This window comes from Leguminivora glycinivorella, chromosome 25, assembly GCF_023078275.1.
Source record: "Leguminivora glycinivorella isolate SPB_JAAS2020 chromosome 25, LegGlyc_1.1, whole genome shotgun sequence".
Lineage (NCBI taxonomy): Eukaryota > Metazoa > Arthropoda > Insecta > Lepidoptera > Tortricidae > Leguminivora > Leguminivora glycinivorella.
Window position 1 is genome coordinate 10,350,221 of NC_062995.1, and position 59,155 is coordinate 10,409,375.

Consider the following 59,155-nt stretch of genomic DNA (forward strand, 5'->3'; position numbering starts at 1 on the left):
ACTTCCGCTTCCGGTTCCGTTAAAACCACATCCGTTACATCCCTGATATAAACATTAGATTAACCATAATTATGGTTTTAATAATATAACACATACTAACAAAGCAAGTTGAATAAAAGCTTGTAAAAAGTGGTAACATCATAGTACTCTTCCGTTATCCTACACATACATACATACATATAATCACGCCTGTGTCCCATGAAGGGGTAGGCAGAGCACATGAAACTACTAAAGCTTCAGTGCCACTCTTGGCAAATAAGGGGTTGAAAGAAACCGAAACTGTGACATTGCAGTGACAGGTTGCCAGCCTCTCGCCTATGCCACAGTTTACACCATATCCCACAGTCGCCTTCTACGACACCCACGGGAAGAAAGGGGGTGGTGAGATTCTTAACCCATCACCACCCAGGCAAACACATATTGATTATAAAGTGACCAAACGACGATTATTATTTTATCACACTTTTTTATTTTTATTGCCAGGCTGTAAAGATATAGTAATGTTGTTTTGGTCATAAATTTAAGTATGGTCGACAGGTCAGCTGGCCAAATTACTCGAAGCAACACGCACGGTCAGCGGTTCATGTTATATAAACTTACTCATTTCCGACTGGTCCGTCTCGGGCTCCAGCTTCACGCGCGCCGGCGACATGCTGCCAGACTCGGCACTCGTCTCCATCTCTCACGGTCCCGCGTCACAACTCGCACACTCAAAAGACATACAATTGTGTCAAGTGTCTCATTCTATAATAGTTATTTATGCAAAATATTCGTGATATTGAAAAATAAATGAAATCAAATATAAGGGAATAATCAGTTCAACAACGCAGTGTCGACAAGTAGGCTTGTGTAGTACACGTACTAATAGTACAAAAGCACTGTACTAGACCGAACTACTCCCAAATGATTCTGCTGTCTAGTACATTTAGTACACAAAAATAAATGAAATCAAAGATAAGGGAAAAATCAGTTCAAGAACGCAGAGTATCGACGACTTCTACGAGTGAGTGACAAATACAATGACACTGACAAGCAAGACAAATGTCATGTGTCATAGAAAATACCACAGAATAAATAACAGTCCGTTCAGAAAAAGTAGTTGATTCGATCAAAGACCTTTACAGGGGACAGCTCAATCACATTTTTTGCCATACGAAATTAAACCTTATTACTGAAACAGAAAGTCGATCGTATCAGACTAGCGAAAACGGTCCACATGAGAGGGCATTGTTTGGGCTGGTGTCCCTCTCGCACGTGTTGCCAGTGTTAATGAGGTTCCCATATTAGTAGTATATTACCTGACTTTATAACTTCTTATTTTATTTTAATGTTATATTCAAACTAGGGTTTCTATATATTTCAAAAAATTTGAAAATAATTATAATGTAATTATTTTGATGCCAGTAAATCAAAGATTTGTATAATTAAAAAATACTTTCAATTGGGTGTTAGTAGATTTAGTAGTAACTTTGAAAATTGACTGGTATCCCCAATTTATGACAGTGATGACGTCACTGAATAATGTTGACATTGTCAGCAAGTGCGAGAGGGAAACCAGCCCAAACAATTACCTCTCATGTGGACACACTTTTTGACCTAACTAAACAATCTAGTTTAATAATTCTAAATCTATGGGTAATATACAGATAAAAATACTACTACTATGGTAACCTCATTAACACTGGTCACACGTGCGAGAGGGACACCAGCCCAAACAATGCCCTCTCATGTGGACCGTTTTAGCTAGTCTGATACGATCAACTTTCTCTCTCGGTGATAAGGTTCAATTTAGTATGGCAAAAAATGTGATTAAGCTGTCCCCTGTAAAGGTCTTTGATATTACCTGACTTTAAAACTTCTTATTTTATTTCTCTTTATTTCTTTCAAATCTTAGGCTAGGTTATTTATAATACGAATATAAAAGTAAAATACAAAACCACTTACAAAACAATAAAAAAATATAAACATATTATAAAAAACCTAACCTAGGGGGCCGCCAGCAGCGGGGCAGGGCCCAAGCTGCCGGTGGTTAGGGCTGCAGAGAGAGGAACCGTCGGACTATCCGCGCTGTGTCCAAAATCACCGCCTTCTGCATCTGACCCTTGATCCAACCACCGAGCGAGAGTCTCTTAAGATGTTGGTCGAGACTCTTCGCTATGAGACCGTTCGCTGAAACGACTATCGGGACAATGATCGTTGAATCAACATCCCACATGGTGGTTATCTCGTGAGCCAAGTCTAGGTACTTACTGGACTTGTCCTTCTCGGCTTTCACGAGATTCTCATCATGGGGGATGGTGATGTCAACGAGCACGGCCCGGCGTTGCGGTCGATCTATTATCACAATGTCAGGCTTATTGGCTACAATAGTCCTGTCAGTGATAATAGATCGATCCCAATAGAGCGTGGCACGGCCATTTTCAAGAACTGGCGCAGGTAAGTACTTGTAGTACGGTACTTCGCGGTCCACAAGGCCGTATTGAAGAGCAAGCTGCTGGTGAATGATCCGGGCTACGAGATTATGTCTGTGCAAGTACTCACCGTTAGCAAGATGAGAACAACCGGAAATGATATGCCTGAGTGATTCTCCGGGACGGCGGCATGCCCGACAAATGTCGACCGTGCCGTCCTTCAGGATATATTTCCGGTAGTTGTTCGGCATCATAACTTCGTCCGCAATTGCACAGGCAAAACCCTCAGTTTCTCCGAAGAGGTCCCCGAATCGTAACCAGTTCACCGATGCGAGCAGGTCTACATCGGGTCCCGTGAGGGCCTTGTAGAACCGCCCGTGTAGCTGCTTGCTCTCCCATATCGCCTTGCGGTCCGCAGTACTTAGTACCACAGGTTTGCGCCAGTTCTCTTTCGCCAAGGAGAGCGGCGTGAGGTTTCCGTCCACTGCCACCACATCACGATGCATCCCACACTCGTTGTTAAGGAAGTAATTCCTGAGATTGTACACCTCACGGTTGTGGAGATTTTTGGCGTTTAGGAAGCCTCGACCTCCGCACTTCCGTGGGATGTACAATCTCATAACAGACGAGCGCGGGTGTAACATACGGTGTGTGGTAAGCAGTGACCGGACCCTCCGATCCAGGGCGTCCAGCTCGGTCTGTGTCCACCTTAGTATGCCAAAGGAGTATGTGAGTAGAGGCATTACCCAGGCGTTAAAGGCGCGCACTTTGTTGCCTCCTGACAAAAGACTGTTAAGGACTTTTGTCAGCCGACTGAAAAAGCGCTCCTTCACCGACCGTCTAATGCCAACATCCTCAATACCCAACGACTGTGACATACCAAGGTACTTATAGGTTTCTGATTCAGAGATAGATCTGAACGACATCGTCTCAGAAAGTTGTAAATTTTCTGAATTTACAACCTCCCCCCGCTGTACATGCATAACCGCACACTTATCGACACCAAACTCCATTCTGATGGCGGTACTGAAAACTTCTGTGGTTTTCAATAGCACCATCAGGTCTTGGGTGTTCGGTGCAAATAGTTTGAGATCGTCCATGTACAGAAGGTGAGAGATGACTTCACCCTCTCTCCGAAGCCGGCAACCTAGCCCTGAATCCTTCAGCAGGGTGCTGAGGGGATTCAGAGCTAGGCAGAACCATAATGGACTCAGACTGTCACCCTGGAATATTCCTCGCTCAATCCTTATGAAGTCCTGCGGGCCAGTGGGGTCATCTCTGCCTCCTGGTTGACGAAGGACTGTGGTCCACTGCCTCATACATGCAGCCAGGAAGGATACTAAAGCTGCATCAAGTTTATACAGCTCCAATACCCTTCCCAGCCATGAATGAGGCACTGAATCATAGGCCTTCTTATAGTCAATCCAAGCGGCCGAGATGGCCCCCTTGTTCCGCCGAACTTGTTGGCAAATGGTCATGTCTATGAGGAGGAGCTCTTTAGTACCACGGGACCCAACCCTACATCCATTTTGAGCGGGGGCCAGAATGTTGTTAGCGACAATATGCGCGTTAATTTTTGCTCTCAAAATGGATGTAAGGAGCTTGTAGAGTGTAGGCAAGCACGTGATGGGTCTGTAGTTTTTTGCTTCCGTGGTACTACCGGACTTGTAGAGCAGGAAAATAACACCAGTTGTTAGGGAAGGTGGGAGAGAACCAAGATCGAGGGCTTGTTGAAATTGCGTTGCCAAACGCGAGTGCGAGCATCGAAACCATTTTAGCCAGAAGTTGTGCAATCCGTCCGGTCCAGGACTTTTCCAGTTCTGGGCCGTACGGACAGCACAACTTACGTCGTCGGGGCTGATGGTGATAGCCCCCATAGGTTCGATGTTCTCGCACTCGCGTTCGACAACGGTCATCCACTCACCCTCCGTGTGTTCGACGGGCACCGACCAGATGCTACGCCAGAAATCAGACATGGCAGTAGCATCCGGCAGCCGCACGTCAGACACACGAGGGTCGGTTTCCTCCCACCTTCGGTATACTTTCCTTTGGTCGCTTTGAAAAAGACGATTCTGCTGGAATCGGTCCACACGCTTTCTGTAGCGGCGAATACGGCTTGCCCATGCATAGACTTTCTGCTTCAGGAAGTCGATGCGCTCTGTGACATTGGCCAAATAGTCGCGGGGCCTGATGTCCGTCCCCGCGAACGCCTGGTTCACAAAGCGCATTACTCGGGGGCGATTATTACCCCCTCTGAAGCAGATCAGCTTTGCAATGAGAGTCCTAAACGAGTTGATACGACGCTCGATCCGTACTTGCCGACACCTCCGACGGTCCTAGTTGCACGGTCAGCGTCCGGAAACTTGACTCGAGCAACACGGCACGCCGCGATGGCTCCGCAGTACATGATCGAGTGTGTATCATCTAGATCTTTACTAGTCCGTATAAATGGCTCTAGTAAAGCGTTTAAGGCTCCCATTAACGCTAGATTGCGTCTATTCATAGGCAGACGTGGTAATCGTGGCCTAGGATTGTTTGCGGAGCGATACTGCGTAATCGCCTCTTCCAAAGACCTCCTCAGTTGCTCATTAGCAGGCTCACTTACGCTCTGACTCGCGAAGTCCCCGCCGTCGTTACCGGAATCAACCCGCGGCGCCTCCGGTGCCAGGTCGGGTTCGGGCACCGGGTCCGGCGACATGGCGGGCAAATCCCGCCCCGAGGCGGGGTCCGCGCGAGCAGCGAGAGCCTCCTGGCGAAGCCGATCAAGTGTGGCGTCATCCAACCGCTTTGACCGCTGAATGACGCGCACCTGATCCGATAGACGCTGCTCCGATACGGTGGTGGATGGCTCGAGTGCCTGGAACAGAGGCAGCATTCTAGAACGGTACGCGGATAGCCGGGTTCCCCCCTCTGTGGCCCCGTAATAGGCGCGCATGACATTCTCGTTTATTTCTCGAGTCCATGTCATGCGACGCACTACACCACCGGCAGCGGGAGCCGTGGGCGGGGCAGGATGTCCCGCAGGCCCCATTATTTTATTTTATTGTTATATTCAAAGTAGGGTTTCGATATATTTTAAAGAACTTAATTTTTTATTTTTAGAAAATAATTATAATGTAATTATTTTAATGCCCATTGCCCATAAATCAAAGATTTGTATAATTAAAAATAGTTATTTGTTTTACAAGGGGGCAAAGTAGTTGTTTAACCGCAAGTGCCAATATTGATACCTGACCTGAGCAAGCGAAAGATTCCAATATTGAACCGCGAGCGTAGCGAGTGGTTCAACAAGTGGAATCTTGAGCGTTGCGAGGGTATCAAGGCACGAAGGTTAAACAAACTTTGCCACCGAGTGAAACACAAAATTTTTCACCACACCAACACGAACAAAATATTGACTATAAAACATCAAAATTAATAAATCAAATCCATCAATTTATTCAATATTTATGATTCAAAATCATCATTTATAGGTAAAACGTAGCAGCCAGATTAAGACATCGAGTTAAAATTTGTATGAAATTACTTTGCCCCCTTGTGGATAAAATGCAATTTTGCTATCAGTTTTTGAATAGCAAAGAAAGCCTTTACCAGTTGGTGTGGTGAAAATACCTTTAATTGGGTATTAGTAGATTTAGTAGTGACTTAGAAAATTAACTGGTATCCCCAATGTATGACAGTGATGACGTCACTGAATAATGTTGACATTGTCAGTAAGTACGAGAGGGACACCAGCCCAAACAATGACCTCTCATGTGGACACACTTTTTGACCTAACTACACAATCTAGTTTAATAATTCTAAATCTATGGTTACAATATCAAACCCAGGTTCCATACAGAGTAAAGACGGACCAGAAAAATACAGAAAATATAAAAGTTAACACGCTGCTGCCTGCGGCGGCTCTGGGCAAGGATCTGATGGCGCCCTACCAAGGAATGTAATACTCACTAGGAGAAGAACGCCAACTCCATACAAAAAAATGCCCCCTTCCCATCACACGCACACTTACAAAACCTTTACACGATTATACTAGTGGCGGTCTCACACAAAGTCCAACGGACATTAATGGAACTAAAATTGACAACAACTGGTTTAGGGGTTGTGGGTAGTAAGTTTATCGATAAACATAATTCGTGGGTAGTTGACTTTAATGAAATAAAAGGCATATTATTTATGTTTTGCGCCCTACACACTCCTCGGAAAACCAGAGATACATGCCGACAAGATCAGAGAGTGCTATATATTCATATAAATAACGCATCATGAACTATAAGACTGCGAATCCAGACGGTGGCAGTGATGCCTCCATCATCATATCTGATGGAATAATCGATGGAATCAGGCGTTACTTTGCGGAAATCCATGTTAAACGTTCCTTTGCTAATCCGCGAATTGATAACGCGCAAGTCAATCAGTGCTAACCTGTTGTACTTACACTACTTGACAGAGTCAGTTGCGGAACTTCGGACCGTCAACATCAGCTCCTGAGGATGCCTCGTAGAGAGGCGAAACACGTGTCGTTTTGTATTTTTAGTGGTGGGTTGTTGTATTTTTAGCGTATTTATTTTTATTTTTGCGGTGGGAGGGTGGGAAAATTGTAAAAAATACGCAAGTAAGTACAACAGGTTAGCACTGATTGACTTGCACGTTATCAATTCGCGGATTAGCAAAGGAACGTTCTAGTTTATGATATCTGATGGAATTTATTCGTGCTGAGGGTTGTTTGTCCAATATTCTTCCTGATAATTGCACTTGCATGTTTGTGTAACTTCATATTTCATTCGAGTTTTTTAGTTTAAGGCAAAGACATATAACTCCGTATGGACAGATAAAGTCTAAGAAAAAAACTTACCTTAGTACCATACAGAAAAAGGTACGGTGGCCAAGATGGCATTACACCTTTGGGGTACGCTCAGCTAGATGGCGCTAATATTAATATTTGACATTTTCAAACATATCAAGCTAAGAATATGGGCCAAATTGTCAAAACTGAGGTTCAAAAGTTTCAAGCCTGTGTCAAGAGATGGCAGTCTATGCACTGAGATTACACATTTTACTTCGACAGTAACTCTCTATAATACTCTATCCTCTTTGGTTAAAGGCAAGTTAAAGGTAAACACACTGACCGATATTGATCTAAAAGGAGTTAAGGTATATAAGTGCACTTATGTTATGACATTAACTTGCACTTAATTATAACACATTTTTAACATTTTCGATTATTACTTTATTTGTACGTAAATCAACTTGATAGGTAGGTAGCTTAATAATCAAGATAAGATCTCAGAAAAGTTTTATGTAAATGACAATAATAAAATCACCCCACGATAAGTTTGCAACAATTTTGACCACCCCACTGTTATTAATGTTATTTTAAATAAATAAATATAGGACATTCTTACACAGATTGACTGAGTCCCACGGTAAGCTTAAGAAGGCTTGTTGTGGGTACTCAGACAACGATATATACGAGTATAATATATAAATACTTATATACATAGAAAACATCCATGACTCAGGAACAGATATCTTTAATCATCACACAAATAAATGCCCTTACCGGGATTCGAATCCGGGACCGCGGCGTAGCAGGCAGGGTCACTACCGACTAGGCCAAACCGGTCGTCAAAACGTGAATGTTAAACTTCGCTGAAATGATGACGTTTACCCTTACATCGGCAAGGCTATCAAAATTCTTGGAAACTTATCGAGGGCTGACTCCAGACTACACGACAAATATAGAAGGTGGTAAAATACTGAGTAAATGGTAAATACATTGTTTGTATAATGGTAAATACAGTAGATTGTAGTAACAAAGTCCACATCCACATATATTGTACTTATAGAGTTGTAACTACACTATGCACACCAAAAAGCTAGTCGCCAGTGTGACTCATTAGGTGCCTTTTTAACTGGTCTTTTCTTCGACACTTGTGATCACAGTGGCTGCAACTGTATGGTTTCTCATCTGTGTGAGTCCTCAGATGCCTCTGTAAATCCGTTGTTCTTCTACATTTGTAATCACATTGGCTACAACCGAAAGGCTTTGTGTCTGTGTGAGTTTTCTGATGCACCAGTAGATCACTTTTTATACTACACTTGTATTCACACCATCTACAGCTGAAGGTGTGAGTCATTAGGTGAAGTTTTAAGCGATCTTTTCTTCTACACTTGTAGTCACACAGGCTACAAGTAAAAGGCATCTCGCCTGTGTGTGTCATCAGGTGGACTTGTAATTTGACTTTTCTTCTACACTTGTAATCACAGTAGCTACAACTGAAAGGCATTTCGCCTGTGTGTTTCATTAGGTGAATTTGTATCTGGTCTTTTCTTCTACACTTGTAATCACAATCACTACAACTGAAACGCATTTGGTCTGTGTGGGTCCTCTGGTGCTTTAGTAATTCTCCTTTAGTTTTACTCTTATGGCTACAGTGACTGCAACTGAATGGCTTCTCGCCGGTGTGAGTCATTAGGTGACTTTGTAAATGGTATTTTCTTCTACTCTTATAGCTACAGTGGGTACAGCTGAAAGGCTTGTCGTCTGAGTGAGTGTTTACGTGCATCTTCAGAACATACTTGTTATTGAAACGTTTGCCGCAATGGCGACACTGATAGCCGGTGGCGATGGCACTGGGTGTGTGTGCGGGCTCGGCGGAGACGAGAGCGGACGCTGCGACACTATTAAATAGGGCGGCCGGGGCTGCTACGGGCACCTCGATCTCAATGTACAAGTCGGCCAGCATGGCTGCCTCGCTCACGCCGCGCCCGGCCGTGCTGCCCGACCACTCCTCCTTCACGCGCTCCTCTTCATCCAGGAATACAGCCTCTTCCTTAACAATGCCTGAAACAATGAATGGGTGTAATCAATAGGATTAAGTCGTAAGATTAAAGAAAAAAAAACTATGGAAACGGATTATATCGCGTATAATGAATTTACAGTTCATCCCGACGTTTCGGACACTACAGCGTTCGTAAGAATATGTTGCGATATCAATAAAGCTATTGGGTCTGGATGTCAATTAAAGATGGTATACCCCCAAACCCAATGTTCAATGAATATGCTAAGAACTTGTTTACATCACTGCACTTACATTACAAACATGTATGATGGTTGTATATATGTAATGATGATGTGTTCCTGCTCTGAACACCTAAGATGCGCCGGAGACACTTATTAACACACCTGCAACCGATTGGTGGTGATCCTTCCTCACAAACCATGTTTCGCAACAAAAGGAGCGACTTGACGATAGAGTTGAACATTCTAATTTTAGTACCCCGAGTTATTACGCTGGACGTCCAACTCCAAACAGGCTTCAGCTTGGCATACGCTGCTGTCGCTTTGTTGATGCGCGTCTCAACATCGCTCTCCGCTCCCCCTGAAGGATCGACCACACTCCCTAGCACACATTCTAAGCTCGTGTAGGTGAACGCGTACCATGCTTGTATGAGAGAGATGACAGGTCTACTGTTCGCATTTTTGACAGGCGGTAACTGTGAGGTAACCGAGAGGGGGTGCGCGGCACTTTCAGCGGGGAGCGGGAGTGGCCAAACGATTGACCTGTTCCACTGCTTCACCCCTTATATTTATTGAAGCATCCAAGGTATTAAGAGTCTTTCGTCTCCGAACAATTCATGCGTAAGCCTTCTTCTGCAGCGAAATGGGTAAAGTCATCGGTCTTGGACTGTAGGTGTTCGCGTGATGTTTGCGAATAGATATAGGTCGTCGGTAAAGTCAATGTCTTCGAGGCTTTTTCCATTGACCCATGGCAGCCCTCTTCTCTCTTGCCTCGTTACTCTGCGCATCACGTCATCCAAAACAATTGAGGAACAGCAACGGAGACAGTGAACATCCCTGTTTCACACCGGCCGAGACAGTTATACGTTCTGACAGCTGTCCTTTGTGCAATACTCTACTACTGTGATCTTTTTACTTATTTACAGGTAGGTACAACAATGGCTTGGCAACCCCCTAGCCCCCTACCACCTACTGATTGGGGATGGGCCAGAGGAGACGATGGCATCTAAACCAGTGACAACACACGACCCTGTGGCACCTGATGACTCCATTCTGAAAACCATATTTTGCTGATGCAAGACTGGGTGTGGGGTGCGACGCGGAGCTTTTTTTTTAAATACTACGTCGGTGGCAAACAAGCGTACGACCCGCCTGATGGAAAGTCACCGTAACCTATGGACGCCTGCAACTCAAAGTGTCACATGCGCGTTGCCACCCCATTAGAAACTTGTACATTTCCTTTTGCTGTGTTAAATACACAGTAAACAGGAGTGCACAAGTTCCAAGGAGGGTTCGGGTTGCCGACGACTCAAAGGAAAATAGACGGAATAAGTCAGTTCCGTAAGTCTTCCCGTCATCAGCACACCGCACCCTCGTTGAGCTCTGGCAGCTTTACTCACCGGCAGGAACACAACACTATGAGTAGGGTCTAGTGCTATTTGGATGCGGTCTTCTGTAAGGCGGAGGTGCTACCTTAGTTGGGCTCTGCTCTAGATTCGAGCGAGATGATATCCGCTGTGCCCTACCACACAAAGCGGAATATCATTCGCTATGCCCTACCCCCTACAACCCTTGCTACGAAGTTACCGTCGACGATGATGATGATGACTTGATGAGAGTATTTTAGAGATAGAAAATTATTAGAATTTTATTTATAGGAATAAACGTGCTAGGTATACATAAATAAATGTGTTTTTTATTTATCTTCCTTCTTGTCCCCTCCATATTTCAAGAACTATTGATCCTAGATAAAAAAGGTGAATACCTTTTTGTAGAGATTTTTATGAAGATTGCTTGTATCTCAGAACATTTTTTGCTATGTGCCACAGGTTAAGAGCTATTCGCGAAAAACTAAAAAAAAGGACCTTTGCACCCCCACCCCTCAGTACTTTGAGTAAGTATGTGGATTAGAACACCATTCCCTACAACTGTGCCAAAATTCACTTATACAAGAGTTTTTTCCGCTGAGGTAGGCTTCGTTGAGTGAGTATAAACCTTCACCATAAACTATATCTAATGAAATTCTACCTTATATTTAATACTTTATTGCATTTCAAGTGTAAGTACATATCATCTTATTCTAAGTACAGTCTTGTAGCAATATGAACCCTGCGAGGGTATAGCAACGTAAAACATAATCTCGATTTATCTCGAATTAACTAAAAAAAACATCTAATTTTCGTTTAATAGTTATATGTTATATTATACAAGGGGCAAAGTTGTATTTTAACGCCGAGTGTGGAATTGGAAAACGAGCAAGTGAAAGGAGTCTATAGTTAGAATAGAATCCTGAACTTGCGAGTTTTTTAACACACGAGAAGTAAAATACATTTGCACCCGAGTGTAACACAAAACTTTTCCCCTCACTATAGCGAGGAAACTACAACGCAAAAAATGCGTTTCCCCCTCACTAGCTCGGAAACATATGTTTTGTTCTTTAATACCAGCGGGTAAAAACGCATTTTATCAACTAGTGGGTAAAGTAATTTGACCTTGAATAAAGTCAAATTAACTGCTTTAAAATTGATAAAAGTAGGTTAATCTAGTAATAAAGATGATTTACCACCTGTGGAAATACTGGAAGCAGTGATAAACATTCTCAGGATTCTATTCTCGAACCACTCGCTTCGCTCGTGGTTCAACTATAGAATCCTTTCACTTGCTCGTTTTTCAATTCCACACTCGGCGTTAAAATACAACTTTGCCCCCTTGTATAACAAATAACTATTATCACTGCTTCCAGTAGTTCCACAGGTGGTAAATCATCTTTATATAATTAATTAAAATACGGTTGTACTCACGTTATTATCGCTATTGCTGCGACATGTTTCATTATTTGAATATGTCTCACGAAAGTTTAATGTGTATAATCATCTTTTATTACTAGATTCACCTACTTTTATCAATTTTAAAGCAGTGAATTTGAATTTATTCAAGGTCAAATGCTTTTACCCACTATGGGATAAAATGCGTTTTTACCCGCTAGTATTAAAGGACAAAACAAGTGTTTCTGAGCTAGTGAGGGGAAAAATATCTTGTACACAGTAGTAAACTAGTAAGCTTTACTTATTAAATATCTCTTTAATTGTAACATAACTAAACCTGTATCTTTGGAACAATATTATACAGCACTGCCCTCTGCAGCCTTTCCTAGGCCTCCCAGTAGATCTGTTTTACTTAACTTCTGACGCAACACTAAATATGAATTTAGAGTTGACCAGAAATATATAGCCGCCTGTTGTTTACCTCTGTAATAATAGTACATTACGATACAAGTGCGAAAAAAAGGAAGTTCGAAACGAGTGGCGATAAATTAAAACACACAAAGGGAGTGTTTTAAATCGACACGAGTTACGAATTTCCTTTTCGCACGTGTATCGTACGACGTTTTTCAGTACAGATGAGCCTCCGAAGTTTCGACTTCACATATAATGAACCACTTCTCGCACTAGTGCGTAAAAAACACCATCTGTACTGAAATAGTACATTTCGTTATAAGTGCGAGAAGTATGTCATTACTTCTACCTGTACTTGTTCTTGATTATTCACTTTTGCGCTAGGGTTGTCATTTTGCCTACACACAACACTCACGACATCAGCCGGTGTGTCTCTAGGTGTTTTTTCACGCTTACATTTGCTAAAAAATGACAACCCTAGAAAGTGAATAATCAAGAACAAGTACGGATAGTTCGAGAAACTCGCGCGGCTAGAAGATGTTGATGCAATTCCTCGTCAGTCTACCCGTGACCACGAACGTAATGTGATGTTCGAAACGTCGGGCCAAATATAAATGTAAGTGTTTATGCGACTAAGTCCTTTAGTCTGTTTTCGTAATTGAGATTTGGTAATTGACTACGAAAGAAGAATTATTTTTCGCTGTTTCATAATTAATTATTTAAGAAGAATTTATTTGCTGATTTCGTAATAGTGCATTTTTTCGTAGTCAACTACGAAACTCGATTACAAAAAAAGAAAATAATTTCGTCGTTGAAAGTTAATTATGAAACAGCGAAAAATAATTATTCTTTCGTAGTCAATTACCAAATCTCAATTACGAAAACAGACTAAAGGGATTAAGCCTTGTCCCGTTTTGTTCTAAAATCATAAATACAGATATTGTGTTAAGCTAAGCCCTAAGATTTTTTAACAATAAAAAAAACTGTTAATTTCAGTAATTTTTAAAGAAATTTTACAAACTAAACTCTTAATCAATTATTATTTAAATTCTAATTGAGATCATTATAGTTTAGTTTCAAAGCATTACATTATAGTTTCAAAGTTTATAATACTTACATATTTAACTATATTTATGTTAGTTCAGAGATTAGGTAAGTTATTCAGCAACATTATTTTATATGACTATACTATTTGCTTATCTGATCTATTTTCTATGATTGAAGCATATGTTAATCTATTCAAAGCGTGTGGCAAGGCACTAAACTTGTTCCTATTCATTAATGCTGGTTGGTGATACAAAAGTTGGAAGATTAGCTAAGTGCCTCAGGTTTTCCGGCCTGTTTTTTTTTTGTTAATCAGGAAGTTTACAAATATATTGATTCACAATAGCTAGGTTGACTTTGTGATAGACAGATAAAGCTCTGCAATATTTGATTAGAATTTTATATTTCAATAAATATTGGGAACACCTTACACAGATCAACTTAGTCCCAAACTAAGCAAAGCTTGTACTATGGGTGCTAAGCGACGATATACATACTTAAATATACACTTATATTATACATAGAAAACATCCATGACTCAGGAACAAATATCTGTACACCGGTCAAATCTTACATGAAAATCGGCTAAAAAAACAAAGTGTGATGTAAAGCTGGATTTTTGGTATGTTATTTGGAGTCCTTGGGGGAATGTAAGACTATATTTTGCAAGCAAAAAAAAAGTGTGCTAACTTCGTAATTTAAAAAAAAAAGTAAAAAAATCGGGCTTTTTTTGGTTTTTATTTTTTTATTAAAAAACTATGCGTTTTTGGTCAAAAGTTGCTTTGTAATGTTGAAAGCGCATTAAATTTCAAACTGTTTGACATCTTTTTTATCAATGTCCGTCAAATAGTTTTTGAGATATGAAGCGTTAAAAAAGGTTAATTTTTGACGCATTTATAAAATGTAGCGTTTTGCCAATATTTTTAGACAAATATCTGCAAAATACTTCATGATATGATATATATTGCAATATAACATTGTATAAAATTTATTTTGCTTTAATTTTAGTGCAAATAAAGGTCAGTAAGACGAATAGTTACTTTGGTAAACAAAAAAAAATCTATAAATAGAGAAGCCATGAGTCTGGTAGATTGGTTAAGGTAAAATAGTTTACGCTAAAAGTTTTAGGTTGAAAGTGCTATCTATTCGATCTTACTTTCTTTGATATCCGTTTATCTGAAAAAATTGTCTAAGCTAACTTTGCATCGATTTGACTATTACTAATGAAGAAATAAAATACAGTAAAATTTTGAAGTTTAGTAAATTAGAAAAATAAAACAGAATTAGTTACATTTTACTTTTTCCTTTTTGAGGGTCCTGGTTCTGCATCTTGATGGCACAACTCCTGTAGTGATAGAAAGTCCACTTGAGTTGTATTTGACCATCAATTGCTGTGGAATAAACTACGGGAACGGAAAGCGCCCACGCCAATTATTAAGATACTGGAGAAGTGGTATTCCCAGCAGAAGAACGTAGTAAGATGGAAGTCAACTCTGTCCACAGCCAGCGGGCTAAACTGTGGCGTGAGACAAGGAGGCAGTATATCTCCGGCTCTCTTCAGCGTGTACATGGATGGGCTGTCGCAGGCTTTGACCAGTACCGAGGTTGGCTGCTCCATCAATGGGCAAATGATAAATCACATCGCATATGCAGACGATATGGTCCTACTAGCACCATCTGTGGGAGCTATGCGTAAGTTAGTTGCAGAATGCGAGAGATACGCCAGCCAGCATAACATGAGATACAATCCGGACAAGTCTGAATTTATGCTCATGGAGGCAGCACATATGCCCACACATGTACCACCTCTTTTGCTTGATGGAGATCAATTGCGGAGAGTACACGAAGTCAAATATCTTGGCCACATCTTGTTGTCCAGTTTAAAAGACCAGGAGGACATAGAAAGGCAGAGGCGAGCCACCGCAGTAAGGGCAAATATGTTGGCTAGAAGATTCGCCAAATGTATGACAGCGTAAAAAGACAGCTGTTCCTCAGTTTTTGTACAAGCGTGTATACCGTCGAGTTATGGTCCGACTACACCTGCGCGGCGGTGAGAGACCTGCGCGTGCAATACAACACATACTATGTATGTACTGATATTTCGTTAAACGGAGAATACTATGATTCGGGCACGTCCACGACAACGCTCGTGAGATTGCATCGATGTTATTGACTCTCAGTGATATGCTTTAAAAACCAGTCCGTATAAGAACAATTTCGGAACAATCTGATTCAATTAATGAGGGTTTTCTACTCGTAAATATTTTTTTCCGCCAAGCGGCGATCCTGAGGTCTTTCTGACCGTAAACTTAACTACTAAATAAATGTTGATTTGATATACGCAAATATGTGTCTGAGTAATACTTGAACAGCCCCCAAATAATAATAATTCGTTCTCCGCTACTGCGCTATTACGCTCCTGTAAATATATGTAAACTATCCCATTTGGCCATTACCATCCACCGATTATTTCTGATCCAGTTATACTAGACTTATGATATAATCCTATTCTTTTAAATAACTGGCACTCTTTTGGTCTTAAATGAAAGCTAGTGAAATTTTCTACATTTTTATTTTACAATTTATGTAATAGCCTGAGTTGTTTTGCTGATATCTGTCTCAAAATATTAACAAAACGAATATTTTCATAGAAAGGGGGAAAATGCTCTTTTTTTGACACTTCATATCTCAAAAAATATTTGACGGACATTGATAAAAAAGATGTCAAACTGTTTGGAATTTAATGCGCTTTCAACATTACACAGCAACTTTTGACCAAAAATGCATAGTTTTTTAATAAAACGGCAAAAACCAAAAAAAGTCTGATTTTTTTACTTTTTTTTTTTAAATTACGAAGTTAGCACACCATTTTTTTGCTTGCAAAATATAGTCCTACATTCCCCCAAGGACCCCAAATAACATACCAAAAATGCAGCTTTACATCACACTTTGTTTTTTTATTTCTCTTTTTGACCAGTGTACTGTGCTCATCACACAAATAAATGCCCTTACCGGGATGCGAACCCAGGACCGCGGCTTAGCAGGTAAGGTCACTTCCGACTGAGCCAGATTTATTTCTATATTTGTTTTTTAGTTTTAATGGGACAATGGTTTTAAAAATCTTATTATCTGTATATGTGTTGTCTGTTAACTAATTTATCTGACGTTCGTCCTTCATTGCTTTCGTATACTGGATTCCTACACGGCAAGTAACACTAATGAGTGAGTAGTAATATACATAACTAGGGTAAAACGGCGGTTTATTTAATACAAGCTTTAGCGCTACGCTCGCGCTAGAAAGAGACAAAAATAGCCTATGTCACTCTCCATCCCTTCAACTATCTCCACTTAAAAAATCACGACTATTCGTCGATCCGTTTTGCAGTGAAGGAGGGACAAACAAACAGACACACACACTTTCCCTTTATAATATTAGTATGGATATAAAATAATATGAATAAAAATACAACTACACTGCATTTTCTATGGAGAATAATAAAACTTTAATAAATAAATGAAAATTGTTAGTATTTTGATTTCGTTATTATTTCTCATTCTCTGTTTGGGTTTGCTGCTATCAAAGCTATACTGACTGCACTAGTAGATAATTCGGTATGTCTCTTTACATGTTTTTTCAGAGCACCCTTGTATGCACTAGCAAAAGTGCACTGTTCACACTTGTAAGGTTTTTCTTTATTTTTATTATGCGTCCGTACGTGATTTTGCAAACTGGCTTTGTAAGCGCTAGCGTAACCACACTGGTCACATTTGTAAAGTTTTTCACCTGTGTGTTTTCTCGTGTGACTTACTAGTTTATTTTTGTAACTACTAGCAAAACTACACTGGTCACATTTGTAAAGTTCTTCGCCAGTGTGTCTTCTCGTATGGATTACTAAATAATGTTTGGTGGAAGTAGAAAAGTCACACAGTTTACATTTGTAAGGTTTTTCAGCAGTGTGTTTTTTTACATGGTTTAACAAATTATATTCGAAGTTGGTAGCGTAACTACATTGCTTACATTTGTAACGCTTGTCACCACTGTGCTTTCTCATAATATGTTTTTTCAAGTAAGGTTTCGTAATAGTAGAAAAACTACAGTCATCACACTGGTAAGGTTTGGCATTTTCATGTGTCTTTACATGAACTCGCAAAGCACCTATGTTTGCACTAGCATAAGAACACTGATCACACTTGAAAGGTTTTTCGCCAGTGTGTTTTCTTACATGAATTACATAATTATATTTGATTGCACTAGCATAACTACACTGGTCACATTTGTAAGGTTTTTCCCCAGTGTGTGTCGTCGCATGAACTTCAAAATTACTTTTTTTCTTAGTGGAATAACTACACTGGCTACATTTGTAAGGATTGTCTCCTGTTTGTCTCTTCTGTAGTGTATTATCTGGAACAAAATGTGATATTTTAGTAATAATACACTATACATCAGAGACAAAACGCTGGTAGCCTAGCGGTAAGAGCGTGTAACTTTTAGCCGTATATCGCGGTGAGTTTTCCTTAACTTATGTGCGAAATGTCATTTGATATTTGCCAGTTACTTTTCGGTGAAGACAAACATCGGCATCGTGAGGAAACCGGACTAATCCCGATAAAGGTTACCCTTCGGGTTGGAAGGTCAGATAGCAGTCGCTTTTGTAAAACTAGTCAACGCCAAATGAGATTAGTTGTCAAAGCGGACCCCAGGCTTCTATGAGTCGTGGCGACGGCCGGGATAACTCAAGCCGGGTGACACTAAAACATCAAAGAACTAACTGGAACAGATCTGTTACAAACAAGTAATTAATCTACGGTTGTAATCACGTTATTAATTATTACGAGTATACACCTTTTTTTATTGAATTCCGTTAACGTTAAGGAATTGTGCTTGTGCACGGGAAAAGGTCCCACTTTGTCGATATGATATGCAGTTACGACTAGTTCCTAATACTGCGGAACATAAGCTATCTTCTGGTGAAAAAAATCATGTCTCTAGGTGCTATAGTTATTATTTTATTAAAAACTTCAAGTTTGCAAAAGCGAAAAACCAAAAATTGAGAAAACGTTGGTTGTGAAGTTATGGAGTGGTGGGTATCAAATTAATCGTCATACTTTAGGGATTTTGCATAAGTCTAAATCATGTATGTAATCATAGTAGTTTTAATGTTACGGAGACTTAAACATAAATAATAAACCAGAGCTCAACGAGCGGCGGGCCGCTGTCGGCCGCGGGCGGCGGGTGAAAACGACCCCGGCCTGTCCGATAGTCCAAAGCGGAGTTCCTCATAAAGCCAAAGGCGCAAAACTTCTCAGAGAGGCGCAACTTTTGTGAGTCAGATCATAAGACGAGCGAACGTCAAAGCACTAAGATACCGAAGGGTGGCAAAATATTTGCAGCATATTTGTGACAGTTAGTCTCTTAATAAACTCTTAGTTTTATAAAAATAATAGTGATGGCGAAAGCAATAATAAATAATAATAGTGATGGTATAAGGCCTAAAAGTCGGGACCATAGGCGCCCTGTGAAGTCAAAATATGCCAAGGAGGCAACTCTGCAGGAGATCAAAGCCTCAAAGTTCGCGTATTCCCCCCATAGGAAAAAAAATCGCTTACTATTTATACAAGTTCTCTTTTAGTTACGTAGGAAAAATTCCGCGCTCGCGTTTTCATTTCAAGTCTGCTTTCCTGACTTGGCCACTATAGTACTCCATTTTGTTTGTTATTTTATGTAGGTACACGATATCCACGTTCAGCCCCACGTAACTATACTAGGGTGCGACTGAGAAAGTTCAACCCTTTGTCCCTTTCGTACTCTGTTACGGCATTACTATGAAAAAAATTTCGCGCCTTTCTTCCTGCATAGTGAAACTTCTTGTCAAAGGCGCCGAAACTCAAACTCGCTCTACCCTGATCGAGAGCACGGGCCGGCGCTGGGTACTCAGACAACGATATATATAATATATAAATACTTATATACATAGAAAACATCCATGACTCAGGAACAACTCAAAAACGTAACAAAAATATAGCATCGTGAATATGTCAATTTTTTTTCAAATTTACAGCACAATATGCAGTTTTATCATTAAAGTTGTATTTATTTTATTTGTTAGGAAAAGTTACAATAAGGCTTATAACATAAAAACAATGAGCCAATAACAAGTTTCCACAGATAGAATCTGGGCAAAGTACATACGTGCAAAGTTACAGAAATTTTTGAAACATATTTGAAGATTTAGTACTACATATATATCAGTATTTAAAGTACCTACAGCAGTAATGAGTTTGAGCAATCATTGAAAACAAACAATAAGAGAAAAAGGAAAAAAAAGCAGTAACCTATTTACAGTGTTATTTGAGAGTTAACAGTGGGAGAAGTCTTGGGTACTGATACACGGGTCTTGAGAGCATCCTCAACATGTGAGGCCTCAACTTTTTTGAGGCGATCTTCAAACTGTGGTAGCTTCTTCGTGGTTTTAGAGTTCGATTTCTTAAGTTCAGCGATATCAGTTTCAGTTGCGGGACTTCGGACCGCCAACATCAGCTCCTAAGGATGCCTCGTAGAGAGGCGAAACACCTGTCGAGTTTTTTATTTTTGGTGGTGGGTTGTTATATTTATTTGCGTATTTATTTTTATTTTTGCGGTGGGAGGGTGGGAAAATTAATTGCATGTAAAAAATACGCAGGTAATTATAACAGGTTAGCACTGATTGACTTGCACGTTATCTTTTCGCGGATTAGCAAAGGAAAGTTCTAGTTTACGATCAGTTTTGATCTCTTGAATATCAGCAACAACCGTAGACAAAGGAGCCAGCTGGGCTGAAATTTTGTTGATCTCTGACATAACGTCCTGCAGCGTAGGAGTTGCGGGCGCGGGGTCAACAGCAGGGGCCGAGGCCTCTGGCTGCAGGTTAACCCTTAAATGCATGAATTTTTCTTTTAATGAGATATTAATATATGTGATAGACAATGGTTTTCTGACTCTGGGAAAAATAATAAAAAAAATATTTAATACCGATTTTAATACTAAATCAGTGTTAGAAGTTAAATAGGCCAAAACTTACTTACATAAATATATAATTATTGGTAAGTTTTTTTTAAAAGTTTTACTACTATTACAAAGGTACACTATTTGTGAAACCCCCATGATAAAATGTTTAAACACAAACTAATTACTAACTCCGAAAAAATCTGCCTAAATCACATACTAAAAATCGCCGTCATCGTCATCCCGTTTTTTCACACTTTTACGCCATTTCATCTTTATCCTTAAATAATAAATAGTAAATCATAATATTATTTAATTTATTTAATTATTTATTAAACAATAATTGATACTGAATAATAATTAAGCTAAAAATGAGATTTTGGATAGCTACATATTGAGCCACAGCCCATCAAATATATGATGCATATATACATCACTATGCATTTAAGGGTTAAGGCTTGGTCTCTGAGCATTTTTACAGCCCACGCAACGCCATTTAGCCTGACGTTCACCCAATTTGCGATAGCCCGTCTCCGTTATCCCAGAACAACCATAGTCGAAACTCAGGAGACATGCTGTACACTGAATAGGGTCATTCACATCTTCGCCACAGGTCCCACATAAAACCATCTTGAATAAAATTAGATAGATAAATCATTTATTTGGCAAACTGCAAACACACACAATATACAGATTAAAGGAGACACACAAATTAATCGCAACATAATAAAAAGAGACAACAATAAAATAAAATTAATAAAAGACAGAAAAAAAACAAACAAACAATAGTAAAAAATAAAAGTACAGAATACAACTGTGTGCGTTGCAGCAGGACAAAAGGGTCTCGGCTCAGTGATACGCTTCGCTCTTTCGACCAAAGCACTGATTTTCTGCCGGAACCTAGGTCACATCAGAGTATAATTATATTTAAGTTTTATTGCCAACGTTAAATCGTAAACAAATGTATAGTGTAGTGTAAGTGCTATGTGCATATCGTGAGTTGTTTTCTGAATGATGTAAATAAATGTTAAATGTGTATGGTGTAAAGTAGCAGGTAACTTCACACGTGTGGACCGATTGTAAGCCTCCTAAGACTATCGTTGATTAAGCAACACGACTCAAAGCTTGAGATGCACTGATAACAGCTGACGAGCCGGCTCGCAGTAATGCCCACTGATAACAGGTGAGACACTGAGCGTGCAGGTAAATGTCCATAAGACGGAGGTCTAATGACAGGTTATTAGATTTAAACTTGGTTATTAGATTTAAATTATTTATTTGCACAATGGGCGCGTCCGTCTCTCGCGACTACGGACGCCGGAACGGATTTATAAATGTATTCTTATGCTAAAAAAAGTAGAAATAATTCTATGGATATAATTCTATGCCCTTATAGAAATAATTCTATGCCCTTAGTTAGTCATTATATTAAAAAACTAATAAAAATATAATTGAAAATTAAGGTCAGTGTGGGGAAGACCGTCTACCCGGAAAGACCGTCTATTGACAATAACTTTTGTGTTTATATATCTACGCCTCTCACACCTCCGAAGGTATACCAGTTTTTCATCCTTAAGCCATTGGTCTTGAATACATATCCCTAGGACGAACACTAGTTAACAATAAACTTGATTCGTGTTTCGAACTCGAGCATCGAGTTCAACATGGTTCAGCAAAAAATTAAAATAAAATAGAAGCAGTCGGAATATTTGTATATCATGTATGTAACGTAGTCATTTAATAACCGTTCTTTCTGACTAGTACTATTAATCTACTCAAAACACGTTCAATTTCTTGTTTTATGTTCTGAAATATGTAACTTAGAAATTGTGCCTACTCAGAAAGTCCGGCATAAAAGAGAAAGGCAAGACCGGCATACGATAAACAAGGAGTTGCCAACCTTTTTTAGGCTTTATTGGAAATAAGTCGAGTGTAAACAATATCAATATATAAGTACGTTTTTTGCTTATGATAGTTGTACCGTTTTTGATTTTAACTTCGAAATACAGTTTTGGTAATGATTCGTATGGGTTTACTAATATCATTCGAAAGTATTAAATAAAAATGACATAGTTGTGAAGAATTATAAGTGGTGAACAGATCTAAGCCTACTTACACACTCATCATCATATTTAAGATGGTAGTGTTTGTATAGATTGTGCAACATGCGGCGACAAATATTTCAAAAGAGAGTTATGTATTTTTAGTAATAAAAGTAAGCATTTTGAATCCAATTATTTATTCAAACAGAAAACATAATATTTGTGCACCCTTGACAAAACATATTTGATAAAGGTTGTTCGTCAGACGGCAGAAACTGAACCCTGGAGGCACAGAGGGTCATATCGAAACTATGACTAGTGGCACAAACTGTGCACTTCTCAAGCAAAATCATTTCGTCTTCCTCGTCAATTCCAATAAGGCATAGTTGCCCTTCGGGTTGGAAGGTCAGATGGCAGTCGCTTTCGTCAAACTAGTGCTTACGCCAAATCTTGGGATTAGTTGTCAAAGCGGACCCCAGGCTCCCATGAGCCGTGGCAAATGCCGGGATAACGGGATAACTAATTTAAAATCCTTAGTGTGGCGATTTATTTGATACCCATCACTCCATAATTTCCAAGTAAAAGTGTGTTTTTTGCCGTCCCAAAGTATAACAGTTGTCGCTTTTTCACTTTTGCAATATTTGAATACATAAAAAAAACTAACTATTTGACATAAAGACATAATTCTTTCACCAAAAGATAGCTTAAGTTTTGCTATATTACAATTATTCATTGAAAAAGTAAGAAGTTTTCCCTAAAACAGTCACAAGTATGATATCCACGGTTTCATATGTTGCCTGTGTGGTGACGGGTTAAGAATTTCACCACCCCCTTTCTTCCCGTGGGTGTCGTAGAAGGCGACTATGGGATATGGGTTAAATTGTGGCGTAGGCGAGAGGCTTGCAACCTGTCACTACAATGTCACAGTTTCGTTTTCTTTCAACCCCTTATTTGTCAAGAGTGGCACTGAAGCTTTAGTAGTTTCATGTGTTCTGCCTACCCCTTTATGGGATACAGGCGTGATTGTATGTATGTATGTATGTCATATGTAACCGACAAAGTGGGACGGTCGGCAACTCGGCACTAAACTTTTGAGGCCCTGAAAAGGTGCTTAAATTTGACATTTATGCACCGGCATCAAAATAATAGCTTTATTAGTCTTATTATTCAGATTTATTGGTACCCGATTTTCCGTAGGTTTTGCCGTATTTACCGACAAAGTGGGACGTTTCACTAAACCACCACTTTTCACCACTGTGCTTTCTCACAATATGTTTTTTCAAGTAAGGTTTCGTAATAGTAGAAAAACTACAGTCATCACACTGGTAAGGTTTGGCATTTCCATGTTTCTTTACATGAACTCGCAAAGCACGTATGTTTGTACTAGCATAAGTACACTGATCACACTTGAAAGGTTTTTCGCCAGTGTGTTGTCTTACATGAATTACATAATTATATTTGAATGCACTAGAATAACTACACTGGTCACATTTGTAACAACTGTAAGGTTTTTCCCCAGTGTGTGTCGTCCCATGAACTTCAAAATTAATTTTTTTCTTAGTGGAATAACTACACTGGCTACATTTGTAAGGATTGTCTCCTGTTTGTCTCTTCTGTAGTGTATTCTCTGGAACAAAATGTGATATTTAAGTAATAATACACTAAAACAGAGACAGAACGCTGGTAGCCTAGCGGTAAGAGCGTGCGACTTTTAGCCGTATGTCGCGGTTTCGACTCTCGGCTCGTACCAATGAGTTTTCTTACTTGCGAAATGTCATTTAGTATTTGCCAGTCGCATTTCGGTGAAGACAAACATCGTGAGGAAACCGGACTAATCCCAATAAAGCCTAATAAAAAAAATTTTTGCGACTTTAACTAAAAGAGTTATACAGGGTGGTTATAATAACGCGAGTACAACCGTAGATTCATTAATTATTTGAATATGTCTCGCGAAAGTTTAACGTGAATAGATCTGTTACAGTATAATATTTGTACTTTTGGTAAGTTACTTCAATTATTTGTTTTCCAAGTGTCAGAATTAAATGATAAAAAGTCAGTTATAAATTAAATTATGAGTTTTATTTTATATCACCAAACCACCATTACGTTTTTTACGTTTTACACGAACGACACACTGATCGACTTCGAAGGAGGAAGTTAGTTTAACTACATGCCAGTAACACAATTTTTTTTTCATCTCGCTCAACGACATATGAGGTAACGCAGCCAGCATCTACGCCACCTTACAGCGGGGACCTTTTTTAGATTTCGTTTATTATTTCTATATATTTTTGTATTTAGTTTAATCCACTTTTTTTTATTAATTGCAGTGTTATATTATAATAAAAAGTTCTGTCATTGGTATATTAACAAGGGGGCAAAGTTGTAGTTTAACCGCACGTGCCAATATTGATGGAGTAAATTATTATTAAGAGCCTGTATTGTCCCACTGTTGGGCAAAGGCCTCCCTCAAATTCCTCCACGCATCCCTATCTCCTGAAGTCTCCCACCAGTCCTCGTCAAAGGCGTCAAGCTCGTCACGCCATCTCTGGCGAGGTCTACCGCGACGCCTTACAATTTGTGGTACCCAACGTGTGGCTTTCTTGGCCCACAGGGCATCCGGCAATATAAGTCTGGAGTGAAACACAAGGAAAATATTTACTGTGAAACTTCACACTAAGTCGAATTCATCAAGTTATTAACCATTTATTATTAAAAATCATGATTATAAGACAATTCTACCAGCCAGCTTAGGACATCAAGTAAAAATGGTTTACTGACGATTCGCCAAAAAAATGTTTCCCAAAGTTTCACATCCCAAACTATTATTCCCAAATTATCATTTCCCAAATAAACGTTTGGCAAAACAACTTATCGCAAATTGACATTTAACAAAACTCTTTTTGGCAAGTATTTGTTTCCCAAAATATTTACTTGGTCAAATTTCATTTTACCAAATATTATTTAGTCAAAGGTATTGTTAGGCAAAATTTCCATTTCCCAATATATTGTAATTAAATGGCGCACTGGAAATTTGTTGGTTGATTTTATACTTTGTGTCCAAGATTTGTGTGAAATAATGTGTATGTCGTACTTTTTTTCCTTCTGCTGCAAATGTCAAGGATGACATTTTCACTTACATGTTCGGATACATTTTATTAAAAGAAACCTGATGTTTTCAAGACCATTATGTTCTATTAATTTTTAATTACTTTAAAAATAATTTCCGGTGTGCTCATTGTCAACGTAACACCTCCTCGCTTCGCTCGCCGTCGCACCTAAGCTGACTTTGTCACACACGACTTTTCTGTTACAATAATAATAAATTTATTACATTACATTTATGCCTTGTAATATTTATTGTCAAACGTGGTTTTGCATGGTGTAAGTAGAAACATTTTTTGACAAAAAAAATAGTTGACAAAATAATTTTGTCTAGTTATTAATTTGACAAAAATAAAGATGAGTATCCTTTTTTTGTCCAACTAAGATTTTAACTTAAATTTGCCAAAAAAATCTTCGGTAAAATACGATCCCGTAGAAATGAAAATGTCGAACTTTGCGATGTGAAATTTTGACCAAACATGTTTTTGGGATATAAGTTTTGCGTTAAAAACGTTTGCGAAATAAAGTTTTGTCTAAATAAAATTTGACAAAGTAAAATTGTGCCAAATGATAATTTGACCAAACAAATTCATTGCGAAACATATCTTTGCCAAACAATACTTTGGGAAATGAAACTATTGCGATATGATTATTGGGAAATGAAATTTGACGAAACGTTTTTTGGCGAAACGGCAGGACACCAGTAAAAATATATATAAAATTAGACTGATTTTGACCGGTATATAGACCGTGATTACCTTTTTGATTTCTATCGAACTCCCGATATTTCCACGCAGTTGCATGCATCATGATCACGGAAAACTGAAGGCGGGTGGATGTCAAAGTTGCGTAGACAGCGCGCGATCTACCCTCCTTCGCGCGCGTCGGCTGCGTTCACTTTCAGCGTTACCACTCCCCAATATAAGTCTAATGAATATAACCGTGAATCATTCAAAAATCTTATGTATAAAATTACTTTAAACTATTGGGCACTGTTTCCACCAAGCAAGTAAGAGAAATACATAATAATATACACAAGACAAAAACAATTATAAAAAACCAATTGTTGCCAAGTACAGGTGCGCACCCGGGTTGTTTACAAACAACCGGCTAAACTAAATGCTTCTTTCCTTATTAATTAGATAAGAACTGTTTAAATACCTACTTAGATATAAATTTAGATTAATACCTTTAGTGAATAAAAATACCTACAATGTAAAAGAGCGACAACGGCGGCAGATAAACCGTTAGCGGTTTTCGCTCGCTGTTCAAATGTAAAAAAATAGTATATAAGTATTTTTAGATAAATAAATAAAAAATGTGCTATCGGCGATAGACACGAACAAAAGATATTCGCTCCCGAGTAAACAAAAGAGAGCGAGCGATGTATAGTTCATGGCTCGGCGACGAACTACAATATAACTCGCTCGCTCTCTTTTATTCACACGGGAGCGACTATCTTTTGTCCTGTTTCTATCGCCGATGACTCATCGCTCACTCGCTCTGGGTGGGACCAGTACCTTCTGGATAAAATGCTACTTCGTCATTTGTTTTATAAGTATCAAAAGAGCCTTCACCAGTTGGTGTTATAAAAAAATAACTTGCAACAAAAAATACGTAAAGCACATGTTGGATTTGGCATTCTCAGGTACGGTATTATTTTTTTGTCCATGCATGGGTAGACATGAATTGGGGGCAAATAGGTCGGCATTTATCAGCGCACATAACAAAACTGAATATACGAGCAAGGTCAATTATGGTCGGTTTATTTACAATATTTACGTATGTCCTTTTGCATGATTTTTCAAATACCATTTATATGCAGTACTAAATGTACACTGTTCGCATTTGTAAGGTTTCTCATTAGTGTGCGTCCGTACATGATTTAGCAAGCAGCTTTTGTATGCGCTAGCAAAACTACACTGGTCACATTTGTACAGTTTTTCACCTGTGTTTTTCCTTGAATGGATCACTAATTGATGTTTGTAACTACTAGCAAAACTACACTGGTCACATTTGTGGAGCTTTTCGCCAGTGTGTCGCCTCGTATGCATTACTAAATAACTTTTCTTAATAGTAGAATATTTGCATATATTACATTTGTAAGGTTTTTCAGCATCGTGATTTTTTACATGGTTCAGCAAATTATATTTGACATGAGTAGCATAACTACATTGCTGACATTTATGATGCTTTTCACCAGCGTGTTTTCTTATAATGTGTTTTTTCAAAAAATCTTTCGTGATAGTAGTATAATTACAGTGATCACACTGGTAAGGTTTTTCAACAGAATGCGACATTAGATGAACTTGCAAAGCCTGTTTGTATGCACTAGAATAACTACATTGATCACATTTGAAAGGCCTTTCGCCAGTGTGTTTTCTTATATGATTTCGTAGACTATTTTTCTGTGCACTAGTATAACTACAAAGGTCACATTTGTACAGATTCTCCCCGGTGTGATTTTTTACATGAACTCGTAGACCAGCTCTATATGCACAAGCATAACTACACTGACTACATTTGTAAGGCTTTACACCAGTGTGCTTTCTTACATGGATTACTAAATTTTTTTGTAATTACTAGCAAAACTACACTGGTCACACTTGTAAAGACTCTCTCCGGTATGTTTCATCACATGAACTCGCAAATTACGAATTTGTGAACTAGCATAGCTACACTGTTCACACTTGTAAGGTTTGTCACCAGTGTGTGTCCTTGCATGAACGTCAAAATTACTTTTTTTGTTAGTAGAAAAACTACACTGGCTACATTTGTACTTCTTCTCTGTTTGTCTCTTCTGTGAAGTGTCCTCTGCAACAAAATGATTTATTTGTGACATCATAAGTAGACATTGTCATCGGTAACTCGCGGCATTTAGGTAGCACTTGACTGCATAGTTAAAACGAAACTCAGCAGGATTTTGTTAACACGGGTATTAGTTTATACGTAAGAAAACGGGACGATACCCCACCTCGGACACTGGCGATCAAATATATGAGAGGCGCGTTCCTAGCACACAGTCTAAGCTCGTGTAGGTGAACGCGTACTATGCTTGTATGAGTGAGATATGACAGGTCGACTGTTCGCGTTTTTGACAGGCGGTACCTGTGAGATAACCGAGAGGGGGTGGGCGCCGCTTTCAGCGGGGAGCGGGAGTGGCCATACTGTATGATAGTACTCTTTATTATACTGTGACGATACTACGATATTAGCACTTTTAAATTTCTACCTTCTCTTTTTTAGGGTTCCGTACCAAAAAGGTACAACAGTTATGGTGCGACTCTGTCCGACTGTCTGTCCGTCTGTCACATTCCTAAATATCTCGAGAACTAGTAATGCTATCAACTTGAAATTTGGAATAGTTGTGAACATTGTGAACCTCTACAAATAGAAGGTATAATTTTTTTTAATTTATTAATTTTAATTGTAGAAAATGGGCAAAATGAAAGGGGGGCAAACTGTAAATTTCAAGTTACTAGGTCAAGTGGGGTACCGTTAGAAAGAGCTCAAATTGAACGTAAATAAACTATTGAACGTAAGTGTTGGAATTATTTATTTTGAAGGAAAATGTAAAAAAAATACCTCCCCCCCCCCCTCCTTATCTCCGAAGTTTACCAACGAAAAATTATGAAAATTTGAGGAAACATTGGTTATATGCATTATATACAGGAAAAATATAATCGCGTTTGTATCTTGAAAACTTTTTTTTTAATTCACAAAAAACTTTTCAGATGTTTACTTTTAATTTACCCACCTTTGCGGATGTATATAGTACTTCAAATTAATACGAGATGTTATGTAAATCATCTTCTTTCCAATAAAGTAAAAATTGTTTAAATCGGTTAACATTATAAAGAATAATCCCTGAAAAAACCAACATAAAGTCGCCGTCAATGGAACTTCCAAACAATGTAAACAAACCGCCATTTTGAAATTGTCTCTGAATGATGAATTTCTTAGTGACGCGAAAATACTCTGTCAAATAATGTCTAAACGTCAATTAAGCGCTCTCCACACTCGCGCGATATTCGATATGCAGAAAGAGTCCACACTCGCGTTCGCGGCATCGGCATGCTTACATGCCAAGAAAAGCAGTTAACGAGTAAAATAATATTGAAACTGTCAGTACCGTACTTTATTTTTTTACCTACCTAAACAATGATGGTTGGTACAAAGAGTATTGAATCACTACGTGGTTGGTATAGAGCGTGAGTTGGGTAGTGTGTAGGTGGCTTTACAATATCGGCAACTTTAGTCCCAGCCCTATCCATAATAGACAATTGTAGAACTTAAAAGAAACAATAACGTCATTTCGTTTCGCCATAATAACCTAACTTTTAAACCATTTCAAGTTTTTAATGAAATCTCCAGATTAAGTTATTAATATAAGGTTTTGCATGTTACGATAATAGGACCGTTTCAGTAATGTATGGTTTCAGTGGTGTTTAGTGAGGTAGTGTGAGAATTCAAGGAGAAACAGTGACAAAACAATGTGATGCCGTTTGTTTACATTGTTTGGAAGTTCCATTGACGGCCACTTTACTATGGTCGCGCAAATTAGTTAGCGAGTTCACCGAGAGATGGCGCTATACACAATAATGCTCAATATTACCTATACTTTTGTCTTCTAGTCAAGTCGTTAGAGTTATGTGAAAACATGAGATTATTTTAACTGGGGAATTTGATAGTTTGTACGGAACCCTCGGTGGGCGAGTCAGACTCGCACTTGACCGGTTTTTTTGTCATGTAGGTACTTAAACTTGCGCCGACTGGACTATCAAAATTGCTGCCAACTTATCTGTTTCTACGTACCTCCATAAATTAAATATAACAGGATCATACCATCCCATACATTAAAACGCGACCGCCTACGAACGCGCTTACACTCCACCACACATAGATGGCGCCACAAAAAATGTCTTGTTGCCACCGATTATTTGTAGATTGGCATTAAGTGTCAATTCCGAGCCGTAAATCTATGTCAAAAGTGACACTTAACGCCATCTACAAGTATAATCGAAAGCTACAAGACATATTTCTGTGGCGCCATCTATGTGTGGTGAAGTGTAAGCGCGGTCTTAGGCGGCCGCATTTTAATGTATGGGATGGTATGATCTTGTTATATTTAATCTATGGTACCTCTTAAAAATGGATTGTTGTTTATATGGCACATCTCAATCACATCTCTGTTTAATTGTTTCTTGTGCATTACTTGTAAACTATGTGAGCTGTGCAAATTGTATTGTATCTCAAAAATGTAAAACTGGAAATGTCACTGAACTCATCCAAGGTGAAAAAGAGATAGATCAATTTATTTGTCTACCTGAACATTTATATAAACTAATATCGGATATATATTTAAATTACAGGAAAAATGGAAAAATTCACACCTCCGGCAGGATTCGAACCTGCGACCTCAGGCCTTGCCCGGGCCATCGCGCTTCCAACTGCGCCACGGAGGCCTACTGGATGTGTGCGAATTTATCCAAGCCTTCCCTCAATTCTCAACCGCCTTAGGGTGGCGTCATAGCAAACATCTACCCGTAAGAATAGATCTTAACATCCATCATCACATCTCAACATTTCATCTTAACATTTTGTCCATTTTCCCTTTAATTTAAATATATGTAATATCGCTCGCAGACGTTTCTGCATGATAAAAAAAAACAAATTTAATATCAGATAGTTTCGTGTTGCGTTGCTTCTATCTCCATTGATAATTTGTTGTGACATAAGTCTTCCATGACCACAGCCAGTGCAACCTGGCCGAAGCATCAGAAAAAATAATATAAAATAAATGGAAAATAAATGACGACCAGTCTGGCTCAGTCGTTAGTGACCCTGCCTGCTAAGCCGCGGTCCTGAGTTCGAATCCCACTAAAGGGCATTTATTTGTGTGATGAGCACAGATATTTGTTCCTGAGTCATGGATGTTTTCTATGTATATAAGTATGTATTTATCTATTTAAGTATGCATATTGTCGCCTAGCACCCATAGTACAAGCTTTGCTTAGTTTGGGGTTAAGTTGACCTGTGTAAGGCGTCCCCAATATATTTAAATTGATGACTTTTATTTTGTTTCATGTTTTAGTTATAATATTTTCTTTGTTGGTGCAGTGAACAATTTTGTGTTTCATTTGGTGGAAAAATTTGTTTAACTTAAGTGCCTTGAAACCCTCGCAACACTCACGATTCCTTTCCACTTTGCCCCCTTGTAAAACAAACTATTAAATATGTCTTAAAAAAATGGCATGTATCCTCACCTTTCTTGTTTGTCTTAGCTTTCCCTTTGTTCCTGGCCCTGTCTACGCTGGCTCCGGAGCTGCGAGGGCTGGCGGGAGGTGTATCGACTGACTGCTTCACTTCTACTTGAACGCTGAATGCTGGAAGAAACCAAAGATTTAAGTAAAAGAATATCTCACATCAACACAAGCTAAAACAAAATATTCTCACAAAATTAAGAAATAGCTCAGTGTTTTTAAAAGAAAAGGTGACAGCCATATCTCTACAAACACATGTCAAACAAGACCACATTTTCCTATTCCGTTAATGACATTTTGGAAATTAGGATTTATATTATTTGCTTCACTACAATACATTTTGGGACAATGTTTCTTTAACCCCCGACGCAAAACGACGGGGTGTTATAAGTTTTACGTGTCTGTCTGTCTGTCCGTCTGTCCGTCTCTCTGTCTATCTGTCTGTCTGTTTGTCTGTCTGTCTGTGTGTGTCTATCTGTGGCATCGTAGCTCTCGAACGGATGAACCGATTTATTTGGAGGCTGAGTTAGTTGGGAGTGTTCTTTGCCATGTTTCATGAAAATCGGTCTACTATGTCGCAATCGGGGGTTTTTTCAAAATTTTAATTTGTGGTTAGGTTATGATGATGTCGATTGTCGACTCTGATACCTAAACAAAAACACCAGGTTATGGGAAAATATGATTCAATTTTTTTTCCTGGAAACAACCACACAATCATGTAGATGGGTGAATTAACTTTTTCTTGCCTGTTATTGCCATGGTTACGGTCCCCTGAGTCACGCTGGTTTTATGCAAAATTATGCTACTTAAACTATGGAAACATGCATTTTTCTGGTGTTAACAAGTCCTTTCCTTAATTTGCCACCTACAAACGTGGACTACATGCGTACTTGTAAAATTTCAGTAGCATAATTTTGCATAAAACCAGCGTGACTCAGGGGACCCTAACCATGACAATAACGGGCAAGAAAAAGTTGATTCACCCAGATACAACTTGTCAAAAAGAGTAGAAATGGAACTCAATTTTTGTATCATAGCAACACTTACTGTTCTCATATAAAAGTGATTCAATAGTTGCCACATGAAAAACAATTTACATAGACGGTCGCGCTCCTATTATTTTGTACTCTTTTTTGCCAGGTCAGAATAATAAAATAAATAATAATAAATATTGGGGACACCTTACACAGATCAACATAGTCCCAAACTAAGCAAAGCTTGTACTACGGGTGCTAAGCGACGATATACATACTTATACAGTGTTTTTTTTGTTTTCCGTTAAATTCGGCACGTAGCTAGGTTCATTATAAGGAACCACCCTGTATATCACTTTTAGTTAAATTCGCAAAAAAAAATTTTACATCATTTTCATACATAATAAATGAATTTATTAATGTGAGTGACCCTTAACAATAACATTTAAGTTAGAGTCAAGTGATTGACGGCACATGTCAAAACAAATAACATTAGGAATCGGTAAAGGATGTCACACACGTGTTCAGTAATTATCTTTATTTTTTTAATAACTCGATAACCGTAAGAGTTAAAACGCTAGTTTCTTAGAGAAATTAATTGTATTTGATCTAAAGAACCTTCCCTTAACGGAATTCAATAAAAACAGGGTGTATAGATAAATACATACTTATATACATAGAAAACATCCACGACTCAGGAACAAATATCTGTGCTCATCACACAAATAAATGCCCTTAGCAGGCAGGGTCACTACCGACTGAGCCAGACCAGTCGTCGAATACATGATATAAACATAGAAAACCCTAACAACAGGGGAACAAACATCTGTGCTCGTCACCAGTGCCCAGGGTATATGGTGCAGGAATGATTTCAGGAAGTGTAAAGATAAATAGAGAGGTAGTCTGACAAAAACATCATATTATGCCCAATTAATAACCGCCTCCCTGCAAATTATACTCATACTTGCATATTATAATATAATTTTCATCACGTTTGCTGTTTAAAGGTCTCATTGCGTCTATGTGTACTGAAGAATAATGTATTATTTTATTCCCAAGGATTATTTACATTACACATTATTACAAGGATATCTTTATTTTTATTTTATTTTATTTTTATTTATTCCCAAGGGAGTAATGGATTTGGTTTTAAAATTTAAAACAATCCGTACAATACTTCAGGCGAAGGATGTTTCAATCAGCCAAGGTTTTTCTTTGCACAACTAAAATTTGACTATTAACCTATAAAAAAAATATTTTAAGGCATGAAAAATGCATTTTATTTATGTTTTACAATTATATCAGTATGTTTTACACTTATTTTGTAAATTTCACGTAGATAAATCATTATAATTTGCAATCTGGCAGGAAACTGTGACGACCATCTTGAATTGTGCTTGACCGCGTTGCCATAGCAACGGGCAGCACAATACCGCCATTCATTGAAGGTTTTGCCTTATGATTTTTTCTGCTGCCACAGCTCTTTGGCTGAAAAACCTGTTGTCCATAGGTTTTTCAGACAAAGAGCTCTTAACTCATTGCATAGGCAGATGCATGGAAACATGATCTCAAAATGCTGATGCCAGAAGCTTAAATATCCATCCCTTGCATGCGCGGATCCAGGGGAGGAGGGGGAGGTTGGGGGTCATGACCATACAAATAGACCACGTTACCACCCCCACCTCTAGGCGCGAAGCTGGATCCGCGCTTAATCCCTTTAAACCCACAACTGACCTGTTGGTCGCCGCTCCACTACCACGGGGCCAATCTCGATCTCTTCCTTAACGTGCGACTCTTCTTTTATACTCAAACCAGAGCACGAAGGCTCAGTTTTTATACGCACACTATCGTATTCGAACTCGTCCTTTTCTTGCTCATCATCTAAAGGCTCAATTTTCACTGTCACTTTCTCGAATTTAGGCTCATTTGCTGTACACTGTTCCTCACAAGGCTCAGCCTTCACGCAGACACTGTCCTGCGGCGCTGACTCCATCGTTTAAAAACTTGTTTCTATTATTCTTTGGTGGCACTTTTACACAAATACTCGAATAGGATATTGTTCCAAATCCATTTTAATTTACTAAACTGGTATTTAAGCTTCAAATTAATATGATAAAATGCAGATAAAATGGTTCGATAGTGGCATAGACAAGTCCCCCCACAAACTATGTAGACTTTTTTTATTGACATGTGTGCGTTCCAATCAATCAATACACAAGCTTTTTTGTATGTAGTAGCTGTAAAATGCGGAAATGCTACTCTCAAACTACTAAGAAGATACTACTACTCTAGAAAAGAATACGGCAAGACAATGCAATTCAGTAATATAAAATTATAAATGCGAAATTCCACAGACCGTTTCCCTAAATTTTATTTTTCTGTTTTTTAATGGATATTTGAACGTACGCCATTACGACGCCATATTGATTTCACGGATTGCCACATTTGACAATGACATTTTCTTCCTCTGAGACAGAGATTTTACCACGATTTTACAAAGCCAGATTTTAACTTTTTGAGTAAAGTAATGAATCGTCTTTGAATTTATTTTGTACGGATCACAAATAAACATACATTTACTTTGACGATGGAGTCATCAGCATTACAGGGCTCTGACAATGTTTCCGTGAAAACTGAGCCTTGTGAGGAGCTGTATATAAAATGTGAAGCAACGTTTGAGGAAGTGTCTGTAAAAGCTGAGCCTTTGTCTGAAGATCTGTGTGTAAAAGAGGAGTCAGGGCGCCAAAGTCGATCTATGGATTCTATCTTTGAATTGAAGTCACCAGCATTACAGGACTCGGACAATGTTTGCGTGAAGACCGAGCCTTGTGAGAAGCTGAATATAAAGTGTGAAGCAACGTTTGAGGGAGTGTCTGTAAAAGCTGAGACATTTTCTGAAGATCTGTGTGTTAAAGAGGAGTCAGGGCGCCAAAGTATATCTTTAAAACCTGAGCCCAACTGTGGGAGTGTATCTATGAAACCTGAGCCCCAACTGGATACTTTCTTTGTAAAGGAAGAACCTAGATCCGAGAGTGTGTCTAGAGAAGTCAAGCCTTCATGCTCAGGTCATTTGATTAATGTACAAGGTGCTCGCGAGGAACCCACATAACTTGAACCACGCATTTCTGAAGCCAAAAGAAAGAAAAAGTGTTATATGAATTTGAAATTTTTTCGCCAACCCTTTTTTTTTTATTGGCAATAACTCTGAAACTAGACGAAATCTATAAAAGTTTTTATGACATTTTAGTCTTAAAATGTGACTAAGAATACGCTGTTAAAGTTATTTGGGTTCCTCGCAAGCACCTTGTATTTTGTATTTGACACTTGGAGAGACTTTTGTATTAATATCTGAATGTATTGCATGTGATGTAAACGTATTTATATTCCATGTATTGTGCCCATTGACAGGTGTAAACGTCAAGAGGGAATCGCTCGGCAAGAATGCGGAGTCAGAACTCTACACGGACCACGCTGTGAAAGATGAGCTTGTGCTTGGTTTGGAATTGGTGGAGAAGAAGGTCTGCCGTACACCAACAGGTTAGTTTGCAATATAGTCCTTCTTGCCTTTTTCAATGACGATGACTCCTTCAACGGTTATTCATCTGAAGCCGGTCGCATTTCATGTATGGCATGGCTTAAAAACAGCAAAAAATATTTTTAAAGTATACTTTTTAACCCCTGACGCAAAAACGACGCCTTATAAGTTTGACGTGTCTGTCTGTCTGTCTGTCTGTGTGTGTCTCTCTGTGGCAACGTAGCTCCCAAACGGATGAACCGATTTCGATTTAGTTTTTTTTTTTTGAAAGCTGAGTTAGTTGGGAGTGTTCTTAGCCATGTTTCATGAAAATCAGTCCACTATGTCGCGGACGGGGTTTTTTTTCAAAATTTTAATTTTGTGATGAAATAAAACTATGGAAAGGTATTAAATCGCGTATAATGAATCCGTTTCCATAGTTTTATTTCATGAGTAACTATGAGTAGTATCGCGGTAACCGAAGACAATATTTAATTTTGTGGTTAGGTTATACGTAACCAGGCGAAAACAACACAGTCATGTTAATCTGTAGATTATCTGTGCATCAGCCCCTCTAGCACAACTTGCCTTGTCGCGAGCGAGTCCATACTTGAAGTCGCGCTTGAGGTATGGACTCGCGGGCGACAAGGCAAGTTGTGCTAAAGGGCCAGGTCATTCTACTCGAAAACAACACTGAGTGACTTTTTAATTATGAAGGTATAAACTTCAACATGTCAGTGATTGTTTTGACATGCAGTAAGGTTCGAATTCGATGACGTCACTACATCCGAGTTCATAAATATGTGTACATTTTTTCACCTCATTGCATCAAGTTAAGGTGAAAAAATGTACTTATATTTATGAACTCGGATGTAGTGACGTCATCTGTACGTCGACTGTACATCGCTGACAGCGTTTTTGGTGGCCAAAATAAAAAAAATACACACATTTTGAATTGAAAATACGTAGTCATCATACACTATTAATACCCGAAATCTATAAATCCATACTAATATTGTAAATGATAAAGTGTGTGTGTTTGTTTGTCCGTCCTTCATGGCAAAGCGGAGCGACGAATTGTCGTGATTTTTGACGTGAAACGTTAGGTGAACGTCTTTAAAAACCCGTAGTAGAGTGACCGGACCGAAAACCAGGTGTAACGAAAAGTGTTATGGCGCCGTGGCTTATATCTCTGTAACTATAATACCTACATAGACAATTTTAATATGACCGTAAAGGGGAAAGTAGCCATTACTCGGACATACATAATTTGCTGATACAGATGGCGCCACTTTTGGGGTAAAAGCGTTCAATTCGGGCCAAAAATGACGTTTTTTGTAGTGTTTGTTCAGCAATTACGTACAAAAATTGTATTGTGCTATACGATAAAATGGTATTGTTAGATAGATCTAGTGCTTAATTATCTAAATATTATAAAAAACTAACATATTTATTTATAACCAGCTGGAAAAATTCAATAATGTGGCAATTTTTACAAAAAAATGGCGATTGTTCATATTTGAGGACATCTTATGCAAAAATTAAAGCATACAACTGTCAAAAATTACTTAAAACACTACGATTAACTAATAAGGATTAAAATAAATGTACATTATCTATAGTAAAACTTATTCATCTTATCAAATAATGCATTAGAAACTATGGCGGCGGCAACGGCTGCCAATGTACTGAAACTTGTTGGCAATCGTGACTCTTTCAATTCGTTTGAGGCAATCGTATGGGAAAATTAAAGCATACAACAATCAAAAATTATTAAAAATACTAAGATTAACTAATAAAGATCACAATAAATATACATATTCTATAGTAAAACATATTAATCTCCTCAAATATGCATTAGAATGTATGGCGCCGCCGTCACATATAACATACCGAAGCAATCTTGTCTCTTCCGATTCGTTTAAGGCCACCGTATGCAAAAATTAAAGCATGTAACCGTAAAAAAGTACTTAAAATACTAAAACTAACTAGTGAGGATTACAATAAATATACTTTTTCTATAGTAAAACATATTCACCTGCTCAAATAAGTATTAGAATGTATGGCAGCAATGTTGTCTCTTTCGATTCGTGTAAGGCCATCGTATGCAAAATTTAAAACATTAAACTGCCGCGAAATACTTTTATTACTAAGATCAAACAATACCTAATGATTCATTGTAGTTCAAATTCAGTAAGTAACATATTAATATTCTCAAATAATGCATCAGAATCTGTAGCGGCGCGGCGGCAGTAAATGGAACCGGCAGCGGTTGCTTGAGAATTTGGTATTTTTAATGTTCGGGTGTTTGCTTGAGAATTTGGTATTTTTAATGTTCGGGTGTTTGCTTGAGAATTTGGTCTTTTTAATGTTCGGGTGTTTGCTTGAGAATTTGGTCTTTTTGATGGGTGTCGAAAATTTATAGTTGTAAATATACAAAGATACTCAAATATGTATATTAGAAGACACCTTCCATAAAACGAACCTATTAGCGTCGAAGTCCTCAAACTAATTGTAAGACTAGCTATGTAGTATAAGTGCCAGCGACATTATACGTACCTACTACTTACACTTAGACGACTGGTCTGACGTAGTTTATAGTACCCTGCCTGCTAAGCCGCGGCGCGCGGTCTTGGGTTCGAATCCCGGTAAGGGCATTTAATTGTGTAACGAACACAGATAGGTATTTGTTCCTGAGTCATGGATGTTTTCTGTATAATAAGTATGTATATCGTCGCCTAGCACCCATAGTGCAGCTTTGCTTAGTTTGGGGCTAGATTGATCTGTGTAAGGTGTCGTCCAATATTTATTTATTTATATGTACCTAGGTCTTGTCTTTTGTTTACCTTTCGTGTTTTCACGCGAGGCCGCAGGCCGAGCTGTAGAGATAGATAGTGCTCTCACGCGGAACACATTTTACACACTTTTATTATTGTTCTGCCTGAGAGCACTGTCTGTCCGCAGCTCGGCATGCGCTCTCGCGTAGGTACTTGAGAGCGCATCGGGGACGCTCCGGGCCTTCGGCCCTACGCGGAGCTCGGCCTTCGGCCTTCGCTGGGTTTCGATACTTAGCGTCGGGCCTCTGGCCCGCCGCTTCGCTTTTTAGACACTTTTATTATTGCTCTGTGTGGGAGCGCTATCTATCCGCAGCTCAGCCTGCGGCCTCGCGTGCTTGGGAGCGACTCGGGGACGCTCCGGACCTTTGGCCCTACGCGGAGCTCGGCCTTCGGCCTTCGCTGAGTTTCGAAGCTCAGCGTTGGGTCTCCGGCCCGCCGCTTCGCTTTTTAGATACTTTTATTATTGCTCTGTGTGGGGGCACTATCTGTCCGCAGCTCGGCCTTCGGCCTTCGCTGGGTTTCGAAGCTCAGCGTTGGGCCTCTGGCCCGCCGCTTCGCTTTTTAGACACTCTTATTATTTGCTTTTCATTGTAGTTCAAATTCAGTAAGTAACATATTAATATTCTCAAATAATGCATCAGAATCTGTAGCGGCGCGGCGGCAGTAAATGGAACCGGCAGCGGTTGCTTGAGAATTTGGTATTTTTAATGTTCGGGTGTTTGCTTGAGAATTTGGTATTTTTAATGTTCGGGTGTTTGCTTGAGAATTTGGTCTTTTTAATGTTCGGGTGTTTGCTTGAGAATTTGGTCTTTTTGATGGGTGTCGAAAATTTATAGTTGTAAATATACAAAGATACTCAAATATGTATATTAGAAGACACCTTCCATAAAACGAACCTATTAGCGTCGAAGTCCTCAAACTAATTGTAAGACTAGCTATGTAGTATAAGTGCCAGCGACATTATACGTACCTACTACTTACACTTAGACGACTGGTCTGACGTAGTTTATAGTACCCTGCCTGCTAAGCCGCGGCGCGCGGTCTTGGGTTCGAATCCCGGTAAGGGCATTTAATTGTGTAACGAACACAGATAGGTATTTGTTCCTGAGTCATGGATGTTTTCTGTATAATAAGTATGTATATCGTCGCCTAGCACCCATAGTGCAGCTTTGCTTAGTTTGGGGCTAGGTTGATCTGTGTAAGGTGTCGTCCAATATTTATTTATTTATTTATTTATATGTACCTAGGTTTTGTCTTTTGTTTACCTTTCGTGTTTTCACGCGAGGCCGCAGGCCGAGCTGTACATAGATAGTGCTCTCACGCGGAACACATTTTACACACTTTTATTATTGTTCTGCCTGAGAGCACTGTCTGTCCGCAGCTCGGCATGCGCTCTCGCGTAGGTACTTGAGAGCGCATCGGGGACGCTCCGGGCCTTCGGCCCTACGCGGAGCTCGGCCTTCGGCCTTCGCTGGGTTTCGATACTTAGCGTCGGGCCTCTGGCCCGCCGCTTCGCTTTTTAGACACTTTTATTATTGCTCTGTGTGGGAGCGCTATCTATCCGCAGCTCAGCCTGCGGCCTCGCGTGCTCGGGAGCGACTCGGGGACGCTCCGGACCTTTGGCCCTACGCGGAGCTCGGCCTTCGGCCTTCGCTGAGTTTCGAAGCTCAGCGTTGGGTCTCCGGCCCGCCGCTTCGCTTTTTAGATACTTTTATTATTGCTCTGTGTGGGGGCACTATCTGTCCGCAGCTCGGCCTTCGGCCTTCGCTGGGTTTCGAAGCTCAGCGTTGGGCCTCTGGCCCGCCGCTTCGCTTTTTAGACACTCTTATTATTGCTCTGTGTTCGCTATCTGTGCGCAGCTCGGCCTGCGGCCTCGCGTGCTTGGGAGCGCTTCGGGCACGCTCCGGGCCTTCGGCCCTACGCGGAGCTTGGCCTTCGGGCTTCGCTGGGTTTCGAAGCTTAGCGTTGGGCCTCCGGCCCGCCGCTTCGCTTTTTAGACACTTTTATTATTGCTCTGTGTGGGAGCACTATCTGTCCGCAGCTCGGCCTGCAGCCTCGCGTGCTTGGGAGCTCTTCGGGGACGCTCCGGGCCTTCGGCCCTACGCGGAGCTCGGCCTTCGGCCTTCGCTGGGTTTCGAAGCTCAGCGTTGGGCCTCCGGCCCGCCGCTTCGCTTTTTAGACACTTTTATTGTTGCTCTGTGTGGGAGCGCTATCTGTCCGCAGCTCGGCCTGCGGCCTCGCGTGCTAGGGAGCGCTTCGGGGACGCTCCGGGCCTTCGGCCCTACGCGGAGCTCGGCCTTCGGCCTTCGCTGATTTTCGAAGCTCATCGTTGGGCCTCCGGCCCGCCGCTTCGCTTCTTAGACACTTTTATTATTGCCTTGTGTGGGAGCGCTATCTGTCCGCAGCGAGGCCGCGTGCTTCGGAGCGCTTCGAGGACGCTCCGGGCCTTCGGCCCTACGCGGAGCTCGGCCTTCGGCCTTCGCTGGGTTTCGAAGCTCAGCGTTGGGCCTTCGGCCCGCCGCTTCGCTTTTTAGACACTTTTATTATCGTCTGTGTGGGAGCGCTATCTGTCCGCAGCTCGGCCTGCGGCCTCGCGTGCTAGGGAGCGCTTCGGGGACGCTCCGGGCCTTCGGCCCTACGCGGAGCTCGGCCTTCGGCCTTCGCTGATTTTCGAAGCTCAGCGTTGGGCCTCCGGCCCGCCGCTTCGCTTCTTAGACACTTTTATTATTGCCTTGTGTGGGAGCGCTATCTGTCCGCAGCGAGGCCTGCGGCCTCGCGTGCTTCGGAGCGCTTCGAGGACGCTCCGGGCCTTCGGCCCTACGCGGAGCTCGGCCTTCGGCCTTCGCTGGGTTTCGAAGCTCAGCGTTGGGCCTTCGGCCCGCCGCTTCGCTTTTTAGACACTTTTATTATCGTCTATGTGGGAGCGCTATCTGTCCGCAGCTCGGCATGCGGCCTCGCGTGCTAGGGAGCGCTTGGGACGCTCCGGGCCTTCGGCCCTACGCGGAGCTCGGCCTTCGGCCTTCGCTGATTTTCGAAGCTCAGCGTTGGGCCTCCGGCCCGCCGCTTCGCTTCTTAGACACTTTTATTATTGCCTTGTGTGGGAGCGCTATCTGTCCGCAGCGAGGCCTGCGGCCTCGCGTGCTTGGGAGCGCTTCGAGGACGCTCCGGGCCTTCGGCCCTACGCGGAGCTCGGCCTTCGGCCTTCGCTGGGTTTCGAAGCTCAGCGTTGGGCCTCCGGCCCGCCGCTTCGCTTTTTAGACACTTTTATTGTTGCTCTGTGTGGGAGCGCTATCTGTCCGCAGCTCGGCCTGCGGCCTCGCGTGCTAGGGAGCGCTTCGGGGACGCTCCGGGCCTTCGGCCCTACGCGGAGCTCGGCCTTCGGCCTTCGCTGAGTTTCGAAGCTCAGCGTTGGGCCTCCGGCCCGCCGCTTCGCATTTTAGACACTTTTATTATTGCTCGGTGTGGGAGCGCTATCTGTCCGCAGCTCGGCCTGCGGCCTCGCGTGCTAGGGGGCGCTTCGGGGACGCTCCGGGCCTTCGGCCCTACGCGGAGCTCGGCCTTCGGCCTTCGCTGATTTTCGAAGCTCAGCGTTGGGCCTCCGGCCCGCCGCTTCGCTTCTTAGACACTTTTATTATTGCCTTGTGTGGGAGCGCTATCTGTCCGCAGCGAGGCCTGCGGCCTCGCGTGCTTCGGAGCGCTTCGAGGACGCTCCGGGCCTTCGGCCCTACGCGGAGCTCGGCCTTCGGCCTTCGCTGGGTTTCGAAGCTCAGCGTTGGGCCTTCGGCCCGCCGCTTCGCTTTTTAGACACTTTTATTATCGTCTATGTGGGAGCGCTATCTGTCCGCAGCTCGGCCTGCGGCCTCGCGTGCTAGGGAGCGCTTCGGGGACGCTCCGGGCCTTCGGCCCTACGCGGAGCTCGGCCTTCGGCCTTCGCTGATTTTCGAAGCTCAGCGTTGGGCCTCCGGCCCGCCGCTTCGCTTCTTAGACACTTTTATTATTGCCTTGTGTGGGAGCGCTTCGAGGACGCTCCGGGGCTTCGGCCCTACGCGGAGCTCGGCCTTCGGCCTTCGCTGGGTTTCGAAGCTCAGCGTTGGGCCTCCGGCCCGCCGCTTCGCTTTTTAGACGCTTTTATTGTTGCTCTGTGTGGGAGCGCTATCTGTCCGCAGCTCGGCCTGCGGCCTCGCGTGCTAGGGAGCGCTTCGGGGACGCTCCGGGCCTTCGGCCCTACGCGGAGCTCGACCTTCGGCCTTCGCTGAGTTTCGAAGCTCAGCGTTGGGCCTCCGGCCCGCCGCTTCGCATTTTAGACACTTTTATTATTGCTCGGTGTGGGAGCGCTATCTGTCCGCAGCGAGGCCTGCGGCCTCGCGTGCTTGGGAGCGCTTCAGGGACGCTCCGGGCCTTCGGCCCTACGCGGAGCTCGGCCTTCGGCCTTCGCTGAGTTTCGAAGCTCAGCGTTGGGCCTCCGGCCCGCCGCTTCGCTTTTTACACACATTTTTTATTGCTCTGTGCGGGAGCACTGTCTGTCCGCAGCTCGGCCTGCGGCCTTCGCTAGTTAGTTACGTCCCCTCCTCAACAGCGGTGGTCCACACCTACGTTTCACGTTATCCATCGCGGCTGTGTCCCTGACGTAGCCTACCTTAATTTTTTTTAAGTGGAGACAGTTGAAGAGATGGAGAGTGACATAGGCTACTTTTAGTTTCTTTTTAACGCGAGCGAAGCCGCGGGCAAAAGCTAGTATTACATAATTAAAGGAAAAATTGAAATATTCACACCTCCGGCAGGACTCGAACCTGCGACCTTTGTCCTTGCCGGGGCCAGAGGTCGCAGGTTTTAATTTAAAGATATGTAATTTCGCTGGCAGACTTTTCTGCATGATAAAAAACAAATCTATAATAGTACATTACGATACAAGTGCGTAAAAAAGGAAGTTCGAAACGAGCGGCGATAAATTAAAACACGACCGAAGGGAGTGTTTTAAATCGACACGAGTTACGAATTTCCTTTTCGCACGTGTATCGTACGACGTTTTTCAGTACAGATGACCCTCCGAAGTTTTGACCTGGCATATAATGAACCACTTCTCGAACTAGTGCGTAAAAAAACGACCATCTGTACTGAAAATATTTTTTTATGCCAAATACTACAGAAGTCAATCATTTATTGTGCCAAATTCGATATGGGTCTAGCAGCCTATTGTCAGTGTGGCCTCCATTAATAAATACATATTTGTTACAGGACACACTTCATCTAAGATGCCAGGAGGATCAAAACCTCACCAGTGTAATCAGAGTAGTTACGCGTCTAAATCACAATGTTCTTTGCGAAACCATCCTTTAACGAAAGTAACGAAACACACCGATGAAAAGCCCTACAAATGTGAACATTGTAGTTATACTACTGCATACAGAGAATCATTTCATATTCATTTAGAGTCACATACTAATGAGAAAAAAACAAAAAAGAAGAAGTGTTATTGTGGTTACACTACTACCTCGCAACGTTCTCTGAGACTCCATATTCTAAGGAACCACACTGACGAAAAGCCTTTCAAATGTGACCAGTGTGGTTTTGCTACTGCATTGAAAGATGATTTCGCCTTTCACAAAAGGAAACATGCTGATAAAATTGGAAATAGCTTTATATGCGATATATGTGGTCATAGTAGCAAGCAAAAACGTGTTTTAATAGATCACATGCGTCTACACACTGGTGAAAAGCCCCACAAATGTAAGAAGTGTGGTTATTCTAGTGCTTTAATACAATATTTGAAAAATCATGCAAAATGTCACAGTCGCGTAGGTAAAAAATTTTACAAATGCGATGTGTGTAATGATTCATTTAGTACCAAAAGAACTTTATCATACCATTTGAGACTGCACAGTGAAAACTCATATAAATGCAAACAGTGTAGTTTTACCAGTGCCTACAGAGGCGCGTTTATTCTTCATGTGCAAAGTCATGATAGTGTTTACCGCTGTCTGCAGTCAGAAAACGTTTATAAATGTGACCGGTGTAGTTATGCTACCGAGCGGAAGTCTTTCTTAGATCAGCATTTGAAGACACATGGCAAAGCTGAGCGGAGCAAGCAGAATGTTATTGCCAGCAACACAAATGTTAGGAAACCTGGAGTGAGGTGTTATGTGAACAAAACACGTGCGATACGTGGGCCAGGCCGTGAGGCACAGGAGTGAAGCTAACTTAGGCACTGGTCACACCGCTAGTAAACTATGAGCTATCGGCTATAAAAATGAACAAGATAAGCACTCTCGTGCAAATAAAAGAGACACGGCGATATTGATAGCTCACCGCTGGGCGAGTTACTATAAACATCGCCGTGTCTCTTTTATTTACGCGGGAGTGATTATCTTCTGTTCGTTTTTATAGCCGATAGCTCATAGTTTACTAGCTCGCGGTTGACCAGTGCCTTAGGCTTAGTCATTATCTAATTGGTTGTAAAAAATAAATAAAATTAAAATTTAAAAGCCTTTTATTTCTAGTAAGGGACCATCCACACTCAGAAGACGCATGTCTTGCGGCGCGGAACGGACGTCTCCGCCACGCCGCCTGAATGTGATTCAAAAAACGTCTCCTCAGTACATTTTGTATAGGAAGGACGTAAGACGCGCCCCAGGCGGCGTGGCGCGCGCTGCAAGACATGCGTCTTATGAGTGTGGATGGTTCCTTACATAGATCAACTTTAGCCCCAAACCAAGCACTGTACAAAATGTACTGAGGAGACTTTTTTGAATTACATTCAGGCGGCGTGGCGGAGACGTTCGTTGCGCGCCGCGAGACACGCGACGCCTAAGTGGGGACGCTGCCTTAGACAGTAATTACAGGAATCAGAAAAAATATACATTAACTATTATAAATGCTGTCACACCAGAACGCTTTATGGGGTAATAGTAGAGGAGATATAGCCTTGGGGGTCATAATAATTACCACAGAACCGAAGTTTGGTTTTTTTAGTTCTTTGTGTGTGTCTTTTTGACATACTAAAAATATAGTAAAATATATTTATGCAAAATGCGTTTTTTCGACCGCCAAAAGTTGTATGAAAAATTACTATGGAAAAAAAATCCTAAAATTTAAAAATCGTCTCTGGTATCAACTTATGGGGAATTAGGCGGCAAATTTTTTTATAGCGTTGATGTTTAGCAAAAATATAAATATTTTTCACTATTTTGGTAAAATAAAAAATGATAAAAATCATAAATTTGATGAAAGGAAGTAATTAAAACATAAATTTCAGCAATGTAATTTTTTTCATATGTCCCACACCATGGTAAATACGGCTACGATCCGCCTGGTGATTAGCAGTTACGGTAGCCTATGACGCCTGCCAATCTAGAGCCTCCACATGCGCGTTGCTGGCCCTTTAGGGTACCTTTCCACTAGAGATGCGCAACGTGATAGTGTTTGATATCCACCAATCTTGTTCACTGTTCACAAAGCGTAGCGCTAGTAGGAACGGGTTCGACTAAGCTGATTGTGGATATCAGAAGCATCCATAACACATCTCTGGTGGAAAGGCACCCTTAACAGTCCTCAGCTAGCTGGCAGGTTAACGCGCGTCCGCGGGAGAAAAATCCTCCTATTGGGTAACCGTATTTACCATGAACTTGTAATTTGGTGGGGTTCAATATAAGTATATAAATTGTCGCATCCCATAAAAAAACTGTCGATAAAGCATTATGAACACGAGAGAAAACCAAAACCTAATAATCATCGGTTTTTCTAGTCATAAATCTGCGCATCCACACACCCTGGACCCGTATATGGTCGCACACTGCGGCTTCTTCTTCTTCAACCTAGCGTTTTCCCGGCCTAGCGCCAGGGTCCGCTTTCCTACTCAGTCTTCTCCACTTTGCCCGGTCTTCAGCATACTTAGACGTGAGATTGTTCTCTTGTATGTCCGCTCCCACGACGTCCAGCCAGCGCTTCTTTGGGCTACCGGGGCCGCGTGACTTAGATAGAGCCTTGGACAGCGAGATTAAGGCATCTGTTTTCGATGTAGGCTTAGGAGGATTTTTCTCCCGCGGACGCGCGTTATCCTGCGAGCTAGCTGAGGACTGTTAAGGGTGCCTTTCCACCAGAGATGTGTTATGGATGCTTCTGATATCCACAATCAGCTTAAACGAACCCGTTCCTACTAGCGCTACGCTTTGTGAACAGTGAACATGATTGGTGGATATCAAACACTATCACGTTGCGCATCTCTAGTGGAAAGGTACCCTAAAGGGCCAGCAACGCGCATGTGGAGGCTCTAGATTGGCAGGCGTCATAGGCGACCGTAACTGTTAATCACCAGGCGGATCGTACCCGTATTTACCATGGTGTGGGACATACGAAAAAAATTACATTGCTGAAATTTATGTTTTAATTACTTCCTTTCATCAAATTTATGATTTTTATCATTTTTTATTTTACCAAAATAGTGAAAAATATTTATATTTTTGCTAAACATCAACGCTATAAAAAAATTTGCCGCCTAATTCCCCATAAGTTGATACCAGAGACGATTTTTAAATTTTAGGATTTTTTTTCCATAGTAATTTTTCATACAATTTTTGGCGGTCGAAAAAACGCATTTTGCATAAATATATTTTACTATATTTTTAGTATGTCAAAAAGACACACACAAAGAACTAAAAAAACCAAACTTCGGTTCTGTGGGAATTATTATGACCCCCCCCATACAAATTCTCATTCCACTCCTCTACTATAAAGGCACAGTATAAGGAATATTCAGTAGTTAATCTCCATTTGGTTGCAAAGTAATTAATGTCGTTTAATGCATCACTATATCTCACTTTTACCTAACGCTGCAAAAATATAAGTATAAAAACCACTTACTTTTCTGGAAGTCTAGGAATTGTGAAGAATGTTATATCCGGATTTTTAGAACTTGTTCTCCATACATCCATAAACACTACAGTAACGAAATGACCTCGGCACTGACGTCATTTTCACACACACGTCAAAACAGCGCGCAAACGCGGCCCCGACTGTCCAGCCCAATAATTACCAGTTTCGCATGTTTTCGCTGCATGTGAGGGTAGTTTTTCGACACACCGCGCGGCGTGAAGTTTGTAAGAAGAGTTATTACTGGTTTATACTGTGGTAAAGGCCTCTTCCAACTGTGCCATATGTTGCGGCCAGTGATTGTTATATGAGTTCGTTGGTTGCGGCACAGTATAAGGACGACCCAGTAGCGAATCTCCCGCGGTCGGTGTTTGGCTCTGGCGACATACTCTCTGCACCTTGCTCGCGCAGAGCGCTACACAAGGACAAACCGCGCGGCGCAAAATTTGCTAGCATATTAATTCTGTGGTTGCGGTCTTGGGCCACCCAGGTCCAATTGACCCCAGCTATTTTGGTGATGTCATCTCTCCATCGTGCCAGTGGGTGTCTTCTTTTTCCGCATGGTCCCATGCGCGGATCTAGGGGGAGGGGGCGTGGGGTCATCCCCCTGATCCATACAGGCTGGGCACACACATTTTCCACGTGACCGTGACTTGCACCAACGAAAATGGAGGGTTCACCCACCATTTTATATGGAGTTAGCCAAAGAGTATTGAATCACTACGTTTTGAACTAGCTTTTGCTCGCGGCTTCGCTTGCGTTAGAAAGAGACAAAAAGTAGCCTATGTCACTCTCCATCCCTTCAACTATCTCTACTTAAAAAATCACATCCATTCGTCGCTAAGTTTTGCTGTGAAAGACGGACAAACAAACAGACACACACACACTCTCCCATTTATAATATTAGTACGGATTTGACAGCCCACTAACCCTGAGTTAAGTGGTTGGTGCAAAGTGGGCCTTAATAATTATATTGTTTTCTTTTATTACATTTCTATAATGTTACGTACGTCGTAACAGTACCAAAGAAGAATATAATAATCATCGACCTACAATAGGGACTGAGCTCACACTTTTTTTGCCATACTAAATTGAACCTTATCACCGGCGCATAAAGGCGTTCTTGACATACTAGCAAAAGTGTGTCCACATGAGAGGGTCAAAGTTGGGGCTGGTGTCCCTCTCGCACGTGTGACCAGTGTTAAAAAATTACTATAGTAGTAGTATTTTTACCTGTATGATAACTAAGTTTATAAACTTCTTAAATTATTTTCGTTTTATATCGAGGCAAGGGTATTAATACCTTGTAACGAATTGGTAAGTCATTATTATGAAGCCATAAAACCAAAAAATTGCGCAACTATTAAAAACCTTTAATTGGTTATTAGTAGATTTGGTAGTAACTTTGAATATTGACTGGTATCCCCAAATGATGACAGTGATGACGTCATTCAAATGATTTTGATAGTGGTAATAAGTGCGAGAGGGACACCAGCCCCAACTTTAACCTCTCATGTGGACACACTTTTTGGCCTAACTACTCATTCTGGTCTAATTATAATTCTGTGATAATAATTTAATACTACGGTACCTTGCTGGCATAGATTTAGAATTATTAAACTAGATTGTTTAGTTAGGTCAAAAAGTGTGTCCACATGAGAGGTCATTGTTTGGGCTGGTGTCCCTCTCGCACTTGCTGACAATGTCAACATTATTCAGTGACGTCATCACTGTCATAAATTGGGGATACCAGTCAATTTTCAAAGTTACTACTAAATCTACTAACACCCAATTGAAAATATTTTTTAATTATACAAATCTTTGATTTACTGGCATCAAAATAATTACATTATAATTATTTTCAAATTTTTTGAAATATATCGAAACCCTAGTTTGAATATAACATTAAAATAAAATAAGAAGTTATAAAGTCAGGTAATATACAGATAAAAATATTACTAATATGGGAACCTCATTAACACTGGCAACACGTGCGAGAGGGACACCAGCCCAAACAATGCCCTCTCATGTGGACCGTTTTCGCTAGTCTGATACGATCGACTTTCTGTTTCAGTAGTAAGGTTTAATTTCGTATGGCAAAAAATGTGATTAAGCTGTCCCCTGTAAAAGTCTTTGCTTGCTGGACACCACAACGGTTTAAAAACTGGAAATATTTGAACATACGCCATTGCTGTCACATTTGCCAAGTTTGACATTGACATTTATGTACCTACTCATTTCATTTCATCAGGAAGAGCGTTCTTGCATTTTATTGATTTTAATTTTAGAATTTGTTTTAGACCCATTCATGTATGTATGTATGTATAAACTCTTTATTGTACAAAACACAAAACACAAATATGACACAGGATAGACAGTACAAAGGCGAACTTATCCCTTTAAGGGATTTCTTCCAGCTAACCTTTGAGTAGGTGAAATGTGATGAAGAATGGTAGACAAATATAGCACTTAGTACAACAGTTTATAGGAAAGCCCATAAAAATATAAAAGAGACTAAAACAAAAATAATAAAATAAAATTGGAATAAAAGGTACATCAAATATAAAGAATATATAACAATATATATAGTAAATAAATATATATTTATATATAGTATCTATAACTAGTTACAAACAAGTCATCCATGTTCCGATAGCCACAGCTTTTTTAACTGCCCCTTGAGCGAGGCAACGGACTGCGATTTCCTTAAGGACGGAAGCAACTCATTCCAAAGTTGAACCGCTCGCACCGCAAAAGATTTACTATACGCACGGGATTTATGATGAGGTGTTGCCAGTGCAAGATTAGAACTAGAACGTAGACGATGGCCACTACCGTCCGCCATAAATTTAAATTTTTGTGAAAGATAAAGAGGAGACGAAGGATTAAACAGAACATTAAATAGGAGAGAAAGAATATGCAGATCCCTGCGACGGCGGATGGGAAGCCACTTGAGTTGACTGCGAAAGAGGGAAACATGGTCGAATTTCTTTAGCCCGAATATAAATCTTATGCACACGTTCTGGAGGCGTTCAAGTTTGTCAAGCAGTTCCTGTCTTAGATCGAGAAAAGAAATATCGGCATAATCGAGAAGAGGAAGTAAAAGAGACTGAGCCAACATAACCTTAGTCTGATGCGGGAGGAAGTTCTGCAGACGCTTGAGGGAATGTAGAGAGGCAAAAATCTTGCGACTTATTTCGGAGACTTGAGGGTCCCATGAAAGCGTTTGGTCCATAACAATACCGAGGTTTTTGACAGTGGAAGAGAACGGAATCGGAGTTCCCTCGAACAATATATCTGGTAGAACCTGGTGAGGCAGTTTGGAGATGGAGTAAGGACTACCAATGATTATTGCTTGCGACTTTGCGGTGTTAACTTTCAGCCCAAACGATGATGCCCATTCACTTATTGCTTCCAAGTCAGAGTTAATTTGGCCTACTAGAGAACTGACGTCGTCAAGGTTGGACGCTGAATATATTTGTAAATCGTCCGCATAAAGGTGATACGAGGATTTCAAACGCTTAGTAATGCTATCAATAAAAATGGAAAATAGTAACGGTGACAGTACACCTCCCTGGGGGACACCGGCCAAAAGTTCAGTCCATTCGGAGACCTTTTCATCAATCCGGACTCGCTGCCGCCTCCCAAAAAGGTAACTACGGAACCAGGACAGAGATATAGGGGAAAAATTAAGATTATTAAGAAACGCAAGAAGTATATCGAAGTCCACCGTATTAAAGGCACTACTAAAGTCCAAAAGAACCAAGATAGTGACCTTTTTATTTTCAATATTATAGCGAATATCGTCAGTGACCTTAACCAATGCTGTGACTGTGCTATGCCCGGGGCGGAAACCCGACTGAAGTGGATTAAAAAGGTTATTTTGGTTGAGATGTGAAGTAAGGCGTCGATTAACAAAGTGTTCAATAACCTTGGAGAGAATAGGCAGAATAGAGATAGGACGAAATTCGGAGATAGAAGAAGGGTTGGAGACTTTTGGGAGAGGAATTACACTCGCGAGTTTCCAGATAGAAGGAAACATACCGGACGAAAAGGAAAAATTAATAATATGAGATATGATGGGGGAGATAAAGTCTGCTACGAGCATAATCATATCTAAACTAAGATTATCCTCCCCAACGGCTTTCGTTTTAAGTGACTTGAGAATAGCATGTGTTTCTTCGGGTGTGATATTACCAAGCTCAAAGGTAGTACAGTTTGGGTGCCGGGAGTTAGCTAGAAGAGCTAAAGATTTTTCTTTTGTAACAGGGTTAAGATTAACGGGCGACGAGCTAAAGTGCAGATTAATATTGTCAAGGTCTGGGACATTCGCAAAATCATTCGGAGCTTTGCCTACCCCGAGGGACTTCAGGAAGCTCCATAACCTAGTGGGGGGACATTCGTCAATTGTTTTATAAATGTACCTACGCCTAGCATCTCTGCAAGCCCTATTGCAGCGGTTTCGTAGCTTAACATAATTTTGATGGTTGGTCTCTGAAGGCTTATGTCTAAGCTTTATTCGAGCGCGATTCCTTTTCGCCATCAGTTCCTTGATGTCCGGGGTAAGCCATGGCGCAGGGAGATGTTTAACACGCATCGGTGTTAAAGGAGCGTGTTTGTCAAAAGCCGCAAGCAACAAACTATTAAAAGTATCTATCTTCAAGTCTACGTTAGGGGCCTCTTCCAAATCCTTCCAACATATCTTATTTAGGTCAGCGAGAAGCGCCTGTCGATCCACATTCTGAAGATTGCGTCGCATAACTATTTTGTGCCGGCGTTTGGGGGGGCGAATTTTAAAAGAAGCATAAATGAGGTCATGGTTTGAAAAAGCTGCTGCATTAAATTGGCCATGAAATGATACAAGATTAGGGGAAGAAGTCAAGATTAAATCCAAAAGAGATGGAGGACCGTTGTGAGGGAAATGAGTGGGGCCAAGAGGTAAAATATGAAAATTTAAAGAAGTAGCGAGTTGCTGAAGCTTCACAGTTCGGTGGTCGTTTTTTACTAGGCAGGTATTGAAATCACCCATTACAACGGAATGATCGAATTGCGGGGCAAGAGTTGCTAATTCATTATCGAGAACGTCAAAGAAGTTAACATTAGAGGAAGGGCTGTAGAAGACTCCTAAGAGTACTTTACTATGATGTAAAGTTACATTAAGAAATAAATATTCCGGCGAGTTGGAATAGGAAGTTGGGGATTGAGAAACCACTTGACAAGAAAAATCACCTCTAATGTATATGGCAACACCACCACCTCGAACTATGTTGTTTCCACCGTTCCTAGTACCCGTCCTGTCATTACGAAATAAACGGTAACCCGGTAATGGATAGAGGGTAGATGGAAGCGATGGTTTCAACCATGTTTCGGAGATCAAGATGGCGTGAATGTTCTTTGTGCTAAACGTGGCAAGCAAATCAGGAAAATGAGCAGGAATGCTCTGTGCATTAATGTGAACAACGTTAAAGTTTTTTACGGCGGATTGAAAAGTGCAGTGCAACCGATCACTTAAGTCTGGCAGATCTGAAGCATCGCTCAAGGAGTCGTACTGGCTAGAGGACGAAAGAGAAAAGAATTCACTTTCTAAACTGGCATTTAACAAATCTGACATGGTAAGTACAAGTTTGTAACTATAATATGAGTAGCGTATATAAACCTAACTATCTGAATATATAAGTAATGATAATATACTAATAAATATAACAATATAAAATTTCTAAACATTCAATTTCACCTCATCTACTCGCCGGCAGTTGTCATTTATATAAAGTGAACACTTTTTCTAACTAATGAAAGAATATACAGTGACAGCTGAAGTAACAAAGAGAAAAAGAAAATAAATAATATGTATACAAATCAAAGAATACTCACTAGGAGATACAAATATACCACAAAAATAACCATCAGAAAAATACGACTCTGTTAAGCATAAACTAAACGCAATGTCAAACTGACAGCTTATGTGACATTCATTGAAATGACAGTATTGTTATTGTATATTTTAAATGCGGTGGTAGAACAAAATAATACATAAAAGTTATAAAATGCCGGTACAAAAGAAAAATAAAAAGTAGCAAGTACTTCTTGTACAATAATTGAAGGCCTGAGATAACTTTATCGACGAGAACACGGCTCTGCGGGACTTTTCCTGGTCGAACGCTCGGGGCGAGGGTGCCGGGCAGGCCCGAGCAGGTCTTCATCAGAAGCAGCACCAACCTTAGGCGCTACGCCGGAATCTGAATCGTAGAAAGGAGCCGCGCTTGCTTGTGACTGCGCGGGCCTGGGCAGAGCTCCAGTAGCGGCGGGCGCAGGCAGAGCGCGCAGGCCAGCTAGAGTCGTAACCTTATGGCGCGAGCCGTTTGGACATAACACCACTATACGCCCGTCACTCGTCCAGCTGTTTCTTACCCCATACAACCTTCTGGCCTCAACGAACACTGCATGTCGAGAGCTAGTTAAAAACTCTGAAACAGTCAGCCCCGAGTCCTTCAGCATTTTCTTTGCTGCCCAAATGGTGTTCCGAACACGAAGACTGCTACATTTGACTAAGATAGCCCTGGGCCTAGAACCTGACCTCATCTTTCCCAGGCGGTGACATACAACGAAGGAATTCTCAGTAACCTCCTGCAGGCTGAGTCTATTGTTGCAGATATTCACAACTCGTTCCGCCACCTCCTCATCCTTTATCTCTGGGACTCCATGAAGAAGCAGGATGTTTGACCGCGACCGGGCCTCCATGTCTTCTAAGGTGCCTAACACCAAAGCCATCTGAGTCTGCAGTGCCTCTACTGATTTCATAATGAAATTTTTAAATTCTGTGAACTCGCTGTGTAGTAAAGGTGGACCTGTGCCGGGCTGTTGAGGAATTGAATTTTCAAAGTTATCCATCCGGGACTCAAAGTACTGCTTCATATCCCCCAAGCTTTTCTCTAATTTTGACAGCTTATCCATTGTGTGAAATGTCACTTGATGACTAGCCAAAAAGCTTGGAAAGTTTTGCCTATTAGTGGAGTGTTTGTGTGAAGAAAACAACTGCAGGCAGCAATGAGGTGAATACTAACACATTTGTCACTTAATTTAATATGTAAAACTATAATTTATATTTTAAATCCAAAATATAAAAATGATTTATAAAACTTGCGTGTGCTTTCTTTGCCTACCCGAATTTTTTTTTCTTATATTTCTTATATTCATCTTCTTATATCTTCTTATAACAAATATCCTAGCCAGTGTTACGTGACGTTGACGATAAGTGAATCGAAATAGGTCATACTGACGATGGAATCATCAGCGTTACAGGGCACAGGGAATGTTTGCGTGAAGGCCGAGCCATGTGAGGAGAGTATAACGAATGAATCTACAGGAGTTAAAACTGAGCGGGAATTTGTTTTTGTAAAAGTTGAGCCTAGATGCGAGGTGTTTATAAAATCGGAACCTTTCTCTGAAGTGTGTGTTGAAGACGAGTCAAAAACCCATGTCAAAGTTTTAAAAGCGGAACCTTCATGCTCAGAAGTGAGTGTAAAAGATGAGCTGGCTGGCGTGAGTGCGGCAGGGGTAGCGCACACTGACCACGCGGAGAAAGATAAGATCGTGCTTTGCCCTGAGCTAGATGAGTGCCGCGGCGTGGGAGACGGGACAGGTTTGTTCTCAATGGACATTTTACAGCAATATGTATACTCTATTTCGCTGGTAGCCTAGCGGTAAGATCGTGCGACGTTCAATCTGGAGGTTGCGGGTTCAAACCCCGGCTCGCACCAATGAGTTTTTCACTTATGTGCAAAATGTCATTTGATATTTGCCAGTCGCTTTTCAATGAAGGAAACATTGTGAGGAAACCGGACTAATTCTAATGAGGCCTAGTTACCCTTCGGGTTGGAAGGTCAAATGGCAGTCGCTTTCGTAAAACTAGTGTCAATGAGAAATCTTGGGATTTTTTATTTTATTTTATTTATTTGGTTCACATAGATGTAGATGTAGATGTAGTGTAGGGACGCCTGGCCGGATACAGGCGGGCTGTCGATCGCTGGTGCGTTCATTCAGCCCAATTCCCTGGAGTTGGAGCTGCAGGTTACTGTCCCGGCTGCCCTCCCACACTTCTCTCCTCAAATCTTCTTGTTTTCCTGCAGAACAGAAGGACATCTTTAAGTTTGACATCCTTGAGTTCATCTTCTCCCAGATTGTCTCTACCGAATGTGCCATGTCGCGGTGCCGCATACATGACACATTCTGCTAGTAGGTGCAAGCTAGTCTCCTCCTTACCACAGTGTGGACAGGATTCGTCACTACTGATACCTATTATCTTCATATGTCTGTTAAGGGTGTTGTGTCCCGTTATGATACCGGTCAGCATTCTTAGACTGTTCTTACCTAGTTTCAGAAGATACTTAGTTCTCCTTTGGTCTCTACCTTCTATCATCATCTTCGTTTGTCTACAACTGGTCTCTCTTTCCCAGGCTCTTTGTGCTTCCATCTCTTTTATCCTCTCAATGACTCCTTTCGTGACGTCAGCTGACATAGGCAGAGCCGGTTCCGGACCCAAGAATTCCGTCTCCGCCCCCGCCCTTGCCAACTCGTCCGCTTTCTCATTACCTGTGACTCCCTGGTGTCCCGGTACCCACGCAACCGTTACACTTCTATGCTTGCCTATCGAGTTTAGCTCTTCCCTGCATTCTCTCACCAGGGACGAGGTCACCGATATTCTCTTCAGAGCCTTTAGCGCCGCTTGACTGTCGGTGTATATTACCACGGCTCCATCTTGTTTGTCGCTTTCTTTTAATATACGTGCACAGCGCGCTATGGCACATACCTCTGCTTGGAACACGCTAGTGTATCTCCCTAGTGGTATCGACACCTTTTCTCCTAGTTTCGGGATTACTATTCCCGCCCCTGCTAGCTTTGTAGAGCTTCTCCTAGAGCCATCTGTGAAGCATATAGTCGTTGGGTGCACGACCTCTACCTTCCAGTTGTCTCTTTCTCCTATATGTACCCTATACTTCTTATCGAAAATCTCCTCCCTCTTTATGAGGTCATTATTGACCATCAGCATTTCTAGTTTTGATAGTGCCTCTCTTTGTATCAGTGCGTGTCTCTTGTCCACACAACTTCCTCTCCATTCCTTGCATGCTTTCATTCTGTACCACTGTTCCATGGCTCTCTTCTCTGCCTCAATCCAGAGGGGCTTTAAGCCTATCAGCACCTCCATAGCATGTGTCGGGGTGGTTCTCATTGCCCCCGTCATCATGAGGCAAGCTAATCTTTGTACTTTTGTCAGATTCTTCCGATATTCTCCAATATGGGTCCTGTGCCACCAGATCACCGCCCCATATAGTACCCTGGGTAGGATAATGGCTTTATAAATCCAGTGGATCATACTCGGCTTCAGTCCCCAGTTCTTCCCTACTGCCCTTTTACATTGGTACAGCGTTCTTATGGCCTTAGCCGTCTGCTCTCTGATATGAGTCCTGTATCTAAGCGAACTGTCAAGAGTAATGCCCAGATATTTGAACTCGTCTACCATTTCTAGTTCTACACCCTCTATTTTTATGGGTTCCAGCTCTTTTTCCTCTTGTTAGTGAATAACACCAGCTTAGTTTTTGACGGATTGAGATCCAGTCCTCTCCCTCTGCACCATCCCAGTACCTGTCTGAGACCTCTTACCATTATGTTCCTCATGACACTGAGGACCATGCCTCTCACCAGTAGTACTCCGTCATCAGAGTAGGCCTGCATGTACAGGCCTCCCTGTTGAGTTCTCTTACCATAGAGTCCAGAAGTAGGCACCACATCAAGGGTGACAAGCAGCCTCCCTGCGGGAACCCCTCCTGGGACTAATCGTCTTTGTTATACCTCCCAACTCCGCCGTTATAGACCTGCACCTTAGCATACTGCCTATCCACTGCGCTAATGTCGGTCGGATGCCTTCTCTCACCAGACTCTCCTCCACGGCCTGGAAGGTAGCCCTGTCAAAGGCCCCCTCCACGTCGAAGAAGCAGCCTAGAGCGTACTGTTTTGATTCTAAGGCCCTTTCCACCCTCACAGCTAGGTTGTGAAGAGCCGTCTCCGTTGACTTCCCAGCCATATATGCATGCTGATTCCCGTGAAGCGGGTCTCCACTGCCGTTGACCTTCTCTCTTATATGCTTGTCTATCACCTTCTCTAGGGTTTTTAGGACAAAAGGCGATAGACTTATGCTTCTAAATGATTTTACCTCTTGGTATGATTTCTTGCCTGGTTTAGGTAGGAAAACCGCCCTTACCTCTCTCCACACCTTTGGTATGTGTCTGAGAGCGATACTTGCCCTGTACAGTTCCAGTAGGTCGTCTTTTATGTGCTCATACCCTTTCTGCAGTAGTACCGGTAGGACCCCGTCCGGGCCCGCAGACTTGAAGGGTGCAAAGGAGAAGAGCGCCCACTCCATCCTGCTCTCCTCCACCACTTCCGCCGCTCCTCCCCAGTCGGCCTCCCCCCGGCTTACCTGCTCATCTATCTCTGTCACCTCCTCACAGCCCGGAAAATGTGTGCTCAGCATTGTACTCAGTACCCTCTCCGGCTCTGTGATTAGGTCACCGTCTACTCTTAGGCTCCCCAGTTGGCACGCCCGGTCACCAGCTAATAGCTTTACCACCCTCGCACCTTCTGAGTAACTGTCAATGTCTTCTGTAAATCTTCTCCAGCCCTCCTGTCTAGCTCTCTCTCTTAGTCTGGTATACTTATTTCTGACCTCTCTATACTCGTCCCAACTATGAGTGTCGCCTTTCTTTACCGCCACCCTCATAGCCTTGCGAACCTTCTTCCTTACCTTCTGTAATTCTCTGCTCCACCATGGCTGTCCTTTACCTGCCTGTACGAGTTTCTCTGGACATGCCTTGTGGTATGCTGCTGTTACTAACTCCTTCAGCCTGAGTGCTCCTTTGTCCAG

At 41.2% G+C, this 59,155-nt stretch overlaps 3 protein-coding genes across 3 annotated transcripts in view; 1 reads left to right on the top strand and 2 right to left on the bottom strand.

The window, feature by feature from the left end:
* The window catches only part of LOC125239138 (gastrula zinc finger protein XlCGF8.2DB-like), a 5,535-nt gene extending 4,616 nt beyond the window's left edge, over positions 1-919 (bottom strand). The window contains exon 1 of the mRNA XM_048146642.1: positions 601-919. Coding sequence (XP_048002599.1) covers positions 601-679 — 79 coding nt within the window. The 5' untranslated portion in view covers positions 680-919. The remainder of the gene's footprint in view (positions 1-600) is intronic.
* Positions 920-7,950: 7,031 nt separating this feature from the next.
* LOC125239134 (gastrula zinc finger protein XlCGF46.1-like) lies at positions 7,951-35,168 on the bottom strand. Its single transcript, XM_048146636.1, has 3 exons — positions 34,756-35,168; positions 32,051-32,170; positions 7,951-9,258 (listed from the first exon to the last, which is right to left on the bottom strand). The coding sequence occupies exons 1-3, from the start codon at positions 35,012-35,014 to the stop codon at positions 8,291-8,293; spliced, it is 1,347 nt and encodes a 448-aa protein (XP_048002593.1). The 5' UTR covers positions 35,015-35,168; the 3' UTR covers positions 7,951-8,290.
* Positions 35,169-35,483: 315 nt separating this feature from the next.
* Positions 35,484-45,710, top strand: LOC125239127 (zinc finger protein 3-like). Its single transcript, XM_048146630.1, has 3 exons — positions 35,484-36,086; positions 36,430-36,558; positions 44,608-45,710. Exons 1-3 carry the CDS (start codon positions 35,609-35,611, stop codon positions 45,561-45,563), a joined length of 1,563 nt encoding a protein of 520 aa, XP_048002587.1. The 5' UTR covers positions 35,484-35,608; the 3' UTR covers positions 45,564-45,710.
* The last annotated feature ends 13,445 nt before the right edge of the window (positions 45,711-59,155 follow it).

Bases quoted from the DNA above. Each gene is read 5' to 3' on its own strand.
- LOC125239134 (XM_048146636.1), bottom strand. From the start codon at position 35,014: ATGGAGTCAGCGCCGCAGGACAGTGTCTGCGTGAAGGCTGAGCCTTGT. The intron at 32,171-34,755 runs GTCAGTTGTGGG...GGTTTCTTCCAG, and splicing joins AGTGGAGCGGCGACCAACAG to CATTCAGCGTTCAAGTAGAA. The intron at 9,259-32,050 runs GTGAGGATACAT...TCATTGTTTCAG, and splicing joins AGCTAAGACAAACAAGAAAG to GCATTGTTAAGGAAGAGGCT.
- LOC125239127 (XM_048146630.1), top strand. From the start codon at position 35,609: ATGGAGTCATCAGCATTACAGGGCTCTGACAATGTTTCCGTGAAAACT. The intron at 36,087-36,429 runs GTCATTTGATTA...GCCCATTGACAG, and splicing joins AGTCAAGCCTTCATGCTCAG to GTGTAAACGTCAAGAGGGAA. The intron at 36,559-44,607 runs GTTAGTTTGCAA...TATTTGTTACAG, and splicing joins GGTCTGCCGTACACCAACAG to GACACACTTCATCTAAGATG.